Below are 72089 nucleotides of genomic sequence, written 5' to 3'. Positions count from 1 at the left end.
ATAAACTGACAATGTATTTCAGAGCCAGGAACAGTGCTGGCAGCTCTAGATACATAGCCCACTCGATCCTAAAAGATCCCAGGGTATGGCAGAATTCAGAATACCAATGCCCCAGGCTGCTGCTTCTAGAAAACACACCTTCCCTCTTTCAGAGACCCACTCCCCTGCCCCACCACGGAGACCGTGTTGATAGAGTGGGTGTGGCCAGTCACGCCCCCCACTCTGCCAGCCACAGTAGCACTTCGTGAGCTGAGCTCATGGGAACACCTCCCCCTCCTGCCCACCAAGACGAGGCATGTGACCTCAAGTCGGGCTAATGGTAGCCCTTCTCCAGAAGGTTTTCCAACGAGCATTATAGAGGATTCCTTTCCTAGGAAAGAGGTGAGGGGCAAGCTAAGAGGTGAGAGCCAGGTCTCTAATCTCTCGGGGAAAGCTGGTTGAAGAGAATGAAACAAACCCAAGGACACAGGAGTCACACTGAGAAAATAAACTTTGACAGCATCCCTGGAGATGCACAACACAGGGTGCTTCCAAGTGTGGGCTCAGATTCAGACTGCCTGAGTAACCCTGGGAAAGAACGCCTCCAAACCGGAGTTTCACCTCTGTAAAAAGATAACAATAGTACTTAACTTGCAGGGCTGTTGTGAGGGTTGAACAAATTAACACATGTGAAGCATGCTGAACAGTGCCTGGCACGTGGTCATCTCACAATAAATAGTAACTGTTGTAAGTGGCTGCACCCTCGTCCTGCCTTTGGTTTGGTTACCCAAGCAAATGTCTAAGCTAGCACTGGGTCTCTATTATTTACAACCTGAAGAGTCCTGAGGGGTGTAGTCATGATTTTTCTAAATTCCTGGATCCTGTGAGATGCTTAGGAGAAAGAGTTTCCATAGATAAGTTTGAGCAACTCTTGGATACTCCTTGGGTTTTCATCTATATGAAAATGAAACCCTCTTTCATAGTCCCACTATATGTGAATATAGTAAAGGCTCTGAGCGACCCTACAACTACAAAGCCAGTTGAACTTTATTCAACCTAGCCCTTCCCAAACTTAATTTTTAACTCAGCTTCTTTTCTTCTTTCCCGGGATCCTTGTTTTCTATGCTTCAAAATTAGTGTTCCACAAAATACACTTCGGTGGGAGGAGCAGAACATGATGACGGGAAAGCTGAAGGAGACGCTGAGGCACAAGGCAAGCCCGCCTCTATCTGCATGCAGAATATACACCCTTCCCATAGTTCTCAACACATACACACAAACACAACGCAAGTATCACTCACCATCTGGAAGGTGAGTGTTAGACCTACTGGTTTTGAGTCTGCTTTTCTGTTTCAAGTGTTACTCTGCCAGAGAACAACGTTTTGAGCTCTTGTGCTTGCAGATTCATATATACCATGCAAAATGAAGTAGAATTAAATCTTCCTAAGACAATTTTGAATAAAAATGATCTGGGACATGCGACAGCCTCTCCTTTGAAAAATTATAAGAAAGATGGCTTTTCTTTTTGGGTCGCCAGAGCCCATTGTAGAAGAAACATGAGCTTGGACGATGTTTTCCTTCTGATTCACGCTGTCAGATACCTTTGTCTTCATTTGCAGGAGGGCCAAATTATTGCACAAGTTCTCATATGTCCCTCTGGACCAAATTCTAGCTTCTGATTATGCAAAGCTGTGTTATCAAATCTGGGCAATAGATATTATTATTGTTATCATTATTACTGTTGTGGGTTGGTATTGATTGTTGGGCCCTAAGAATTGTCAGAGGGGACTTTTAGGCCAAATGAAAGACCCGGTTCCCTCTGGCAGTCTTACAATCTAAATTAGACTGAGTTGTATAACAGTTTTAGGCATCTGATATGGGACTTGCCAAATTTCATGGCTTCAGGCACACGGAATGCACATCCCTGTTCCAGGGAGGCTAAATATTTTTCCAAATCAGTAGATAAAACAAACTCCCTGACCTCAACTTACTTCCTGGCGCCTGGAGTCCTGAGTAGCTGATGAAGAGTGTCTGTCTGCTATCAAGTGACAGGACACATTCAGACTGGCTCCTACGCTCAAGACCATGTGGTACCTGATCCTGTCTCCATCTTCGGAGCTAAGATTTTGGCCACAACTTAAAGATCTAAGTCCAGAGGGCAATGGGCCAGGGTTAGATACCATTAAATGCCATTGAATCAGCCTTGAAGGGCAACTGTGGCTTCTTAGGGCATGAGGCAATGTGCCGCAGCTGGACGCCGGTGACAGCCTGGGATCACAGACCCCGGGCAAAGCAAGCCTCCAACGTCATCTCTGAAATGGAGAGGTGGCCACACTACTGTCTTAAGTAAATACGATGCACAGATTTTAGACCTCACAGAGCCACCCAAGGAGGGAGTAAATCCACCAAAGGGAACCTGAAGCTTCTGACCTCAGGGCTTGGTTGGGGAGACATCTTCACTATTTGACAGTGACATCTACTGACTGTCTTAGACACTGCCACCTTACAGATCAAATAAGAATAGCCAAGCTTTGAAGACTCAAAGGAAGGCAAAATGAGGAGGGTGGGAATTCCCACGGATGGTCCAGAGAGAGATTAATAGAAAAGGGGGAGCACAGATATTAAAAAGCATTGTAGAGTATTACAGACAACGAAAACTAATTTCATACCATCACTAAGTCCTTGGGGTCCTTTGCAGGAGAGCCGCTGTAAATGTGCCAGGCACTGTTGTAGAGCCTTCCTGTGTCCATCAGCTCATCTCCATGGCATCTACCTGGAGGTTTTCCCTGCAGTCAATTGCATTTGCCTGGTGACCCTTGGGCATCTGCACTGTTGTACCTAGGTATGCTCTTCTCCCCACTTTCTCCTCTCCCCACCCCAGCCTCCTGCGAACAAGCTATATTTGATCAAAAGCCTGGATTCCTATTTCTTCTTTTTACTGAGTCATCGAAATAACTTTTTTTCTGACATCTGCTGAACCCAGGGAGCCATGCAGCCACAGTCTCCCCTCACGTCCTACATTATATATGGAAAGACACATGACCCCACTTCGTTCCAAACTGCTCTAAACTCCCCAGCCACCCTTGTTCCCGCAAAGGCCACCAAGCTGCCTGTGCTACTGACTGAGCTCCTTCAGGGGACCACTCACCCCACTGTAGGTCCCGACTGTACACCCTGGAAAGCAGGGAGAGTGTCCCTTCCCACTTCTGCATCCCTCAGACCTACCCGATGGCCTTTAATAAATGCTTACTGTATGAATGAAAGATTGAAAGGCCTGTTTTAATTCAAGGACATCAATGGATTGAAAAGGTTCTGCTCAGAGCTACCATCATGCCCAAATACTCAAAACTGGAAACATGGAAATTAAACATTTTCAAAGAAAAATTGAGTCTGGCTTCCTGGTCTTTTCTATCATTGTCTATTTTCTTTTAAATTAAAATACATTTTTAAAAAAGGAACTCCTTGGGGCACCTGGGTGGCTCAATCGGTTAAGTATCTGCCTTCAGCTCAGGTCATGATCCCTGAACCTGGGATCGAGCCCCACGTCAGTCTCCCTGCCCAGCGGGGAGTCTGCTTCTCCCTCTCCCTCTGCCGCTCCCCTTCCCGACACTTACGCTGTCTCTCTCTCAAATAAATAAATAAAATCCTTTAAAAAATAAAATAAAAAAGGAACTCCTTTTGATTGCTTGTCTCAACTAAGATCACAACACAGTGCCATGAGTTTCTGTAATTTTCTCTTTAAGGAAGTGGATTTCAGTTCTTCAAGGGAACACTCAAGGAGGAATCCTGTGCACTGAGAGTCAGGAGCTGAATCAGGAATTGGCATCACCTCCCAGATCGTAGACTGGGGGCCTGCTTTGAAGAGTGACAGCAGAAGGCTGAGAATTATAGCTGCAATTGAGTTAAGAAAATAACCTTGGCTTTTACTGCTAAAAAAATTCTCTTTTCCTACATGAAAGCATTTTCCATCAATTTTTATTTGGTAGATAAAATGCATGTATGGGAAACAGTAGTTTTTAAATGTTGTCACAAAGATTAGATGCTCAGAATGTCTAGATGTAAATATGCAGTTTCAGTCCTTTCGTTATGGCAGTGCAACTACTGGGGGAGCCTATAGGGATTTCAGGGTGGGTTTTCATGTTATCTGAGGTTGTTGAGTAATTATGAAAATTAAACTCTGCAAGCAAGATCGGGTAGATCAACGCTTTTCACTTCTTTTGGGGGGCACTGGATGTCTGTGAAGGAAGAAAGATGCAAGAGTGAATGGATGGAATGAAGTAGAGATCATCTAGCACCCCGACAAAAAGATAGCATGTGAACAATTTATTCCACCAAGGGTGCCTGGCACACCTCGGTGCTTAATCTGGAACACTAGGAAGAGAATGATGACTCACCCTTTAGCCACATCCATAGAGACAAAGGGGTGATAACTGCCAGCAAAGGGCTGACCTGTTAGAAAACACTGAGAGGCGCACTGGCATGTCATCGGGCCGGGTTCTGCCTCCACGACTTCTCCTGCAGAGGGAGGACGTCACTGCTGACGTAACCAGCAAGGGGGAAAATAGGAAACAGAAAAAAGTTGCTTAGGCATTCTCTCTTGGGATAGAATTTGGAAGGTTAGGTATCTTTAATACCCCAGAACTAGGAAGCAAGGTGGCTCACTCTAGTGGACCCTAAACAGAGAGGACTTGGCCAAAGGATTACTGTGCTTCCTGTAGCGGTCAGTGATTCTCTGCCTTTTGTCATGTCCTCACTCTCAGGAAAGCCTCTCTTCAGTGACATAACCTTGGCTCAGCTGGACTATAGGCATGTGTGGAAAGGTCATGCTGCCCTGTTTAGGCCAGTTTTGTTAAAAGGGAAATGATACTCGCCACTCTCACCACTCCCCCAGCCAGCGTGGAGTTGGTGGCAGGAATGCCTATAAGAGACGCCCCCACACACACAGGACAGTGGAACTTGGGGGACAAACAACAGGGCTATAGGACCCAGCCGTTCCTCCTCTCCAGGAGATTCTCTGTCCAGGGTTAACCTTGAAGGACCTGGTTGGTTGGTTGGTTTTTATAAAATTAGGGGTGGAGGACAATTACTTTCAGGCAGTACAGTTTCCTAGATGAAATGATTTGATATCTAAAATGAAAGAAGTTGTTATAGACTGAGTTTTGTCCCCCCCAAACTCATATGTTAAAACCCTAACTCCCATTTTGACTGTATTTGGAGAGAGGCTTTTAAAAAGATATTTATAGTCAACTGAGGTCGTAAGAGTGGGGTCCTAATCCTACAGGACTGGTGCCCTTGTAAGAACAGGAAGAGGGGCGCCTGGGTGGCTCAGTCCGTTAAGGTCTGACTCTTGATTTCAGCTCAGGTCATGATCTCAGGGTCCTGAGATCGAGCCCTATGTTGGGCTCCGTTCTCAGCGGGGATTCTGTTTCTATTCTCTCTCGCCCTCTACCCCTCCCCCCATGCTTTCTCTCTCTCTAAAATAAATGAATAAATAAAATCTTAAAAAAAAGAAAAGAAAAGAAAAGAACAAGAAGTAGAGGAAGAAACACCATACATTTCTCTCCGGTGAGCCACAGAGGTGGTGGTCTACAAGCCAGGGAGATAGGACTCGCCAGAAACCAACTCTGACAGCACCTTGACCTTGGACTTCTAGCCTCCAAAACTGTGAAAAAAATGAATTTCTGTTGCTTAAGCCACTCGGTCTGTGGTGTTTCGTCCTGGCAGCCCAAGTGGACTAACACAGGAGGCAAGGCCCCTAGCTCCCAGAATAGTCTTGCCCTTTGCTGAGGTGCCTGTTAAGACATTGTATTCACAGATGCAAGTTCTCTGAGGACTTTTCCTCTGGAGAAAGAGGCATGTCAACAAACTTGCTGATGGTTTGAATAAAGTCAAGTACAAGCTCCAAGGCTCCAAGGGGAAAGGGACTCTGGGATCCAAAGGCAATAACTTCTTTGTGGGTTAACAGCATTTTCTTTTCCAGAAAACATCCACATTCTGAGAGAGAATTTAATTCCTGTATCTGCAAACACCTTGTTGGTATTTTACAACATTATGCAGCAAGTTCTATATTCCTGTTTGTCTCCTGTGGTAACTTTCAAATACTTTAGCATGTTGCCTGGAACACCCAGGCCCTCGGCCATTATTTGTCAACATCCACTGAACTTCAGAAGGAAATATCAAAGCCTGCATTTCTGAGTTTCAAACTTGCTGAGGGCAAGAATGAAAGTGTTGAATTTACCCTTATATCCCAACCCCAGGGCACGTAAGAGAGGGTATACAATCATCACTCAATAAATGTTGCCTCCGGTGAAATCTAACAAAACAAAACCTCAGCCACTGTCAATATCTGGTTGAAAACTGCCAATTCTACTTTCATTTGGATGAAGTTTGCTCATGTTTGCCTCAGTTTGACTCAGGTTTCTCAATCTGGTTTTTGCAACATTCCTGGCATCGTCAGGGAAAGCACTGTAAAGCAGCAGTGTTAATACAATCAGCAGAACGTCTGAGTCATACCTAAGACATAACCCAGGAATTTGAAATGCAAATAAATCACTTCTTGAAGTAGCTGAGCCAAAACACATAGTAAATACAATCTAGTAATTTTGGGGGCACCTGGGTCGCTCAGTCCATGAAATGTCTGACTCTTGATTTTGGCTCAAGTCATGATCTCAGGGTCGTGAGATGGAACCCCACATCAGGCTCCAAGTTCAGTGTGGAGTCAGCTTGAGATTCTCTCCCTCTGCCCCTTCCCCTGCTCATGCATGCTCGCTCTCGCTCTCTTTCTCTGAAATAAATAAATAAATCTTTTTTAAAAAAAGATATAGCAGGATTTTTGCAGTGTTAAATTTGTAAAACAGATCCCTTCTGTATGATGCACTTTACTTTTGATGATTTGAAAGCCATCTGTAACCTTTATATGTCAGAAGAACTGATTGAATTGAATACAAATAACATTCATCACGGAACAGCAGGACAATTATTCACTAAGATAAATGACATGTCTAGAACTAAACTAAATCTCTCCCCCCCACCACCCCCCACCCCGCCATCCATTCCTTTCACTGAAATGTTAGTATTGTTATTTTGAGATGCTTTCCCGTGCTACGGCTTTGGAGCCATACGATGAAGACTTGGGGGCAACTAGACAGCTTGTGCACTGGGGCGAGGACACACTTTTCCCCTCCTTACCTGTGGATGAGCCACAGCACAATTACAAAATGCTGACATGGAGAAAACTGGGATCCCTGGGGAAAATCACTGCCTCTAACGAGAGATTCTTCCTAGCTGGGTGCCAATCCCTAGCCTTCTTCTCCATCAGCCTGTGTATGTATTGGAAGCTTCTCTGACTTTAGACCTTTAACAGAACAAACCAAACAAACGTGTTTTGTTTTTTGGTTCCTTTTTACTCCTATCACAATCTCCTTCATTCAGTCTGCCTGTTTCTAGAAGCTCACACCCAAGTTCTGGCCTCCTACAGCCAACGTTCCCACCACCCTCTCTCCACCTGAGGCTGATTCCACAGAAGCTGTTTCAGGTTCGGTGGTTTGGTCCATCTGCAGAATTTGAAATTGGTGGCTCATGGACTAGGTCAAGGCTCCCATCCGGTTAGGTTTTTGGCTTTTCAGTTTCTGCTGTTTTTAAACTATATGACATTTAATTTTTAGAAATTCATATATCAGTGTCAAAAAACAAAAAAAGAAAGATCTGGGGACCCCCGCCCGGACCTAGATTTCCCGATGGCAACCGTTGGTGAAAGCCAAGTAACAGCTGGTCTTGGGACCCGGCACAGACTCCTGAGTTTGGTCCAGTGCCCACCCTCCCACAGCTCACCCACCCACCACACTCACTCTCTTTACCCGCCTGGCTCCTGAGGGCCTGTCAGTCAAGATCTCTCATCTGTATCAGGACACCGACTAGCAGATCCAGGGAGCACAGTGATGTCCATCCTACACCCACAGCGCAGCTAGTCTGAACCTACGCTTCCAAAACGGTAGCCTCCAGCCACACGTGCCTACTGAGCGACTGAAATGTGGTTACCGTGACCACAAAACAGACTTCTCCATTTTTTTATTTGATTTTTCATAAAATTAAGGTCTACAGGACAGTACTGGTCTAGACCAAGACAGAGTATAAGATGGAAAGATTCTGTCCGCCACAGGTACATGTCAGTCTGTGACTTGCCATGGGGTCAGAGCTGGCATCTTCATTCTGGGGGCTCCTGCCTTAGCACCTCTCCCACAAGGGCTCCCCTCTTCTGAACCGAGAAGCCAAGCAGGCCCAATGACTCTGAGCCTCCAAGCTGTCGTCCTGTCTCTCCCGCTCCACGGAGCAGCACACAGAAAGTCACCAGCATGCCCTTCACGTGCTGAACAGAAAAGCAGACAGAAGTGCCCCATCTTCAGAGCCTTCCTCCTCTACCTGCTGGCCCTCTTGCCTTCCCAACACCCAGTCTAGGGAGGACGTGTGTCGGACAACAAGGAAGGGAGCTGGGAGACGGACGGTGCAGCAGCCCCTCCTCGCTTGCTGAGCTGAACTCTGCTCAGACGCAGGCGCAGACCAGCTTTAAAAAAAAAGTAAACCCTTGAAAGAAAGGAACAAAACACATTTCTATGAGGGGACAAAGGTTGATATCAGAGCTTTTCCTAAGAGAGTCCAGGGCCTAAGTAGGACGCTGTGGAAGACAGGAACCCTCAGGGAGAGGGGACAGCCACTAAGGCAGGATGCTTAGAGAGGAGGACGGACCAAAGCCACGTGAGAAGGCAGCTGTGGTCTCCTAAAGTGGGGGATGCTTGTGCTTCCGACAAAATGCTTAGAACCAGAGTTCTTTTCTACCGCCTCCTTCTGCTCCAAAAGAGGACCCACACTTTCCTCTCAAACCCTTCTGGGTGATTATATAACAAACTCCAACCAACATGAACTAGGAGGACCAGCTCGTGAACCCTGGGAGTAGGGCTGGTTGCATCATGCAATGAGCTAGATTGATGAGCAGTTTGTCTTACTGTCTTCAATTATTATTGAATAACCCCTTATACAGCGTCTACAATACATGCTCATATATGATAAAATATTCACTGCACTCCAATAGCAAACACTATTGCTAATATTATCCCCTTTCACAGATGAGAAAATCGTGGTTCTCCAAAGTTAAGCAACTTGATAAAGGCCCCCCTGCTAACGAGTCTTTCCAGATCTACGACTGAAATCCAAGTCTCCTGACTCCAAATGCTATGTTTATGTCATGGTGAGGACATTATACAGAAGACACTATCCAAGCAAACCAGTTATCCTCTTGTAAAACATGGGGCCATTTCTGAAAGCAAACACCACAGAAGCTACTGGGATGGATTATAAGGTGATCTCCAGCACGCTAGTGTTTTGAAAGGCAGGTCTGGCCCACGTGACTTGAGTTTCAGTTTCAGGGGTGTTCTTCCCGTCCCTTAAAACATTCCAACTTTCAGGCTGAGAATTCACATGTAAGAAGTTCATCAATGCAAAGAAGTGTCCTTTAATTCCTCGTTCCCGTCACAGCCCATGTCCCCATATCCTGAGGACACCTTGCCATAGGCACAGGCTCAGAAGTGTGCCATGGATAAGAACTTCTTTTCTGAGGATTTCCGTGAAATTTCCTGACTCTAAGACTTGTGAGACATTGGAAATTGCCAGAAGAGTCTGTGGAATTTTGTTCGGTGGAAATAGAATTACAGAATCTTAAGGCTAAAGGAAAGCTTCCAAGTCCACACGGGCCAGAGGCTGGGCCAAAGCTCCTCTGACAGATACGCACCTGCGAGCTTGCTGCTCCTTCCCATCCTGTGTCTTTCACGCCCCAAGCGTTTTTCTTTACTCGATTCTCTTCTTCATCTTTTCGTTGTATTATTTATTTTCCTTTCAGAAACGGTAACTATGCCGTAACAGTTTTCCTAAGTAGACTTCACCTTGTCCTTGCCAAATCAAGAAACAAAATAACGACGATGTGACTGAGAATGGGGCAGGGGGGGTGGAGGCTGGCGGGGACTCAGCCCAGCCGCCTCGCTCCCATGCCTCTGGCTCCCATCTCCTCAGAAACTCGATAGCTACAGCCCCTCCAAGCTTAAGGGGGAAACAACGGTCTGGGGCAACAGCAACTCCGTTTGTCTTTGGATCAACTGCCCACGGAGGGGGGGGGGGGGTGCCTCGGCCAGAAGCTGCAAGGAGGGTAGGAGAAAGAGAATTTGAAAGAGAACAGGGTTTGGGATAAAATGTTTGAGCATGCCCTCTCCTTGACCTCCTGGGAGGATCAAACGGGCAGGTAGCTTCCAGAGAGCAAACAAAAGACACTGTTGCAAATCACTGTGTTTAAAAAAAGGTGGGAATGATGGGAGGTAATTGCTCTTGGTCTTGGCTATCTATGAGCAATTAAGGACCAAGGGCGGGAGCATGAAGTGTTGGTACGCACATGGCCCTCCACAGGTTGGGGGACAAGGCCCCCATAAGGCCAAAGAGGTGGTGATGGCTGCAATTCGTAAGGGGGTCTCCGGGAGAAACGCACCAGCCATGGCACAAGCGTCCAAGCGCGGGAGACTCCAGTCTCCTGGGAGAACGTCGAGAGGATTTCACCTAGCGTGCCCATGGGTTTAGCAACATACTAATTTCCTCATGTGAAAAGAAAAGTAGATCTTTCGTTTTGAGCTCCCAAAGTATCAAACAAGGGTGACCTTACAGAGCAACAGACAACAGCTCAATATATGGAGAATCACTTGAGAACTTTCTGAATTCCAAGAGTGGGATTGTTGGTCTCAGGCAGTCACAGTGACCTCCCCCGGCTTCCACATTCAAACACAAAGCAGATCCCACAGGCAGGTGAGAGAAGGGGCTCTTGGATCCGGTGTCTCTTTCACAGGCCAGCCCACCAGGGTTCTTATGAAAGTTAGAGAAACAGAGCAGGGAAAGTGCATTTTAAGTAGTCATCCTTTAAGATAGGTTGTTCTAAAATTTTGGTGCACTTTTTCTTAGCAACTCCACTTCTGTGTTTCTCTTTACCTAGCTCAAAGGCATTTCTCATCCCTACTCTGCTCGCCAAACCCCATGCCGAATCCACCAGCCCTGAAGAAAAACCATAGCAAGGAAAAAGAAAGACAGACCCCCGTGGAGCTGGTCCTTGCATTCATGTCTAGGGTACAGAGGGCGTCGATCATATCTTCAATAGGCACTTACAGCAAAAAGAGACTAGGTTTCATAAAACTTTTTCAAAGTTCATGTCATAGAAGGTTTTAGGTAACAAGCTTAGCCCCTGAAAATCGTAAAGACAAAATTTTCTGTTTCAATCTGTTAAAAACTCGTAATACCCTAGCATGACTATAACCAAAGCAGAGTCCTTATTTGCTTTGGTCACTGTGGTTTCTGTAACATCTAGAACAGTGCCTGGCATATGGTAGACTTAATAAAGAATAAGGAATGAAGGAATGAAGGAAGGAATGAATGAATGAACTGGAGGGTTCATTAGGTAGGCAAGAGTGGGAAAGGAAATGACAGGACGTTGAAATCCTGAACAGGAGAGCAAGAAAGGAGCGAGAAAAGAATCTGTTTAAGTTCTTCTCATTTCATTTCTTTAATTTTCATAAATCAATCATGATCGTCTCAATAAAGAACATTTTAGTTATTAGATCTTAGTTTCTTTCCCCACATTTTCCTGTTGGAGAAAGTGTTGAATAATGTAACTTGATACAAAATCGGGATAACCCTGTGAAAATTTATGGCATGTTGTGAACTTTATTACTTTACCATTTTCATTTCCAATCTCTTAATTAAATAGCAAATACTACTGAGAGGGTAGAAATTTAGTCTGATGAATACCTTGGACTCTTCAAGAATTTTTTCAGAATCATTTAGCTCATCAAACTTAAGAGGTAAGAATTGTCTTTATTTTGTAGATTTTTTTTTCTAATAACAGGATTATAAGGTAAAAATTACATATTCAATAAGCAGGTGCCATTTTTTTTTTGTTTTGTTTTCCTAGTTTGTTTCCATTTTTCGTTTTTATTTGGTTTGGTTTGGTTTTCATTGAGTGTTGAAATTTTTTACCCAAGGTCTGATTGTAACTTTGCTACCACCTTCTGGCAAAATAATGAACACTAGAATGAGTGTCCACGATTTTGTTTAATTCATGTTGTATACTTATTTACCTCACCTGCATCTACTGAGGTTAAAAACCAAAGCAGGAAGTGTTGCCATAGCTCATCCAGAGCAATAGGTTGAGTTAGGGGTCCAAGCTTATGCCCATGGGGGTGGGACACGTCAATGGCTGTGTGAAATGAGCCCTAGACAGAACACTTGCACCGCTTGGAAGAGAATGAAAAACCAGGATCCCAACCAATGGCTGCACTCTGTCCCAAAAGACCTGACCTTGCCCTGCACAAGGAGAACATACTGCTGGTATACAGAAAAAGGAAGAGACAGAATACCCAGCCATTCAACTGTCATTCAAAGGAAGCAAGATAAATAGATCCTAAACAAGATTGGCAAATGTCAGGGGCGCATGGGTGGCTCAGTCAGTTAAGCATCTGCCTTCGGCTCCCGTCATGATCCCAGGGTCCTGGGATCAAGCCCCGCATTGGGTTGCCTACTCAGCAGGGAGTCTTCTCCCTCTGTGCTCTCCCTCTCTTTCTCAAATAAATAAATAAAATCTTAAAAAAAAAAAAAAGACAACATGAAAAGAATTGTTTAAAAAAAAAAAAAAAGATGGGCAAATGTCAAGGGAGATTTACCCAAGCTGTACATATAAGGGGAAATAGGTTTAGACAGAATTGCCCATGTTAAACATCAACAATATGCAGCGATGGCACAGAACACCAACACAATGAGAGTGAGCCATCTATAACCATACATCACAATATGGACGAATCTCATAAGCCAAATGCTGAGGGAACGACGTCTGATGCAAAAGGACACATACTGTATCATGCTATTCACAGGTCATTAAAGCCACACGGGCAAAACCAGACTCTGCTGTGAGAAGTCAGAGCACTGATTACCCTGTAGGGAGCAGGCAAGTCTGTCTCTGGTGAATAGTAACTCCCAGTCCCCAACTCTTGACATTTTCACCCAAGGTTTTGTGCCCTTTTTATTAACATTAAAATAAATATATACATAATCTATATTTATATATACCATATTATACATACATATATTTTATATTTATATTATATATGATATATGACATTATATATAAATTCTTGGTGTATATGTGTATCAATTCTATAACAAAATCTTTACCTTCTGAAAATAGTATAATATGGAATCATATTATTCATCACTCACTATGAAAAAGACCTCATTGTGCAGCACAAACAGTATTGATTCTGCAGAAAGTCATGTGCGGGGACAGCTAGAGTAATTGTATTAGTCAGCTTGGGTGGCTAAAACAAAACACCAGAGACTGGGTGGCTTAACCCACACACATTTATTTCCCGCAGTTCTAGAGGCTGGGAAGTCCAAGATCAAGGTGTTAGGAAGGTAGGTTTCATTCCTAGACCTCTTCTCCTAGCTTGTGTCTCTCTCTCTACGTGCTCACACAAGCTCTTCTCTGTTAAAGAGAGAGATAGAGAGAGAGAGAGAGAGAGAGAGAGCACGCACTTGAGTGCGAGTGAGCTCTGGTGCCCCTTCTTATAAGGACACTAATCCTATTGGATCAGGGCCCCACCCTGATGACCTCATGTAACCTGACTTACTTCCTTAGAAATTCCATCTTCAGGGGCGCCTGGGTAGCGCAGTCGTTAAAAGCGTCTGCCTTCGGCTCAGGGCGTGATCCTGGCGATCGGGGATCGAGTCCCACATCAGGCTCCTCCGCTGGGAGCCTGCTTCTTCCTCTCCCACTCCCCTGCTGTGTTCCCTCTCTCGCTGGCTGTCTCTCTGTCACATAAATAAATAAAATCTTTAAAAAAAAAAAAAAAAGAAAAAAAAGAAATTCCATCTTCAAATACAGCCACACTGGGGGCTAGAGCTTCGACATCTGAATATTGGGGGGACACATTCAACTCATAACAGTAGTGAGGTCACCTCATAGGTGGAGTCTCATGGTCTCCAGTCTGTGAATTTGCGAGATCCCATCTCTCAATTCCCTTTGTGTGTGGCCCCATGAGGAGAAAATCCGTGAAGCAGGACCCACCCGCGGGTGGCCTCCCAACCAGGGAGCATCGCCGCGACTTACCCACTTCCGGAGAGGAGGCGTGCTGCTCAGGCTTCGGAGTGGCGGACCGCAGAGTGTGGCCCGCTCGGTGTCCGTAGAAAGACGTTTGTCTGTGGGTCTGTTTCGCAGAATCACCGAGAGGGCTAGAGAATCACATTTCGGGGTGAGCTTCCATGAGCGGGTGCCAAGCCGCACGGTGCGGGCGAACCCGCGCGGGACCCCCTTCCCTCAAACCCGAAGCTGCTCCTGCCCTTGGCCCCAAGCCGCAGGTCGCTCCCGCCCTGGTGCCGGGCTGACGGCGGGGGCGCGGGCTGCAGACGTCAGCACTGCAGCGACGCAGGCGCAGAGGAGCCGTCGGCTCCCCGTCCTCGGAGACGGTTCTCTTCGAAGTGGAAGAGGTTGACAAACCGCTTGGACGTCTGGTGAAAACTGTCGATTCTGCTTCTCTGTGCCTGAAGTTGGGCCCGAATTCCACACTTCCCATGAGCTCTCAGGTCACGTGGCCATGAGCCTGCACCTCCCCCAGCCCCCAGCCCCACAGGCCTTGCCCCTTGAACCACCACCTGCAGGCCCAGCCCCAGGCCGCCTGTCATCAGGGTCTCTTACTCCCCAGCCTTCCAGAGACCTTCTGGAATCAGCTTCTCAACGCAAATCCAGCTTCTCCTCCAAGCATTCCCTTTCACCGCCCTGTTTGAACAGAAATGAGACACCCCCCCCCCGCCCCCCGCAAGACGCTACCCCGCGGCCTTCTTCACTGATGCTGGGGCTTCCCTCGCTTGCAGGAGAGGCTCGGAGTCCTGAGGCAGGGTTAGAGGCCTCCTCGCTCCTGCCAAAGGGTGCTCCTTCTCTCACCCATATTATTCCTCCTTCCCCTTAGGAAGCAACTCGAGAGCCCTCTAGCAGACACCCCCTTAACCAAACTGTCAAAGTTATCACCAATAATGGGACAAAGAAACATCATGTACCTCCTGATAAGATGTACGAAAAAGGCTGCATCCTTGCCAAAAATGCAGAGCCTGAATTTGATCATCAGCACACACTAGACAGCCCAAATTGAGAGACACCCTAAAGAACTGGCCGGTATGTTTCCCAAATGTCAAGGTCAAGAAGGATTGAGTAAGTGCTTCAAATTAGAGGAAACATGACATGACGAGAAAATGCAGTGTGTGATTCTGAACTGGACCAAAAATAAGGACATTGGTGGGACAATGGTGAAATTCGAGTCATGTCTTGTAAGACTATGTATTATATTGCATTGATGTTAGTTTCCTGATTTTGACAATTATACTGTGGTTCCTGATTTTGACAATCATATTGTGATTTGACAATTACAATATATTAACATTGTAAGAATCTGAGTGAGGTGCTTACATCAATCCTTTGTGCTATTTTTGTAAGTTTTTAAAGTCTGAAATTATTTCAGAGACAAAACTTTTTAGACTACAGATTATTTTGAAGTCTGTTGAGCCCTCACTAAGCCTCTGTGTTAGTGTCAGTCACTTACTGACCTTCTGGTCACCCTTTCTTCATGCATCAAAGACGACTTCATCCATTCAATATCCTCTTCCCTCCTTTCCCCAACCCACTCATCTCAAACAAATTTTCCTCCACCTCTCCTCAGCCACCTCTTCAATTTTGAACTAAAATACCCATACTATAGCTTATTGACCCCAAGTCCCACTCCAAACATTCTATGAGTTCATTGAGACCTCCAATGTACTGACATGATCATTTTTCCAATATCCATCACCCACTCTCACCCCCAGCACCATATACTGTCTGCCTGCTTCACCCACCTTCTATCCCATGCCCAACACTTTAAATGCTCTCTTGCAAACATTCATCTCTCTTGGCCATCTCACCCTGTTCCCCTCACCTGCAAACCTCAATGTCACATAAATTCATGATACCCCCCAAACAGCTCAATGTTGCTAGGGGAAAAAAAATTATACAAACATGTTGACTGGTCCCATTTAAAATCATGAACAGAGGTGGGCACGAATATTCGAGTGGTGACTAACACTGCTAAACAAACCTTCTTCATGTCCCCGGTAAACGTGCAATCCCACTGTTGAAGAAACCAACTTTGGGTTGTGTTTAGATCAGTGCTTTCAGAGAGTCTGCATTGCTGGCATTCCTATAACTGCTGGGAGAAAGTGGAAGTTGAGCACACAATGTCTTTGTGATTCATTTTCTTTTTTATCTGGATAATTGTATGTCATGATGCAAACGGAACAAAAAAAAAAATCACCAGGACTTTGTAAAATGAATTCCAAAAGTTTTAGGTCAACCCTTGTCTTTATTCTCATGCACCAACCAGTCTTCCTTAGCAATCCTAACGTTGCTGTGCTCCGAGATCAAGTCCCAAATTCAGAAAAGACTTGAACAACAACATGATGTCTGTGACATAAGAAATACATATTTGGTGTCTGTCTCATTTCCTGGCACCTGGAATCTCTGAAGTAGTGTCTTTTTGAATGCTCATGGGATGACTAGTGGCTGGGGGCTCCTGGATAGCCTCAGGACAGGGGCTGGCTGCCAGGGGAACCGAGCATGTAATTAGAAGGTTAGAATTTTCTGCCCTGCGTCCTTACCCCCACCCACCTTCTGGGAGGGGAGATGGGAGAAGTTGAGATAATCACTAATGGCCAATGACTTAATCAATCATGCCTACAGTAACGAAGTCTCCATAAAAAACCCTAACTACCCTAACCGAAAGGGTTTGGAGAGCTTCCGGTTCGGTGAATACGTGGAGATGTGGAGAGGGTGGTGTGTCTGGAGAGGGCATGGAGCTCCCAATCCCCACACTTTGCCCTACACAGCTCTTCCATCCGGCTGTTCCTGAGTTGTTATATCCTTGTATAATAAACTGGTAATATACTACGTAAACTGTTTTCCTGGGTTCTGTCAGCCATTCTGGCAAATTACAGAACCTGTCGGAAGCACAGGTGACAACTTGAGCTTGCCAGCATCTGAAATAGGAAGGGCTTGGTCTTGGGGAACCGAGCCATTAACCTGCAGGGTCTGATGCTAACTCCAGTTAGTGTCAGAACTGAACTTCATTGGAGGACACCTAGCTGTTGTCCAGAGAACTGGAGAATCGCCTGGGGGGCTTGGGGGAGAGAAGCCCCACATATTTGGAGACCAGAAATGTGAGTGTTGTGTGTAGAGAAGGAAAACAGAAGAGTTTTCCTTATAGTGTCCCTCACACCAGTGTGTGGCCTACAGTCCATTGGTCCAAAATGAATTAAGTACAGAGACTGAAAGGAGATGCCAGGAACACTGAAAGTAACTTGGCGTGGGTATCACACCCAAGCACCGGGTCTGTGACAAAGGGCTCAGACACTCGGGGGCTGTGCCGCTCTCCGGAGAGCTGTGAACCCGAGCTAAGGAGTCGTGAGCAGCAGGACCGTATTACAGCGTGTACTGCCTGACACTGCTCTGCCAACGGTGAACTAAAGCAGCTGCAGATCTTAGAAAATGTGAGCATTTCTTTTTACAACTTGTAATCTTCACAATAATTTTAATTTTAGTCAAGTTAATTTTCTTTACTCCCAGCTAAATTAGGAAGCAATTTATGTTGTTTATTAATTTGTTTATTTATTTCTACCTTTCTGAAGGATTTTAATAATACTTGCAATCATGAGGTAGACAGAAGATTTTGGCAGTTTGGTTACTTCCCAAATAATCATCTTTTTCCTTTTCTCTCTCTCTTTGTTTAGTTTGAAATAATTTCAACCTTTCAGAAGAGTTGCAAGAGTAGTACAAAGAATTCCCTCATACCCTTTACCCAGATTCATCGATTTTTAACATTTTGTCCATTTGTTTTATAATTTTCTGTGTCTGTGTTGTGCATTTGTATGTATATATATACAGACATATATACAGATATATATCTGTGTATATATATGTGTGTGTGTATATATATGTGTGTGTATATATATGTATATATACGTATATGTTGCTGTTGTTTTTCTCCTAAATCCCTGGAGATCAATCCCCTTTTACCCCTTACCCTCTTGTAGTTCCCCTCGTAAATCAATGCAGTGCGCTGCTCCTTTAATTAAGAAGGTCTTGCTATAGTAAAAAACAAAACCAAAAAACCCCAGATAATCCTCAAGGTATGTTTATTACATAGCAAAATTTGTGAATGACATAAAAGCTAATGCTTTACGTGATAAATACTCTATTATGGGACAATATAGAAGCTGATCATAATTATTATCTCTTGCTGAGATACAGCAGTTAAGAGGGGATTTTACTGACAATGTCTGAACTCAGGAACAAGCTCTTCGTCTAAAAAAAAAGAAGTCAGTTCCTACTTTTAAAGACGTGACTTGAACAGCCTTATTTACTTATTTGCTTAGTAACATCAGTACTTTTAATGATTTTAATAATTTTATGCAACATATTCTCCAGTTGCTAATAAGATCTAAAGGCAAAAACAAAAGTTATAATTTGGAAAGACAAAATTTACACAGACTGGAATAACATTTACCATAATTTAACAATAATTACCAATTCTTTAGCTACTGGATAGAATGTTTTGAATTTTATTTTTCATCAAAATATGGAAATGGATCTTGAATTCATTTCTTTCATCAAAAGATAATTTCATTTTAACTATAGCTATACAGGAAATATTGTTAGAATTGACTACTTGTGAAGGATTGGTGATGACTTTTTTAAATATAGCTTGTTTCACTTGTTTCAATCTGCATAAAAGTGTGAAATTAGCATCTCAAACTAGTCCCTGTGAGCTGGTTTTCCTACTATGTATGTCATTAAAAACAAAGCATAGAAACAGCTTAATATACATTATCCCTAGTAACTAGTAACTAGACTAGATAAATTTTAACAAGTGATCAGATTAATCTAGATTTTTCAATCTAGATTAGACACGTTTGAACAAGTGAAAAAACAAGTTCATTTATCACATTGAAAATGTAATATTTATACATAGCAAATATTGGTACATGTTTATACCAAATATTTGGTACAAAACTAAAATACTGGTACCTATGGCATTTGTTCAAAACTCCATTTAGGCACTGAACACGGGGAGATAGCTATCCCACCCTAACATTTTGTTTAGCTTTGTTTATGCTTGCAGTGAATGACAGGTACTTTTTATTTTCTTTCTCTCTACCTTTTGTTCTGATTATCTTTATTAAAACGTTATTCTTTGTTGAATCTAATAATTAAAAATTGTGACTTGTATTTTTATAGAACTTTTCTAATAATTTTTTGCTGTATTTTACAAAAGTATTGGTCCACAACCAATTGGAGATGACCCGTCTTTCTCCACAGATTGATTTGGGCAGCGCAGCTGTCGCCTTTGGCAGTCCGTAGGTGGCCACTAGGTGGTGTCCAAGGATCTTTCCCCGGACTACTTGCGTGACCTTTGGAATGGCACCTCCGATTGAGAATTCTGCAACAGGTACATTGTATGCTACAAACTTTTCCAGTGCCGTCTGGCAGAACTGTCAAGCCCACAGAGAAGGCAGGCAATTCAGTCTCCCTTGTATGGGACATTTGTAAAGGTGGAGGTGGGTACAAATGAAGATATATATTTTCATATAAATACATTTTGCTAGTTGTTGCTAATAGGCTGCCTGTGTGAATTGAAGCAAATCTGTAAGTTGTTAGAACAACTGCCATCAAGAAGATTCTATCTGAGATTTCTTTGTCTGACAATAACAACAGGAGCCAACTAAAATCCAGGTCAAAGTACAAAGAAAGTCTCTAAAGCCTTTTCAGTGTTCCCAGCTCCCAGAATCAGCAGGGCAGTGGAATAGTGGAAGAGAATTCTGAAAAATGACTGGCTGAAATTAGTCCATAGAACGGACTCAAGAGACCAGATGCCTTGCATGGCGCTCTCTTAAGTATGAGATCCACAGCCAACAAAGACAATCTCCCCACATTAATAGATGGCCCATGACACTTGCAGCTGTTCCCTCAGGAGCCACTCACAACAGAAGATTCCTATATTTAAAGATGTGCCAGATTCTATTAAAAATGAAAGTGAAATATGCAAAGCTTTTCATTCACAAGTATGGGAATCCAACCCTGATGAGCCCAGCCATAACCCGTGACCCTTAGCAAAGCTTACCAAAGCCATCCATTCCTTCAGCCACCCTGGCAGGGTCACAAAAACCTGCTTATCACCAACACTTTCATAAATTGCCAAGTCCTTTAGCTTTCAATACATTCCTTCCCTGTAAGAAGATGTGCACCGGTGGCGCGGTCGGCAAGGAGAATAAAAACCCGTCTATGGCAAAAGCTGATACCTCACACGATGACTTGTCAAGGCTTCCAGGCCTGCCACTTGGGACTACAGGTCTCATGTCCACCTTGTACACCTGCCTTGATCATTTACTCTGGCCACTTTTCCAAGGTAGCCAACATCTCCCGCCACCTTTCAGGTACAGGATTCCCCCGCTAAAGGAGCACTCCTATGAAAACTTTCATAAGCCAAAACGGTGTGAAGCAAAGAAGCAAATTACCATTAATTTGTAATGGAAAAAAGCATTCCCAGACCCAAAAAATAACCTCTTAGGCTTTTCTGACACCTAAGTACCTCTCTTCTAACAGATGCACAACATACACGAAGCTAAAGCCCGCGCGCTCACAGACACAGCTCAGAGCATGGCAGCTGGATGCCGAGATGCTGCGTGGGGCTCCCAGGGAAGGAGCCGGGTGGCGCCCCCTCGCGGCTCCGGGTGCCCACTGCCTCCGTCAGAGCTTGCTGCAAAAGGAACACTGAGCCCTGTTTTTGCTTTTTGTCTTCTTTCATAAAAGTGAAAATCCTCTTTGGATTTCTTTCAGTTAGCAAAAACAGGTCTTTTGTAAAAGCGAAGTGGCGTCATGTGACCTTTCAAAAAGCAGGAGATACATGTACTCAGAGACATCCTCCTCTCCGTCTCTGACCAGGTTTGCCAGGGCCGCAGGCAAACAACTGTGGAAGCTGGACGTGCTGGGAACCTCGTCCCTGTCAAGACAAGTGTGCAGCGCAGCGGCCGGCGACTGATAATCATCTATGCGCAGCAACCGGCATTAGCAACAACCGATCTCATGCTCCTCCTCACAGCCTTGCTTCTCTGCAATCGGGATGGTGAAAACGTGTGGCCTGGGTCCAGAGGAGTTTGCCTAATTAAATTGGTGGACCCAGCTTTGAAGAACGTTTCTTCCTTAGGAAGTTAATGATTTTTAGTTGACGATTTTAGCAGTTGTTTTTGGTCAGTGATAGGACTGTTTTTAGAGGCCACTCATCGCCAGGAGAACACACACAGCAAAAATAACTGAACAAAGTTCTTTGCAAGGCCAAAGGCAAAGGTTTGAAGACACACTCACCTGATCTTCCTTTGACTTTAATCCAGAGGGCAAGCAACAGAGCTTTGATCCCAGTACTAGTTCTCTCTGCTAATCCTATTTGCCTGTTATCAGTCAGGTTCCCAGTTTGAAAAGACCCATGCAAATTAAGCTAATTCAAGGAGTGTGTTTATTAAAACAGACTATTTATAAAGGCGTGGACAAAGGCACAGGAAAACCAGAGCACCATGCTCTAACACTGGGCTAGTAACAATGGAGGGACTATTACCGTCCACAGCCAAAACGTGACGGGAAAGAGCAGTTACTGGAACCCAAAAGAAGAAACTCACATAGAAGTCAGAGGGGCAATGACGAGAAACACAGTCAGCCTGAAGTGACTTCCTTCCACCCCATTCTCCTCTTATGATGGACCAAACCCAACCAGAAACTAGAGAGGATGGATGACCTATCAATGTGATCCATACGTATCAGCCTCCCAGGACATAGAACAAGGTACGATGGATCCGCAGGGAGGAACATATAACACACACACACACACACACACACACACACACACACACACACACTTATCATCCTCTCTGGTCCTTCATCTGGTGGGAAGACTAAGCCCCCACCACAGGGTGGGCAAGAGGTTCTATCAACTACCGTGTCATTGCAAGTTGATACTGATTTTCCTCATACTCCCACCTAAACCTTAAACTTTAGCCAACATTGGTGTTCCATATAACTTATTTCAGAGAAAAGGCCTAAAACTATGTTAACTATGTTAACTAACCGGACTTTAAATAAAAACTTGAAACAAAAAAAAAAGAGAGAGAGAGAAAGAGAGAGAGAAGGGAGACAAGAAACAACTGAGTCACACAGAACACCGTTGCAACACTCCCGACCTCTGTGAGGCCTGTGTTGGGTTCCACTGTCCACTCCATGTGCCCCTTAACCTCTCCCAGCATCTTGGCCGGACCAGGGTTCAAACTCTGCATTGCTACAGTGTCTGAGGCATTGGAAGTATTTTCTTTATGGGTTGTTGCAGTTTTTCATTCACCAGGACAACTGGTCAAGGGGGTACAAAAGGTTACCAATAAATCTCCTGGTTTCCATAGTTCTCCACAGCCCAGTTTCCTCTAGACAATCAAGATCAGTCAACTCGGCCAACACAGAAAGTCCATTGGTTCAGTGACATGATAAATCCAAGATGGCCAAGGGCAGTCTCCACCACCAATTCACTGGAACCATTCCTTCCTCCTACACCAAGTCCCCCAAACTTACATGCTTCTCAAAGAATTAAATTAAAAGGGTGGGGGAAGGTATCTTTAAAACGAAAGATCTGGCAATTACCCTAACTAACTTAGTGATCAGAGGGAAGCAACCTGGCCCGATGAGCTTTGGGGCACACTGCGATATGTACAGAACCCCACCTATATAGTTTTCTTGCCAAAGACATGTCACCTGAATGGAGCCATGAGGAACCCAAATCCAGAATGTGGGACATACTATAAGACACTTGGCTTGTACTGTTTAAAAAATAATGTTATGGAAAACAGAAATACTAGGTAATTATTCTAGATTAAAAGAGACTAATAACCAATTGAAGGGCATGAACCTCGACCAGATACTGACTACATCAGGGGAAGAAACAAAGAACATTTTGGAGAACAACTGGAGAAATTTAAAGATAAACTGAATATTGAATAAAATTAGTGAAATTTCCCAAGTTGTGGTAAAAGATAGTGAAGTTAGGCAGAATATATTTTTATTCTTAGGAGATGCAGATTGAAGTTCAATGGCTGTCTCAAGAAGAAGCATAAACACAACTGTTTAGAGTATGAACCAAAACTGTTGTTTCCTTCCATGGAGCACATTTTTACTTGCAAGAACGACTGCCAAACTATGATTATTCAGACTTGTGAATTTGGCAGACATTTCTCAAATATGAATAAACTGAGCCTCTCACTTCAGGGAAAACAACTGACAGCATGTGTTGCCGATGATGGAATTCAAGCTTTCAAGCGAAAATCACGCAGTGCAACGAACCTTAAGAAACCACCACTTGTCAAGTTTTGTGGTTCTTATCAAACATTATCTACAGTTATCTGAAAAGGCTATTAAAATACTCCTGTCTTGGGGCGCCTGGGTGGCTCAGTTGTTAAGCATCTGCCTTCAGCTCAGGGTGTGATCCCGGGGTCCTGGGATCGAGCCCCACATCAGGCTCCTCTGCTGGGAGCCTGCTTCTTCCTCTCCCACTCCCCCTCCTGTGTTCCCTCTCTTGCTGGCTGTCTCTCTGTCAAATAAATAAATAAAATCTTAAAAAAAAAAAAACCACTCCTGTCTTTTCCAACTACATATTTCTGTGAGGCTGAATTGTCTTCACATACTTCAACTCCAAACAACCTATCACAAAAGATTATCTGCAGAAGCAGGTAAAAAAAAAATCCCACTATCTTCCATTTAAGAGAATGGTAATAGGTAAAATAATGTGACCCTTCTCATTTTTTGTTTTAGAAAATATGGAAATATTTGGGGAAAAAAATTTGGAAAACATTTTTGACCATAAAAATAAATGGTTATTTTTATCATTTTTTAATTAAAATTCAATTAGGCAACACACAGTACATCCTGAGTTTCAGATGCGGTGTTCAGTAATTCACCAGCTGCGTATAACCCCCAGTGCTGTTATTTGTGTTCAGTATGTCTTTATGCCTAAGAAATGCATACTGAGGTACTGAAATAATAGGGTATCTATGATTTGCTTCAAATAGTCCATCCAAAAAGATGTGTACATGATGTTTATATGTTTGTATACGTATGTATTTATATGTTACGTATCTGCACTTTCAAACAGTTCAGGAAAAAAAATGTTGCAGAATAATAGGTGAAGGATATAAGGATGTTTCTTCTACTTTTCCTTCCACTTTTCTGTAGGTCTGAAGATTGCCAAAATAAAAATGTGTTTGTTGGGGGGCTAGGGGAATCAAGTCCAAGGTCACTGGGATGAACGCAAACATTCTTCTAGGGGTTACTGGATGTGGAAGTGAAGGACCACGCCCATCTACAGCCCCTTCGGTCTAACATGCTTAGGAGCTCCTCCCACAGATGCTCCCTGAGCCCCTCCTTCGTCTGTTTATAGGCTCTGTACCCAGAGCAGGCCCTGCAACTCCAACAGGGAAACATTAGGATCTCACTCTGGTTCTGGAGCTGGAGGCCATAGGGGGTGGTGTGGCTGCCTCTGCAAGCAGTGAAGGTGCGGGGAAATTTGGAAGTTCGAAGTCCTCGGCTCAAATGCCATCTCCTTTCCCATCTAGCAGGACTGAGCATGTAAGCGGGGCCGCAGCGGTGCAGCCCGCACAGCCAGTCCCGGGCTCGTCCCAGAAGTGTTCTGCCCCCACAGCTGAAGCCCCTCCAAAGCTGCCGTGGGGCCTCTCTAGCTCTGCAAGTAACTTATGTTCATTGCTTTCACCTTTCTTTCCCTATGTCCCTTCTCAGGGCTGTCAGAAGTAAGGTGTCTGCAAAATCTTCATGGCCCCACTTGCCATAAGGATGCAGTGCCCCTGCCGTTTTGTCTACGGGCGTCTTGCCCCCAGCCGTGCTCTGGCTACCACACTGCGTCACTCGCCGCTCACTGCGCCCACACTCATGTTAGCCCTGTCCTCCCCTGACAGATGCGCCCGCTACACCGTGATGAGGGTGTTTCCTGGGGCCGTTTCTCGTACCTATTCCCGGAGCAGTCAGTGCGACAGGAAGCAGATGGCACACTCAATCACAACCTGAGGAGGGTTTAACAGAGACGATTTACAAATATGAGTCGAGTATAGGAAAACCACAGGGATAGTTAACACATTAGACCCAAAGGGACAAGGTAAGGGGGTGACTACTGGAAATCAGGAGAGAAGTGGGTAAAGGTCCCTTGAGAGGTCACCTTTAGTTGAAGAACACAGCCAGCCCAAAGGGAGCTGGGAGGGAGGGAGGGAGGGAGGAACCCAGAGGAACAGATTCTGACCTCTGTTCCCCCTCTCTCCAATTTCCTAGTGAGGCTCTGCACTGACCAGACCCAGCCAGAAGCTAGAGAGCGGGGGAGCCTGTGGCTGTGTCCATCCAGGCCAGCCTGCAGGGCCAGAGTGTGGAGCGGGTTTAGAGGCGAGGCAGAAGACAGCCCAAAGACAGTGTTGAGAGCCTCCAGGTCCAATTTCATTAGACCCATTAAAAAGTGGGGAGGATGGAAGAGAGAGTAAGTCCAAATCTCATATAATCCTCTTCTTTTCCCCAATATTATCATTACTGGTTAAGTTTTTCCTACACTATCAAAAGGCCCATGGTGCCTGGAAGTTAGTAGTGACCAGGCCAAAAGGAAATCCTAGTCCCTATACACAAGAATAATTCAACCTGGGGCACCTGACTGCCTTTTGGTGGAGCATGGCATTCCTGATCTCCAGCTTCTGAGTTCGAGCCCTATGATGGGTGCAGAGATTCCTTTAGAATAAAATCCTTAAAAAAATAATAATAATAATTCAATCTGCCTGTGTTTACTGGGAGTTCTGGCCAGTGATAAAACCCAACCGGTACAAACCAACACAGACTTTTTGGGAGTTCAGGCTTGACTAAAGGGTTCAGCAAAGTCAACCTAATCCTAGAGCGCAACCATGTGCTGGGGGGGCAAGTGTCAACCATTGCCCTTCCTGTTGCTGCTGGGAATGTGGTTTGAAGAAAATGAGTAAGATTCACTGGGTCAGACACCAAACGAAGCTTATGCCGCCAGTGAAAATCAGGGGGACGGTTACTGCGGTAGGGCCCATTGCAAAATCAATGAACCAAGAGAGAATTCTGCCACTGGCCAAGGCGAATACCATAGGAACACAGTGAGGTAAAGTCTCAGGTTTTGGAGTTAGCCAGATGTGGATTCGAATTCTGTTTCTACCACTTTCGGTGTTGCTTTGACCAAGTCAACTGTTCTCTGGAAACCTCAACTTCCACTTGTAAAGTACGGAATAAGAGTACTTTCTTGTGGAATGATGAATATTAAATGGGAAAATAAATAAAATACCCACCACTGACCACACTTCTCCCCCTGGCACTCAACGAATGGGAGCTGTTACTACTCCACTGGGCCGTTTACAGGGATGGTGTACATGAACTTGGGAATTAAACTTAGTGTTTCTGCCTTTCCTAAGATAAAAAATTTCTAAATAGGAATCTAACCCAAATTCTTTTCAATACTTACAGGCAAGAATTTTAAGTACTCTAGCTTTTCTCCCCCTGGAGATTGCTGGAGTTGAAAAGGTTACAGACCCAGACTTCAATGCATTTTTAAATTTCTTTCCAAGTTCTCACACCCGTTGACCTTCTGGAGGCAGTTTTCTAATGGAAGTGGCGTGTGACAACATTGTTCTGAACATCGCTTTACAACAAGTCAATAGCTTCCTTTCTATTTAAAAATTTAAGACCACTGTTACAGGATTCTAATGCGTTGGAAGTGTACTCAATAGTTTCTGAGAGCTTCCTCTGCCTACCGGTTAATGGCTATACCAAGCAAGAAGCATTTCTCCATATTGGGGGGGGGGAATCCTAGATCAAAAACAGATTTGAGGGCTTGGATGCCAAAAAACCTTTGTTTCCGAATAAAGAATTTGAAGGAAAACCATAAAGCTTCTGAAATTACTTCCCAATTAATATAAAGGGTTGGTCTTCAAACCTGGCCACAAGGAGATACTCTTGACCCTGGATTGAGGCTGAAATCCTCAAATTCCTCAAACTCTTCAGATTTCTACTATATACCTTCTCACCACCCTTTCATCCGTTTGTATCACTCAAGCATGAATACATGAAAACGTTCTTCTCCTCTTTCTCTTCCAAGGCCAAGAGTGAATAGAGGAAACAGACCTCATGGCTCAAAAACAATGAACGAGAGAGGCTCATGACCGACTCACGCCCCGCGCATGCGTGCACCGTGGCCCACACGCACTGCTGGACAAGTGCACTCTCTGAAGTTAAGCAGCTGAGCTGGAGGAGCAAAGTGGGAGCCAAATGGTCAGAGTCACATTAAAATGGAGTACAGTAGGTCTAAATGTTTTCTTTAAAATTACTGAAAGTACTCACAGTTCAGGTGGCACTTAGAAATCACCAGAAAACCAAAGCGGGAGGTGACTGAAACTGTAAATGACACACGAAGGTCAATTTAGCCAAGCACTGAACACAGCCATACACAGATGTGGCACTGTTTCGATACCACACAGCCTTCCCTCATCCCCCATCCTCCCACAGCACCCCTCACTGCTCTTCATCCTTCACAGCCAAGCTGCCGAGTCTCCGCTCCTCGTTCAGCCAACCTCTGCCTTCCCCACCCTTGTCACCACCACCAGCCAGATCTGCAGAAAGGGCAAGGTTGCACAAGTCAAGGACAACCTGAAGCAGCGTGTCAGAACGAAGACTAAAGACACGCAACTCTCAAATGGCCTGGAAGCTTCTGCCATAAAGACATTACTGGAACAATCAGCAGAATCTGAATGGGACCCCTGGGTGAAGAGATAAATAGTCCCATGGACAGAATACATATTCGTAGGTACCATTCTTGCAACAACTACATATTTGGGGGTGGGGGAGTCAGAGTTACCAGCTGTTAGAAGACTCTGCCTTATTGAGAAGAGGGCCAAACTGGAACTTCGCATCGCTTTCCAAGACACATGAGCCACGACATGCACATTTTAGTGACGGTCTGGCGTGGCTGGTGGGAGAAGCACTTTGCACACAGTGCTTGTTACCCTGGGACCTAGGCTCCAACTGCTGAGGTTCCGAACAAGGGTTTTTCCTGGTAGAGTTGGAGTAAGAAAATGCCCTAAAATCATTTCCAAGCTAAAATATGTCACCCAAGAAGAAAGATGAACTATTTAAACTCGCTCAAGAGCACAAGAGTCAAAGGAGAGGAGTATTTCCCTTTCCTCAGAAACACATCATTGTTAATCTAGGACTGAAATGGCTGTAAAAGCAGGTCCAGGATGGTCTAAACTCTGTGAAAGACTTAGGTAAAGTGAGTTGGGGATACAGTCCTGTGTAGCAAGATTTTATACTAAGATGGACTAAATCTTGGATGAACTGTTACACGGTAAATAATTCCATATAATTTTTTAATGTTTAATGCTTTAAAAAAAACATTTTTTAATCCCATAACTCCTTTGAGCCATACTACAAAACTATCAAGTCAGTGACTGTGTAAATTTCAAGTACTATATTCTTCTTCTTGACTCTATTGAGCCAGTATGCTCTACAAACTTACAGTTGACTAGGTGGAGCAAGAAGAGTCACAGGTAGTCTTCCATGGACCTTTCTAATCCTGTATGTTTCCCTGAACAGAAATCTGAACAATGAGATCTCAAAATATAATAACAAAGCAAAAGTTAAGACAAGAAAGACAAAATAGACACTTTCTAAATGAAAAGGTAAGTTTAAAATAGGAGTCCAGCATTCAATACGGTTAAGTTTACCAAGGAATAATCAGACTGCAAACATTAATAGGTTTAAAAAAAAGAGAGAGGGGTGCCTGGGTGGCACAGCGGTTAAGCGTCTGCCTTCGGCTCAGGGCGTGATCCCGGAGTTCTGGGATCGAGCCCCACATCAGGCTCCTCCACTATGAGCCTGCTTCTTCCTCTCCCACTCCCCCTGCTTGTGTTCCCTCTCTCACTGGCTGTCTCTATCTCTGTCAAATAAATAAAGTCTAAAAAATAAAAAATAAAAAATAAATAAAAAAAAGAGAGAGAGAGAAGAGATTCTGTACTTATTATTTGCATTTTTCCATCTGGATCAGGAAGATGGGAAAAACAGGTCCACACCACACCCAAATTGCCTGCCCCACCCTGTCCCATCCAGTCCAGTCCCATCCAGTCCAGTCCCACCTAGTCCAGTCCCGTCTGGTTCTAGAGGTCATCAGAAGATTTAACATGCTAAGGCGAATTCACATTCCAAGAGCATTCACACAGGAAGGCATTCTGTTAACAAAACCCATTGAACAGATAACTAAGCCATTCATTTTTAGGTCTGTGAAACTGGCATGACACATAGGGCACATTTCTTATTTTTATTTCAACATTTAAAATATTCACAGATGGAGTATTATATTCATTGACATCTCCATGGAAGATGTACCAAACAAAGCATACAGGTTATTCCACAATTACAGAATTACATATTTGTGACTATGTGAATGTTTACCCCTAGACTTTATCTGGAAAATATCATTTTAAAAACAAAACAAACTTTTAAGTTTTTCACTGGATTAATTTCCATAACAAATAAATAGCAAAGAATTTCAGGAGACACCTAAATATTAGCCAGCGCTTTTGAAAAATTTCAAACTTTTACAGTGCTCTTTCTGACATCCCTGTCAGGAACACTTAAATAACACTCAATTCTTTCTCTTTTCTCCTCAATAGCCAAGCCAGGATGTACATACTTTTTTTTTCCTAAGTCTTTTTTCCTATATAGAAATAGGTCCATCATCACAGCAACTTGACTAGCTAATGAGGTAGGAGTATTCTTCAAAAGCATTTATAAAGTAAAAGCAAAAGAGAATAATCAAATTATAAAGACGTTGGGGTTTTTTTATTTTTTGTTTTAGTGGTTGCTCTTTAAGTAAAATGCCAAGGGCACTAGAAATTGGTCAAATGTTACCCATACTTGAAAAGACAATGAGGAAAAACCCCACTGGAAAAACCCTGCTACGAGTATACTCAGGGCTGGCATTAATTAAATTCATTCTGGCTTTACCAAGTAAGAAACTGCTGCCTCAAAATGCCAAGCTTTCTTCCTGGAAGAAATCTTACCAAGAAGGTAATTTTAAACAGAAAACCTCAGTCCCCTACCTTCTCTTCTCAGTACAATTAACTGGTCTCTTCTTTTAAACCCAGTTCTCATCACTTCCTTTACCCCCCAAAAAAAGACAAGTAATTTCTGTATATTGTATATCCAATAACAGTTTAAATGAATTCAGCAGTCAACTTATCAAATTCTGCCAGGGAAACACTCCTTATCTGAAGTTGTAATGACAGAATGCTATACAACTAGGAAATGCCTAAGTAATAGATTTCAGCACCATCTCTGTATTAGCAGATTGTTTCAAAATGCACATGCACACTGAATTCATATATACCTAGGAAACTTTCCCATTATTCCCTCTTCAACTACCCTGAAATCAAAGTTCTGTGTTCTAACTACCCTTTCTGCATATACAATGAAGAATACTTTACAAATCCACCCAATTAAGTTAATAGAACACGTATATGTTCCCAAATAAGTGGAAGTTATCAATCAAGTATGAGTTGTCTAAAATACCATTTTGAACACTTTGGGTACCTATAATCTAATGGAGGCTAAAATAGAAGATTTATTTCCCCAATTATGCACCTATTAGGGTTACTGCTAAAAACATTAGAAAAATCATCTAAAAAATGTAAAAACATACTTAAAACAGAATAGCTGCCAGGGGAAAATTTAGTTAACTGCATGTGTCCTGGCAGCTAGTTTTGAAATCAAGTCCTTGACAATTCTACTATAAAATGTTTTCGACGCAGTAATCAAACTTGGTATAATAGTGCAACTCTCCGACATGGCAGTAAACCATTTAAGATTAGCTACCAAAAATAATTTGCTAACAAGATTTTACATGTCTTTAAATCTGTCTTTTTACTATCCCATCTAGAATTGTGTCCTATCGATGTGCTCAAAATATCCTATGTTTCATTTAGTTTGAAGAGAATTTCTTCCTCTTCATTGCCACCTTCTTTCATTTCAGCTATAGTTCACCTAAATTCTCTTCCTAAGGCACACCATGCCCTATTTATTGCTGCAAAGCCCCTGAAATCGTGCCTCAATCTGGGTCTGCTTCATCACTATGCTTTAATGAAAAATCACTTCAGAGTGCCTGCTAAAACTCAGGAACATTAAGTCTAGAATACTATTGTCCAGTAGATTAACTGGAAAAAAAAAAAAAAAAAAAAACCAAGTCTACTAAGAAAAGGCCAAAAAACAGAAACATATGTTCTATATACTCTTTCCTCCAAAAACTAACCACATTACGTACTATGACAGTAAAGCTCAGTGCTATCTCTGGCTACATATAATCCATACTCACTGTTATAAAATAAAATGTTAGGCCAGTAAGCTTTCACAATTTTTATTAAATCCTAATCTAATATAACAGTATCTGATTTTTTATAGACATCATCCCATGGTGAACATATTTAATAAGTGAAAGCAAATCAGACATCAAAGTCATTATTCTCTGCAGACTAAGCAATAAACTACACAGAACACTACAGGTAACGACATACACTTACTTGCTCAGAATTTTCATACAAGCCATGTTTTTTTATCAAACTATATCTCCTAATATTTAATACAGTAGAATTAGTGATTGTAGCTCTCATATAATATTTTAATTACAAGTACCTTATTGAGATAACTAACATTTTGACAGTTTCACTGACTTTCCAAATTAGTATAATATATTCAAGAAAGAGAGCAAAAAGTGAAATGAAAACTGAACATGAAGTTATTAAAGGAAAATGAAGTAAAGATTAAGGGGAAGGTGAAATATCACTGGGGTAGAAAAATCCAACAAGTCTAGACATTTGACTGGAAGAAAACAGATCAACTATGGACTTCACAAGTCAGAGTTTATAAATTCAATGCAATACAAATTCTTTTGAATGTAAAAGCCAAGGTGATACTAACAGGTCTATGAACTGTTACTTTTGGCCTTAAACAGTACCAACTCTTTTGATCAAAAAAGGCCACAACAGTTAAGATTGTATTATTTGATTTTATTTTACACTAGGTGGCGGGCACAAAGCAATCCTCCTTAATAAAGTTGACAATTAGTTTCACTCAGAACACTTTTAATAATGCACATAAAAAAAAAGGTATTCATCTTACAAATTGTACTGCAATCCAAATATACAACAGCTTGGAAAACAACGTTTAGAAAACAAAAGCCAATGTAAAAAGACAGATTAAAACAACTAGAACAGTACAGGTTTCATATGGCTCTGATTTTACAGTTTTCTTACTGCATCATCAATGTCCGAAATCTGTTCCTTCAGCTGGCTCCATTGCTCGGGATTTAAAGAAATACCTAAAACAAAGTTTTAAAAATTAAAAGTTGGAAATCGATGTAAACTTTGACGATTTTCACACTTCCAACTAAATAGCTGTTCTACTGCCACTCTGAATGGCATAATGGTACCATACTGAGAGTCTAATCTCTTCACTTGTTATTACAGATTCATCACAATTACCTGAGCAGACCAGTCTTACACCCAGTTTTACTTCCAACACTGTATGCTGCACAAAACTTATTATAGCCTGTGAGAACAAATGATGATGTGAAGATATGGCTCACAAACCATGCAAACTAGCAGGCTAAGTGGCCAGGTCCAGATTTCATATGTGACACTCCCATTTCTACGTCTAGTTGGTTCCAACATTTGCTCAAAATTTCTATAGGAACTCAAGGTGAACAACTGTGCTGAGTTCTTCCAGAAGGATTCATTTCACTTTGGAAAAATTCCTGGGACACAACCCATACAGGACTTCTCAGAATGTACACAGTGGTTAAAAATGCATTCTGGAGCCCTGCGGTCCGGGTGCAAATCCCAGCCTTCCTATACCACTAACTGTTTGACCTTAAAAAAAAAAATCTCTAAGCCTCAGTCTTCTCACCAGTAAAATGGTATTTACACCTCAAAGTGATGTTGTGAATCAATAAATTAGCTATTCTGATAAAATGCTTAGTGTATCACCTGACACAAAAGTAAACACTTAAAATGTTAGCTAATAACATGTCTTCTATTTAAGAAGTAAAAATGTGAAGAGAAAGTACTTTTGTACTTGGAGCTTCTAATGTTCGAATACTTGACCCATATAAATAGAAAAATAAACTAGAATTGGAAGGATTAGTGTATTTCTCAGAAAACTGCTGGGAGGCCATGAAATTGAGAGAAAGGCAGAAGAATATATTGGGTCAACACCTTGGAAGGGCTTTAAAGCTGATGAAATTGTTTTAATAAACATCTGCAGGAATAAGAGAAGAAATCTGGCATTGGCCACAATGGAACAACTTGAATGAGCAGTCCAGAAGTGGCCTTGAACAAGAAAATGTTAAAGGTACGAAAACAGAGAGGTTAGGTTTGATAAACCTAAGAGCTGCATAAAGCAAACAAGTGGTACCTTCAAGATGACAAACAGGCAGAGTAGAAGATAAAGAGGCATATTTTTATCTATGGATCAACCTAAAAAAGCTAACTACCCAAATACATGAATTTATGTTAGTACATAAATGTTCTTTAGCTATATGATGAATAAATAAAGCATGCTTCTATGATGCTGATGTGTTTGGGACTGGGTGAAGTACAAATGGAAGAAGGACAAAGACCCGCTAAAAGGACACCCCCCCGCCAAAAGGAGACACCATAAACCAGAATTTTTCATTCCTAATTTTACAACTTCCCAGATAGTGCCTGCTCTACTTAAGAATTCACGTCAATTTTATTTTCTAAAGTTACATCCAAGCAAATTAGCAGCCAAATGAAGTGAGATTAGGGGTGTTATTTTTTCTGGGTTTTATTCAAACAGCTATTTAAGAAATGTCATTAAAATAAGTTAAATATTACGTCTAAAAGACTACAGAAAACAAAGAATCAACTGAATGAGGATGTTCCAAATACACTGCCAACATTATTTCAATTTTAAATACGGTAGGTTACTTTTTAGTTTAGTCCTAATTATTAGGACCAAATTCAGGAAATGAAATCTCACCTTTTCTTCCGGGTTTCATTTCACCTTCTGGATCCATCCAATATTCTCTAATATCAATTAGGACTTTCCCTTTAAAGTCCCGAACACTGACGTACCTCATTTTCCCAATCTGCAAAAGAAACAAAAACATAGAAAGGTATTCATTTCAACAGTGGTGTCCATATTTATATTCACAACTTGCTGCATACTCCCTCTAGTTTTAATCATGAAAGTAACTACTATTCTCAACATCAAAACTACAACCAAAGGAAATGTCACTGTTAAGAAGAAATCTTTCTTAAAATGATGGAATTAAAAGAAATTACATCTCATACTTCCAATCATTTTCACATTAAAGGAATCATTAGTAAAACAGAGCAACACTATGAAAAACAGTATGGAGGTTCCTCAAAAAATTAAAAGTAGAATATATGATCCAGCAGCCCCACTTCTGGGTATGAACCTAAAAGAAATGAAGGCAAGGTCTTGAAAAGGTATTTATTTGTACACCCATGTTCACAGCAGCAGAACTCACAACAGCCCAAAGATGGAAACAGCCCCAATGTCCATTGTGAGATGAATGGGTAAACAAAATGTGACATATAAACAGACCATGGAGTATTATTCAGCCTTTAAAAAGGAAATCCCATCACATGCTACAACATGGATGAACCTTACTGAAAATGTGGTAAGTGAAATAAACCACATACAAAAAGATGCATACTGGGGTGCCTGGGTGGCTCAGTCAGTTAAGCATCCAACTCTTGATTTCAGCTCAGGTCATGAGGGTCTGAGATCAAGCCCCACATGGGGCTCTGTGCTAGGTAGGGAGTCTGCTTAAGAGTCTCCCTCTGCTAATGCTAAGTGAAATAAGTCAAGCAGAGAAAGACAATTATCATATGATTTCTCTCATCTATGGAACTTAAGAACTAGGATGATCGGTAGGGGAAGAAAGGGATAAAGAAAGGGGGGGGTAATCAGAAGGGGGAATGAAACATGAGAGACTATGGACTATGAGAAACAAACTGAGGGCCTCAGAGGGGAGGGGGGTGGGGGAATGGGATAGACCGGTGATGGATAGTAAGGAGGGCACGTATTGCATGGTGCACTGGGTGTTATACACAACTAATGAATCATCGGGCCTTACATCGGAAACCGGGGATGTACTGTATGGTGAATAACATAATATAATAAAAAATCATTTAAAAAAAAAAAAAAAAAGAGTCTCCCTCTGCCCCTCCCCCCGCACACTCAAGCTCTCACTCTAAAATAAACAGATCTTAAAAAAAAAAAAAAAGATGCATACTGAATGATTCCAGCATGATTCCACTTATACAAGTGCCTACACTAGTCAGATTCAGAGACACCAAAATTAGAATGGTAGTTATTAGAGGCCCAGGGGAAGAGGGAAAGGGGAGTTTTTTAAGTTTTGCTAAAAGAAAGTTCTGGAGATCTGTTTCACAATAATATAAAAATAGTTAACAGTACTGCATGCTTAAAAATGGTTAAGATGGTAAATTCTATGTTGTTTTTTACCACAAAAATCATAAGAAAGCAAACTTTTGCAGTACAAACTACAACCAGTAGGAATCCACAGACCCCCATTAGCTATATACCATTCTAAAAATCCAGGGATCCGGTCAATAGAACGTGAGAAAGCTTTTTCTTTTAGACATTCATTTCAAACAACATCTTTAACACACTTCACCATAGTCTCAAATTAAGAACCTAAAACTACCCACAGAAAATCGTTTTTCAAAAACTTTATACTGTGCTTAACACTACAAATTCCACGGAGAAGGAAAAGGCTTTACTCAACAAAGCGTCTGTAAGCACTTTCCAGGAAGTCTTACACTGTAAGACACTGTCTATACTGTCTAGCACTTCAACTAAGAGGTCATACTTTCTGATCAAAACTTGTAACGCCTGTACCTATCTCTTACTCATTCTAAAACTACTCATTCTAAAACTACTCTTCAATCCTACTGACTAAAAACTGACCATGATTTTTGTACTTAGAACCTATCAACATGTAAAGATTCTGAGTTTGGCTATGTTCCTTTCCCCTCCGACCTGGGTCCCTTGATTATTAAATAATCCTTTTTATTGGGATACCAAGTATTACCGTAGTAGAATCAGAGCTGTGCTGACCCAGTACATATTAATGGCCTCCATCTTGCGTACATCCTCTTAAACTGCTTTTTCTTGTCTCAGCCAAGTCTGGTTCATTTTCCTTTAGTTTTCTATCCTTAAGTTTCTGGTCCTGCTGGTGTGCCTCTACTTCCAGGGCATACCCCATGCTTTACGGAGAAAATGAAGTCCACTGGGTATGGGTAAGTGCCTTCAAATCTCTCTTCTCTGTACTCACAACAGCATCAACTCTTAACTTTTTACTTTTTCTATCCCATTTCTTACTTATGCATTCTTTCCCTTTCCACTGACTTATCTACCATTTCCTAACATGCTCATTCCCCTCTTTCTATAAAGCATTTTCCCTGATCTGGAGCATTTTATAACTTTTACCACAACATGGTAAAAGTATGACCTTCTTCTTTATATTGCTAAATTTTCAAAGGAGAAAAATACTGTTTCTACTAATTGAATTCCCACCACCTAAAGTCACCAGTGATTTTATGGTCAGTTTTAATGGCTTATTTTTTAATTAGTCTTCTTTGTACCCCCTAAGTGCCTATCATACTAGGTTCCAAGTAAACTGTTTTAATGGATAAATCAAATAAGACCAAAATAATTATTACAGTGAAACCATTAACTGTGATTTATAATACTGATTTAATAACTCTAAGAAATGTATAAGTATCTTAAGCAGCTAACCACAGAACTGAATGTTGTTTCATTTTGGTTTTTACGGTGAACCCACTAGCTAATAAGGCCTCTGCATGAGCTAGCTGAATATGTAATATTAAAATGTGCTGAAAACCTACGAAAATGGTACTGATTAGGTTAAGTCAAGTACAACTTCGGTGTGGGCTTGAGCATGTAGAAGGGACCTTAGGTATTAGGATCTAACCTTGAAAAAGCAAGAGAAAAAAATGACAAGGACATAGAAGGGACTAGGCAGAAAGATACAACACTGCTGAGACTCAAGGACAGGTTGAAATAGATGGAGCTATACTGAAGAGGACTTGAAAAATGAGGAAGAGAATTCTGGAGCCTTTATAGGTTCTTGGACTAAGGACCAAAACAAAACACAGAAGCAGAAAAAATACTACTACTACTCTCTTCTGCAAAGCTTGTATTCCTGAGAATCTAAAATCTGAATACAGGGTTAAAACTTTAAAATCACACTACAGGGGAGCCTGGGTGGCTCAGCCAGTTAAGCGTCTGCCTCCGGCTCGGGGCATGGTCAGCAGGGAGCTTGCTTCTCCCTCTGCCTGCTGCTCCTCCCCCGCTTGTGCTCTCTTGCACTGTCTGACAAATAATAAAATCTTTTTAAAAAATTTAAAAAAATAAAATTGCACTTGCAAAAGAATTAAAAATCAAGACTGAAAGCAAATCTTTTTATTAAAAAGAGAGACAAGCCCATTGTAAGTATATTAATGGCATTTTACCAGTCTTAAATTAGTACTAACAACTATTCAATTATTATAAAGAACATGGAACAACACAATAAACACAAAACAAATGGTTAGCTAGAAAATTTAATTTCTACTCTTGCTCCATAGAAACTTTTCAGACGATCCTTTATCCGTGATTTCAATGAGGCGTGCTATAAATATTTTTGTTTGCTATAGATTAACAGAAAAGGCATTTTCTTCCTCCCAAACGTGGCTTGACCATCCACATATCCAAAACCTTGTCAATTTACAATTTGAAGTCCCTCATCACTTTTCAAATAACTTGTATTTGATATATAGTAAATAAGAAATTATTCAAAGTAAGGAAAAGGTATAGACCGGTAAAATGATACTCTAAAATTTGCTAACGTTTTGGAGAACACCAGCAACAAAGAGCTGTGCGGTTGGAAGGAAGGGAAAATGTGGGAACACCCACTAACACTGTTCTACCAAAATGAGTCTCTTATTATAATCTAAAACTTACTGTGCATTTTGTAGCCAATCCCTAGTATATCCGTGTTCATTTCAACCTAAAAGGTTTTAATGAAAATCTCCAAACAAAGAGATTTGTTTAGAAAAATGCACCATGTTTATCCCTGTAATTTTTCATTCTCTGATACCAAAGCAGCAAAACCATAGCAGGAAGTACATTCACTCCAGAGTTTAAGCAACAGTGGATGACATCAGAAGGAGAAAGTTAGAAGGATGCTTTGCCCTTAAGATCAGGAACAAGGCATGGATGTCTACTCTCATCACTTTTTTTCAATATTATACTGGAAATACTAGCAACAAAGCAAGAAAAAGAATTAAAAGGATGATGTAAAACAGACAAAATCAACACCACACAAAGTTCTAAGTCTCTAAAAAGTACATATGTAACCTATTATAAATAAATATACAATACGCATATATCATGTAATATTATAACATTTTTTCTAGCAATGAACTGGAAAATGAAGTTAAGAGAGAAAAGATTTATGATAGAACCAAACAACATAAAATACCAGGGGTGCCTGGGTGGCTCAGTCGGTTAAGCTTCTGACTCTTGGTTTCAGCTCAGGTCGTGATCTCAGGATCGTGGGATGGAGTCCCTCATGGAGCTCCATGCTCAGCAGGGAGTCTGCTTCTCTCCCTCTGCCCCTCCCCCCCTCTCGCATGCACGTTCTCTCAAATAAATCTTTAAAATATATATATATATATATATATATATATATATATATATATATATATAATACTTAAAAATAAATTTCACAAAAGATGTGCAAGACCTCTACAATGAAATTCACAAGACAAATTCAAGAAGATCTAAATAAATGCAGAGACTCCACCTTCATGAACTGGAAGACTGAGAACTGCCAAGCTGCCTGTTCTCCCCAAACTGATCTTCAGCCTTACCCGATCCCAATCAAAATCCCGGTAGGCTTTTCAGTAAAACTTGACAAGCCTGATTCTATAATGTGTATGGAAATACAAAAACACAGAAGAGCAAAATCATTCTGAAGATGAAGAATAATGTTAAAGGACTTTCACTGATTTCAAGACTCACTATAAAAGTGCAGTAATTGTGACTGTGATACTGAAGTGAAAAGTATTCAATGGAATAAAACAGAGATCAGAAATAGACATGTATTTTATATATCCATGGATTTTTATTATAAAGATCCAACGTGAGTCAATGAAAAAAGTCTTTTCAATAAATGGTACATCACAACTGGTTATCTCTACGAGAGGAGAAATTAGTTCAACTTCTATCTCACACCACACACAGAGAAACTAAACTAATTCTACGTGGATCACACACCTAAACATGAAAGTTAGAACTATAAAAATTCTAGGGAAAAAAACAGTGGCAAAATTTGTGTGGCCTTGGGCTAGACAGAGAAATGTCATTAAAAAGCATTAACCAAAAAAAGAAAAAAATTGATAAAAATGGACTTAATCAAAATTAAAACTTTCTAAAAATGCTTACGAAAATCAAGAGGCTCTTAAGCCTGGGTGTCTCGGTTGGTTGAGCATCTGCCTTCCGCCCAGGTCATGAGCCCGGGGTCCTGGGATTGAGTCCCACATCGGGCTCCTTGCTCAGCGAGGAGCCTGCTTCTCCCTATGCCTGCTGCTCCCCCTGCTTCTGCGCGCACTCGCTCACTCTCTCCCTCTCTCTGACAAATGAGGAAATAAGATTTTCTTAAAAAAAAAAAAAAAAATTAACAGGCAAACCACAGACCTAACAAAAATATCCACTATACTTATAGCTGTCAAAGAGCTTGTACCTAAAATACATAAAGAACTCCTTCAACTCAATAAATCAAATGACCCATTTTTTTAATGGGCAAAAAAGACTTGACCAAAGTGCAAAGTAAACTACAATGAGCTCCTACTACACATCCATTAACTTATGTAAATAGCATTACATACTGACAAATACCCAGTGAGGATATGAAGCTACTGGAATCTCGCACATTGCTGGTGGGTGCGTAAAATGGTACAGCTACTACAGAAAACGGTTTGACAGTTTCTTATAAAGCTAAATATACACTTAGCCTATGACCCAGCAAACGCATCTGATACTGATCCAAAAAGGAAAAAAAAATTCACAAACTTTTACAAGAATGTTCCTGTCAGCTTTATTCCTAGCACCCAAGACTAGATAGAAACAACCCAAATGTCTATCCGAAGTGAATGGGTAAGCAAACTGCTGTATAACCCCCCCACAGTGGAATACCACTCAGCAATAATGAGGAACAAACTATCGATAACAGTAAGAACTGACGCCAAGATGTTACGCTGAGCAAAAGTAGCCAGACACAAAACAATACAAACTATACACTTACATTTATATGAGGTTCTAGAATAGGCGAAATAAATATATAGTGGTAGAAATCAGATCAGTAGTCACCTCAGGCAGGGGGAATAATTGCAAAGGGAGGCCAAGAGGGAACTTTCTGGGGTAATGGAAACGGCCTCACTACAAGAGTATAAACATTTATCAGAGCTGACCAAATTTTATGCTTAATGTGTGCATTTTGTTATATATATAAATTATCTGTCAATAACGTTTATTAAAAAGAAAGGAACTTGCCCAACAGTCATCTCTCCCTCGAGGAAAAATGAATAAAAGCTGATAAGCTCTTACCCACCCACTCCCAAAAAAACAAGAGGAGATAATAATATATGGATAAATGATTAAAGTAGAAAGAATAAAGATCTCTACAATCACGTTATAAGAGGAAATAATAAAATCGGATGACAAAATGCATGTAATTTTACATTCATATAATGTGGAATTAAACAAGGGGGGAAAAACATATGGAATGTTGATCTTAAATTTTTTTGATTCCCCTCTCCTTTGGAGATCTGATGAAGGTTACAATAATTCCTTCATATACCAAAAAAAAATTCAAATAAAAATATAATAATTTCAGCTCCACACCGGATTAAGAATTGTCTCTGTAATGACAGAATTTTAAAGGATCAGATTTTTCCTTAAATCATTAAATCAACTAAGGTAGTACTGATCCTTGCGCCTAACTTTGAAGAAAAATACAGATCGAAGTTCCCTGCCTCAACCATCCTGACCTTTAGGACACAAGTACTAAGAATTTACAAAATAGGTCCCCCGGCTGTCTTTAATATAAGTCCTACCCTCAGCAAGGTTATGTCTCTACCCAACCAAGTTCTTAAACTCAGAGCTGAAGGAACCAGACACAAGGCAAGCATCTAGTGGTATTTCCGCTCTAGCCAGGGTTCTGCCCAAACCATTCTGGAGTTTGAAAAATCAGTTAAGTGACTTTCCCTGGGTACAAAGAGCTGCTTATGTTTATGCACAGTGCTTTACCAGAGTAAGATTATTTCTTCTAATTCTTAAGTGACGGATATGGAAGTTAAAAAAAAAATTTGTCTTAAGGCTACTAATACCCAAACAGTTCTAATTTAGATTTTAGATCTATTTATTTTTGACAAAGTATACCTGATAACTTGGGTCCTGACAGAGCCTAGCAATGTCTTAACAAGTTCCATCTATGAGCTGTCTCCAAGGCACTTTCTTGGTAAATAAAAAATATAGAAAACATACAGCTCTATCAAAAAAAAAAAACAAAAAAAAAAAACAAAAAAAAAAACCACAACCCTTTACAAAACACGAGTCTGATTTCTCCTTCCAAAAATCTCATCCTTCACCCATCTAATAAAATTATCAAATTATTACAAATAAAAATGAAGCCCTCATTGTATATTACACAACCAATGTACTCTAACATGCTCTTAAACCAATTAAAATTCAGTATTACCAAGATATTTTTCTATGGCCAAAATACCATTACAAGGAAAAAGCTACAATGGAAACAAAATGAAAGATTATCTCTTAGAATGCCTATCACTAAGGTCTCTGAAAAATCACTTTGAAAATAAAAATATCTGGTTCCTCCTAGAGGTGCTTTCAAAAGGGTGGAGTCTCATAGCTTGATGAGGCTCAGAAATCTTTCCAAATGAGATTTTAAAAACTGAACCCACTTTTTTTGGTGAAATAACCATCCCCTAAAAATATATCTGGTTTTCCCCAAACTGTTCTAACAGAATAAAATTTCTAAATGTGGGTCCTGGTTTCTTCAATGGACAAGATAAAACCCATTAAAATGACACAGATACTCTTATTCCACAGGCAAAGGTAGGCATATGGTGAACAAGAACTGATCAGAGAAAAGCCCAAGATAGTTACCCAAATGCTTGAAAGTTTTTTTTACCTCTATTGCAAACATTAAGTTAAAATATTCCAATGCGGCACTTCATTCTCTAGAAGGGAAAGTCTTTGAAAAGAAGGGACAGATAGCCTCCTACAGATTTCACATTTCATTCTGACCCTTAAGAGAGCTTCCCACAGCACTTAGAACAAAACTCAAACTCCTAAAAATGGCCTTCCGACAGGAAGACGATGCCAGATCTGGCCCCCAACCTCCTTACCAACTAGATCTCCTATCTACACTCTCAACCAGGCTTCCTAGGCTCCAGCCACAAAATATCTGCACCAATCTCTCTACTCTGAAAAAGATTTCCTCCCCCCTAACACTTCATGTGACTGGCTCCTTCTTTAGGTTTTAAGCTTCAAATGTCACTTCTTTAGAAAGACAGTCCCAGGGGCGCCTGGGTGGCACAGCGGTTAAGCGTCTGCCTTCAGCTCAGGGCGTGATCCCGGCGTGTGGGATCGAGCCCCACATCAGGCTCTTCCACTATGAGCCTGCTTCTTCCTCTCCCACTCCCCCTGCTTGTGTTCCCTCTCTCGCTGGCTGTCTCTATCTCTGTCGAATAAATAAATAAAATCTTTAAAAAAAAAAAAAAAAAAGAAAGACAGTCCCAGAGCACCTCCTCTCTCATAATCTGTCCTTTTACTTTGCAGCCCGTACCATAACTTCAACTGTAAATATGTATGTTTATCAGTATAATATTTATCCCCATAAATTCACGAAACCAGAGACCACATCTACTTGGCTCATCACTGCACACCCAGAATTCAGCAAGACCTGATGAAATACAGTATGCATTCAACTTTATTAACTCAAAGAAATGAGGGCCTTTTCATAATTCTTCCTTATATACAGTGACTTACGTTCTCCATCAAGTTAGTCGGCTCCCCTACCCTACAGCAGAGGACTAAAACCCATAACTAAATAATCCATCTGGTATTGTCTATATGTATTTTTAACATTTTTTAACAAAAAATATATACATTTAAGGTGTACCACTTGACAACTTGATATAGTCATAGCGAGATGATTACTAGTCAAGATAATCAACATATCAGTTCAGTTACCATTTCTCGTGTCATCAGTGTACCTGAAATCTACTCTCTCAGCATATTCTGTGTTTGATACGGTATTAAGTATAGCCACCATGGGTCTATTTTCTTTAACCACACACATATCTAGGCTAAAGTGAGGAAAAATATCCATCTTCTATTTTCTCAATTTTTTTTTTTTTTTTAAGATTTATTTGAGAGAGAGCACATGCGGACGCAAAAGCAGGGGAGTGGAAGAGGGAGAAGCAGACTCCCCCCCTGGAAGCCCAACTGGCTCAATCCTAGGACCCAGGGATCATGACCTGAACTGAAGGCAGATGCTTAACCGAATGAGCCACCCAGGCGCCCCTACTTTCCCATTCTAACCTTAATCCTGGCACTGTCTTTCAAATCCATCAGAAAGTTAAAAATTTGTATCAATTTTATACGTAACTATGCATTTTAGATATACATACATGTGTATACATATATATGCACTAGCCTTTTCCAGTCAAATGTCTGCCGCCTCATTCTAACATTTTGGCTTCAACTAATAATTATGCCCCCTTCTTGAAACACTTCCTTTGCTTTACCTCGACATCCAATCTTATTCCCCACTATACGCAGAGGGCCAATTTCAGTAAATCTACCCACCTCGCCTGCTCTTTTTTAAAGATTTATTTAGAGAGAAAGCAAGCGAGCATGGGGGCAGGGGGTGCAGAGAGAGGGAGGGAGAGAATCTTAAGCAGAAGCCCTGCTGAGGGTGGAGCCCGACACAGGCTCAATCCCAAAACCCTGAGCAGAAATCAAGAGTCCCACACTTAAGCAATGGAGCCACCTAGGCGCCCCTCCCCTCTCCTATTCTTCTCAAGCCCAAATTATGCAGGCCGTATTGCTGCTTCTTCTCCAATAATACCCACCCATATTTACAGCCCAATGCTAGACCTATCTCCTCCAAACTGCTTCCTAAATGTACAGTTCTCAATTTCTTTTGGATATCTGTAACTTTTAAATTGTTTTACACTTAGCCAAACTACAGGTTTCTAGAGTTTAACAATAATCTAGCATCTTATAAATGACTTTCATTTCTACGAACCTGCTCTTATATCTCAATGAATTTCTTTAGTCAATATTATGCAGTATTAGATTAAGGCACTTTTAACATTTGTCAGATCAAGCCAGATACTAATTCCTCTGGATGTAAGGAAATTACCTGGAACATGTTATCATCCCTGCTGCTGCTGCTCTGCTTAGAGGATGACAGGGCTCTTGAAGTTTCACCAGTCTTTTGCTTCTTCACGGGTTTTTCTGGAGTAACTTGCTTTTTCCTCTTTAGCTTGAAAGAGAAGCAAGCATAATGGTTAAAATTTGCACATATAAAACACATCTCAGGTTCAAACACTTTATTATTTTTTAAGACTGAAAGGTTCAAAGGACTACATTCATTAAGAAAAAAATCATATACACACACACACACACACACACACACACATACACACAGGGAAGTTTCACTTGACAAAAGAACTATGGAGCTAACCCAAGATCTAACACAGTGTTTTCAAAATTTGTTCTTAGAAGCCCAAAAAACACTTCAGGCATCATAGAGGTAATAACCAAAAAAACAATTCTTTTCTAGATCAGGATCCCACATACAATTTCTTTGGAAGGGGGGAAAAAAAGAGATGGGGGCCTGCTACTTTAATAAACTTTTGGAAACCCCAAGTCTACTAAAGTTAGTCAGCAACTTATATTTTTACAAAGGATACATATTAATTAGGAAGAATACAACCAACTTATTCCAATCTAGGATATGTTATTTATGCCCTGCCTATTCCAAAAGGGACTTAAATTAACTTTGGAAATTTTTGAGTATACAAAGCTAAGAAAGCTACTTTGTACTGGGCATTAGAAGTCAACAACTCAAGAACTTCGTCACAAAAATCACTGAAGGTGGACAGCAACGTGTTAGATTAGCATCCAAAATCAAGACAATGTTTTAAAGAAACATTACTGTAAAAACTTTTTATATAGCCTCATTCTTAAAATGACCTAACAGCCTATGAAAACCAGTAGAGTTCCCAACCTAAACAGCAGAGGGCAGTCATGTTCCTTAGTGGAAAGTATAAACTAATATGTTAATGTCTTACTAAATTAGATGAAGTTAGGTAAAATAGAATGTACACATGTATATAAACTGAAAAAATGAACGTATTACTGTGTTTACAGGATTAATAGTACTATTAATAGCAAACAGCAAAAAGCAAAAATCAACTCAGCTCAACAAAGCACAAAGTACATTATTCTTTATACAGGGGACTAGATACTCTCTATGGACTGGCATATAATAGTTCGGTAAAAATTTGTTAAATGAATACTCAAATGCCATACTGGGTGTGAATAAAAAAATTAAAGAGGGATTTCCTTCTGGAGTATAGCTATGTATGCTCTCTGAGGCCTTATTTCAACCTTTAGGTTATATGTTCTGTATTTCCTTATAAAGGTCCATCTTCTCTAAGATTCTCCCATAAGGTCCTTTAATACTGCCAACTACACTCAGAGACATAATTATGTACGCTCCTAGGAAATAAAAAAACAGTTCTGCATAGAAGGAAGCTCTGACTACAGTGTGAGCTGCTCAGTTAAGCGGAATACACCACTCCCAGCACAGCTGTCATCTAATGTAGAAAAAGCCTGTTGTCAAAATGGGTAATTTCGTGTTAGCTTTGCTGGGTGTTGATTTAACTAAAAGGAGGGGACCAGAGTAAATAACATCCTAACTTAAAATGTACTGGTCTATGTTTTAAGTAATCCTAGTGGGCTGGATAAACATCAACGGCTGACAGGGCGGTCAAAACTGACAACTGCATTCAAAGAGTTCAGGTAATTTAGCTCAACTGCAACACACAGTACCTAGAGATTACACATATTTCTAAATAACGGCAAACAGCGGCTTTGGCCTCATTCTAATGCTATTCCCCCTTCTGCAGCTTTAGGTTTCCTGGAAGTCCTCAACAGGAGACTTGTTAAAGTCTGAAGACTTGCTCAAGTTTGATTTAGGGGCTGGGAGTGTGTATGTACAACAAGTACCCTAGGCACTTCGGTCAAGGGGTCCAGGAGCCAGCTGCACTTTCAGAAACATCCACCCAGGCTCTCATTTTACTGTTCTCTGATGTGCCTTGCTGTCCTTCAGAACTGGATGTGGGTGATACTGCTGAATTAAGTATCACAGAAATGACTTGCATTAATAGTCACCTTTTTGTCAACCTCACTGTCAGAATCGCTGCCAGAAGAGCTTGAAGAAACAAGTTCCTTTGATTTAGGCATTCTGAAAGAAAAATACATTATACACAATAATTTACAAATTGTTCTATTACCTTCGACTTCTCGTTTCCAAGCAAAAATTCAGGAAGTTCCAGGGTTCCACCATTTTGTGGTACTGGAGTTGTTACGCTGAGCACAACGCTCTAAGTTATACTCTTACCTTATACTCTTCCAAGTTGAAAATAACACCCAGAACCCAGCAAGGAGAATCCAGCAAGAAGAACTAATGTCACACACATCTCACACTCCTACACCTCTTTCTCAAAGCCATTAGGTCTTTTTATACTTCATTTTAGAGAAGTTAGATGTTTATGGATAGAATAAATTGTAAGAAGACAACAATCTCTGTTAAAACCAGGAATAGGAATATTCTCAGTACTGCTTTGTATTTCTCACTGATGAGACCTAACAGAATTATTCATTGCAGGAACTGACCCCAACATTCACAAAACTTGGGGAACAGCTGCACTATACCAATGTAATCCATTTGCCGGTATAAATCCTGTTTTTTCATATTTTGTATATGTTCTTAATTTTCTTTGGCTTTTGATCATGCCATCAAAATGGCAAGCACTAATTCAGAGTTCACACAGTTAAACATTTTTTACAGTTCACTACATTTTACACTGATTTTCTACTCTGAAATATAACTAAATTTTGAAGAATTTGCTTATGGGAGGGGCAAAACCTTTTCTCAGATTCCACTATCACCCTAGCTCCCCCCAAACAGAGGTACATAACCCAATATCTTGCTTTCAGGTGGATCTTTCCTGAGTGCCTGAGCACAGAAAGAGAGAGCCTTGTGCATCTACTTTTGCAGAGATATTTAAAGAAAAAAAAAAAGGCTAAACCCCAAATTTCAGGGAATTCCAAGGCACTCTTTTCAAGACACTTATAATACCAGGTGGTAAACCACTTATTATTAAATTATCTTTAGCCCTCCCCATCTCCAAAAAGACTGAGTCCTATAAATTTTTGTATGCCCTAAAGGGCCCAATATATACAACACACAGTCTGTAAATGTTGAATAAAAGAAAAAAGACTTCATTTCCTCCTCAAAAATTCCTAAGTAATCTAGCTCTCTAGACTAAACTTGCCTGGGCACTACCACTAAATGTGTTCCACAATAGGAGGTCAAGGTAAAAGAAGTGGGCCATCCATCCCAATTCCAGCCACTAATTTCAAAAAAGCTCAAACATACGCAATATGACATGTTGACTTTAACCGGTAATTTCTTGATGAGAGGGGGAGCAAATTCAGAGGGGACCAGCAACGTTCAGAACCACATTTTATGTACCATTCCTGTTACTGCTCCATTTTACAACCTAAACTCCAAAAGCAATTTAGGTTTTTTTAATGCTAGCAGCTAATAATGCCAAGGAACATTTTTTAAGAGGTAATTAAATTGGACATAACCTATTTTTTCACTTTGAAACAGTCAAGCATAACTATACGGTCTATTAATAAAAGCTGCGGGGGGGGGGGGTGCTGCCTAAGATCATTTCAAAGAACGACCTCGTAATTAACCCAAATTAGAAGACCATTCAACAACAACAACAAAAAAGGTACTCATAACTAAGGTCACTTTACTTTTGACAAGATAGATTTTTACTTTTACTTAATGAATCTTTACTGTTCGAAGAAAGGAAGCAGGCCAGTAATTCAGGAAGGTGATACTAAAACGCTAGTGTAGAATATATACAAAACGCAACTGAAAAAATGAATTTCGGTCTTTGATGATGGCGTGGAGGGAGAATTAGAAAAGACGAGGTGAAAATAAACCGGGACTAAAGGGCACAGGAATTCGGTACAACCCGAGGGTGATGAGCACCAAGACGCGGAAAAGGGTCGCGCGGTGCCAAGAAGCTGCTGGAACCCCGGGGCTGGCAACGGCTGAAGGGGGAGGGGGGGGGGGAGAGACAGGTTGGTCGGAGGGGGCGTGGGAGGCGGCGAAGAGCGGAGGAGACCGTATGGGAAGAGGAGGGACTTGCACCAAGCGCCATTTTCTTCTCTCGAAGCGTTAGCTACCCCCAGCACACCAGCCGTCCTTCCCCCACCCCCCAGCTCTCCTCCGACGGGGTCCGCTCTCCCCCTCCCCCAGGGAGCCCTCCCCAACCCTGGATGCCGGGGTGAGAGCCCCAGCCAGGCCTTGGGGAGAAGCAGGCTCCGCACGCCTCCCCGCCGTAGCCCGGGCCGCCGCTGCATTGTCCCGGGGGCGCCCGGGCCCCCTCCCCGCGGCTCCTCGCCCCCGCCCGGCCGCGCCCCGCCGCCCGGGGTCGCCGCACTCGCCGCGCCGGGGCCATTCCCGGGAGCCAGCTTCCGGCGCGGAGAGGCCTGCAGCGCATGGGGCGCGGGTCGGCGACGGAGAAGGAGGTCCAGGGAGGCCGAGGCGGGGAGGTCTGGCAACGCCGCCATTTCCCCCAGCCGTCGCATGCGAGCCGGGTAGAAGCCGCCGGCGGCTCGCGGCCCGGCTGGGAGGGTGGGGGTCGCCCAGGCAGGGATTCGAGGGGTGGGGGCGGGGTCCCCAACACTCACGCTCCACTCTCGCAGCCGAACTCCCTTCTGCTCGCTCGCTTGCAACTGACAGAGAACCGGAAGTGACGGAAACCCAGAGACGCCGGCCCCGCCCCTCTGGGACTGCGCACACGTGATGGGGCGTGGCCTCCCCGCCGAAACCAACACCGAGACCCTTTCCAGGGCCTTAAAGGGACCGGCCCTCATCCTCAGCCGGTTCTCCGAAAGTGAAACGCAGCAGTTTGAGTATGATTTCTGAGTGAATGAGGGCACGAATAAAACATGAATGAGAAACATCGAGCTTTGCACTTGTTCCATAAATATTTCTTGTACTAAAGTGAAGTGTTCATACTGAAAAAGCCCATTTTCCCAGAAATGGTCCTTAACCCCCATTCCCAATATTTGACTCTGGCTGGTAAAATCCAAAGGATTTTTAAAATCCACATGTTTAATTGCAGAAAGTGCAAGAGATCTTTACAGAAGTCCTTGGCCACACACACCCTTATCCTTAAACTGAAGTCCTGGGGGTAGTTCACAGAAAAATCTAGAGTACAAGCAAGAACATGCTCAATAGATTATTTGAGTGTATATTTAATGAACGCCTACTATAGCCAAGAATAAAGTTTTATTTGTCCAACACACATTTATCAAGCACCCACTATGTGCCAGGCACTGCATGAGGAACTTTGCATATATTGCTCATCCTAACAAGCACTTTCCAAAGTAGGAATAATTATTCTATTTTATAATGAAGAAACCAAGGGTCAACGAGTTTGAATAAACTGCTGGAGATTATGGGAGTGAGTCATGATTCAAACACCCTGCACTGCCTGACTCACACTACTGCAGACTGAGGGCGAATGCAAAAGTTCTTACCCCTCTCCTGTTCATGCAGTGTCAGGCTAGATGACCACTTTTCAAAAATGAAACAGTTAATGCATAATTCCTTTTATATGATGCTCCAAAACAGGCAAAAAAAAAAAATCTATGGGGATCTAGGTCAGGTTACCCTTGGGGTATATCACTTGGGAGCAAGTATGAAGGAATCCGCTAGGAAGCTGAATATGTTTTGGTCTGGTAGTGGTTACACAGGTGTACACAAATGTAAGATTTCACTTAGTATTTGTGCATTTCATAGTACATAAGATACACTTCAATGGGAAAGTTGAAAAAGTAAAAAAATATTTAAATTAATTTGTAAAAAAAGTGGAACATACTTAATAACCACTGTTCCAGCACGGTTGCTTGCCAGCCTAGGGCTTGCACCCCCAAAGGAAGTTTGGGGAGCCTCCCCACCAACACTGGTCAGTTGACCAAAGTTCCCTTGAGGCCAGAGGTGCCTTAGGGCATGGGGGGGGGTACCTGGTTGTACTGAACTCATATACTGGGGTAACGGGAAGAATCACTGGGCTGCCCTGGCCCTGAGAGCCATGAATGTGGCTCTCCCTGGAAATCTGGTGCTGGCTGAGAAGGAACAGGGTTCAGAGCACTGGTTGTAGCCATCTGACTCCCAACCTCTGTCCTTCTTCTCCATAACAGAAAGAGTTACAACTCTCTTTACTCAAATGCAAGAAACTGCCCAAAGGTCCTTTCCTGGTTTATTAACTCATTCAATAAGCATGTGTTCAGCACCTACTATATGCTGGCACCACTCTAAGCACTGGGAATTCAGGAATAAATAAGACTGATAGGGTGGCTGTAAACACATGAAACAGACCATAAGTAAGCAAAGAGTTAGATAGAGATGATAATTTCAGATAAGAAAAACAAGATGATGTTATACAGAGTGTTGGGTGAGGTTAATTTAGATATGAATTAAGATGAAATGGAACTATTTAGACAGGGACCTGAATGAAAAGAGACAGCCAGGCTAAAAATTTTGGTGCTGGAGTTTTCTTTTCTTTCTTTTTCCTTTTTTTATTTCTTTTTAAGATTTGTTTATTTATTTATTTGAGAGAGAGAGAGAGCATAAGCACAAGCCCAGGAGCCAGAGGGGCAGAGAGAGAGGGAGAGAGAATCTCAAGCCATCTCCATGTTGAGCACAGCGCCAGATGCAGGGCTCAATCTCATGACCTTGAGATCATGACCTGAGCCAAAACCAGGAGTTGGGCTGCTTAACCGACTGAGCCACCCAGGTGCCCCAGTGCTAGGGGTTTCAAGCAGACCAAAGGCCCTAAGGTCCAGATGAGTCTGAAGATCAAAAAGTTCTCTTGATGTAGAAGCCATCAGACACAAGGGCCTACAACAGGTGTGGCACAGCAGCTCCCCAGGGTCAGTGCCAGGGCTTCCCAAGTCCTAGAACATGCTAGCTTTGCAGAGTTGCAGGGGCCCAGTTCTAGCCTTTCTCCAAAATCCAAAACAGCACCTCTTTTTTTGTTATTATGTTATGTTAGTCACTATACAGTACATCATTAGTTTTTGATGTAGTGTTCCATGACTCATAGTTTGCGTCAAACACCCAGTGCTCCATGCAATACGTGCCCTCCTTAATACCCACCACCGGCCTAGCCCGTCCCTCCACCCCCTCCCCTCCAAAGCCCTCAGTTTGTTTCCCGGAGTCCACAGTCTCTCATGGTTCACCAAGACAACACCTCTGCCTTTTCCTCCTGCCTCATCACTGCTTGTCAACACCAAGGAATCCCACAGCTTCCCTCCAGTGGTGTCTGTGCCTAGAGAAATGGATCTGTGTTAGCCAGGGGTTTGTGTTTTGAGTTATCAATGTACATGAAATAGCACAAGGCTCTGTACAGTCGTCAAATGACAGCTATGACCACAAATACTATAAAATTCCGCAGATAGTTGGGCCTCCGGATTGGAATAAACTGGGAACACTTTGAAGAGAAAGACAGCCTTGGGGGGGATGAGATAGAACATGTGGACTGGGAAAAGAGAAACACTCTGCAAGGTGTGACCACAAAATGGGTAATGCACATTGAGAAGCTGCAAATGTCAATCCTATTGGAGTAGAGTTAGCACAGAGGAAGAGTAAGCAATTCCTTGGGAAAGCAGCATGAAGCCAGATGGTAAAGGGCCCTAAATGAAGTCCAAGGAGTTCGGATTATCCCCTATGAAAAAGAAGACGGTGAAGTACAGAACATTTTTGAGCCAGGGCAGTTAAAATGGGAATGTCTGCGGTGATGTGAACATAGGGCTGAAGAAAGAAAGAAGAGCTAGAGTCTGGAAGCATAGAGGAGGTTTCTCTCATTGCTAAAATAAGAAGTGATACATTTCTAGAAGAGCAAAGTGACAGTCGTATGGACCCGGCCCCAGCTGAGCTCTCTGTGCACCTGTCTGCATCCAACAGAGAGACTACTAGGAGTAATAAGGAGAAGAAAGATCTGTTCTGAACTTAAACCCACTGGGTCCAAGCAACTCTGCTGTAAAACCCGTTTGCCTACATTACATGCAGAGGAAGCATGGTCCACCTTCCTTCTTTGCCACTGATTAAGGCACCACTATGGAATGGTGTGGGCGCAAGGTGAACGCTGGAAATAAACTCCTAGGCCTCAGTGTACAACAAGAGAGGACGCAGTACCCAGGAGATGGAGGAGGCCACGACCCCAGCAGAGCAACACTTGGTAAAAAACAGTACGCAGCAGAGACCACCAGGCCCTAGGTCGATCTCACTCCCTGTAAATAGGAGAACAGAGACATGCATTCTCATAGCCGCCACAGCAGAGAACATAGATGGTGCGAAATCCCTAAACATAAAGAACAGCAGATAGAAGAATGGCAAGGGAGTTGGCAAAGTAGATGTGGAATCCTCTAGAAGCTCAGAATTGCAGGCCTGAGATGGCATGGAGGGGTAGAGGGTGCAGGGGATGGGAATGAGAAAAGTGGGGAAAGATGGGGACTACATAGGGAGCAATGAGATCAGTGGTTCCTGCAGCCCCCCCGCCGCCCGCCCCATCTCCCAGAAGGGAATGATATCTTTTCTGGAGAAACTGGAGGGAGTACGGCATGTGTGCAGGGCCTGAGGAACAAGCTGAATTTAGAAGCTGCATCTAAGTCTGAACACTCAGGCAAAACATCCCTCCCCAGACTCTTCCCCTTCTAGGATTATTTAACTTTCAAAAGATTAAATGCAGACAAAAACACAAGTTAATTCCTTAAAAATATATATTTTGTGGAGCGCCTGGGTGGCTCAGTGGGTTAAGTGTCTGACTCTTGATTTCGGCTCAGGTCATGATCTCAGGGTTGTGAGATCAAGCCCGGAGTAGGACTCCATGCTTGGCAAAGAGCCTGCTTAAGATTCTCTCTCTCTCGCCCTCTGCCCTTCCCCCGCCACTCATAAGTGCCTGTGTGTGCACTTTCTTAAAATAAAATAAAATAAAATAAAAATAAATAAGTATATAAACCTATAGTGTGTGTGTGTGTGTGTGCGTGTGTGTATGAAACTCTAAATCATAATGAAATAAAAATAGCCATGTAAATAAACACTGACACAGCCTGATTTGGGGGGGTGCTCTCTGTTCTCCTCTCTCTCGCATGCACCTACCTAACAAAATTGTAAGAGAGGCAAGAGTTCACCTCCACCCTCTCAGGGTCTTCACTGACTCTGAGATTTAAATTGACATAAGACAGATAAAGAGGAGAAAAGCATACAAAGGTATTTAATGTAAGTTTTGCGTGGCACTGCAGCTCTCGGAAGGAAATGACGACTCCAAGTAGTTGTAAAACCTACAAGTCTTTCTATTAGGTTGAAGGAAAGGTAACTGTGGAGAAGTAACTCACTTATGTGGGGAGGCTGAAGAAAGATAAGAATTTTTTGAACAAGGCCTATTTGTACAGAATTCTCTCAGTCTCAATTTCCTGTCTTGGTGATAAGATACTTTCCTTCTGGTTTGGGAAAGACATCTTCCACATGGGGGTTTGATCTTCTGCATTTAAGAAGAAAAGGGGGATAGCCAGAGGGTCCTCTTGTACCTGCTGGGGCTTTTTTAAGTGCTTTTAGCTCAAAATAATTTTGATGTCAATTTCAAGGCATATTTTAGGATGGCATAGTTTGGTCTCCTTCAAAATCTGGCTTAATATTCTAGGTAAACCAGGCACCAGTAAATAAATACAGCGTCCTCTGCCTCTCTGTCCCCTCCCCCTGTAACAAAAGTTTTCATTCAGTTTCTGTGTCACTGAGGGAACTGGGCGATATGCCTGCAACAGGTTTGGGTTTCGATTCTCTGAGCTCTGGGAGGAGGAGAACTGTTAAGGAAGTATGAATTTTTAGAAGCAGGGAAATGTGAGGCTTTGCATGCAAATGCAGTTGGCTGTTTTCTTGGGTTTTGATACTTGGGGAAACTGTTAGCAAATCCTCGAAAATAAGTGATTTCCACCATTTAAATATATATATATATAAATTCAAAAAGTTAACAAAAATTAAAGTTTACATTTAAGTGAAAGAGGAAGGAATTTGTGTTTTTTTGTTTTGTTTTGTTTTGTTTACAGCAAAATAAGACTGCAGTTGCTTTCAAATAATAGGAGGGAGGCAAATTCATGTACCTTTATACAGGATAAAGTGGGGAATTGTTCCTTTTTTAAAAAAAATTATTTATTTATTTTAAGTAATCTCTATATTCAACATGGGGCTCAAATTCACAACCCCGAGACCAAGAGTTACCAGCTCCTCAGACTGAGACAGCCAGGCACCTGGGCATTGCTCCTTTGTAGGAAAAATCCTAGAGGGGATCTTTGGATGTGAATGGACCCCATCCCCTATGCCAGGTCTTGCTCTGGAAGAAGTGGATGATACAAAATGAGCTAAATTTGGAGTGTCTGTAAGTAGACCAGAAAGGGACATAGTCTGGGGAGCAGAGATGAGAAGAGAAGAGAAAGAGGGAGGGAAACAGTTCAGTTGCCCTGGAAGACCAGAGCTTGAGAAAGAGACAGGTAGGGAGAAATCCCTAGAGCCCTGGAGGGCTGGGGAGGACTTTTCGGTGGTTCCCTGCCATGCGCTGCACTGCGAACACCTCCAGTACTCAGTTCTTCCAAAACTTCAGAAAAAGATTTGTTCAGGCAGCAGAATATTATTTTGAAATGTTACCCAGTATAGTTCCCATTCCCAGCACTTCCCACTTTCTGACCCTTATCCTTCCCCCGACTTCCCACTTTCCCAGCTACAGCATTCTACCAGGAGAAGGATGTTAGAGCGAGCACAGGGCTCGGATTCTTGGCTTTTGACTTTTAAAATCTTAGGAATCCAGGTAAAAATTATAGATTTAAAACAATATGTCATGAGTCAAATCTTGTTCTTTCTGTCCCTACCCCAACCCCCTGGAGATGTTCTCCAGACTAGGGAAAGGGAGAGTAAGAGAGGAATGAAATAAAAGTTCTCATCAGTGTCTTTGAGAAGTACCCTTGTGCCCTGTCCCCAGACCCACCCTGGGGGACGATCCCCAGAGAGTTTGAGGATCTGAGAGCAAAGCAAATCAGTGACTTGCTAGCCAGGTGGGCAAGCTCCCAGAAGTCCTCTGTACCCCACAGGGTGTACATAGAGATGTCTGTGTGCCACGGATAGCAGGCCTAAGGCAGCTTCCTCACTCATTTCCAGGACCCACCAAGGTGCTGCAGAACTCCGCAGAATGTCTTCCTCATTTGCCAAGAGTAACCCAGATGTGGTGCTGGCAACCAGCAGACCGGAAGACACCTTGCAGTCAGGGCAAGGAGATCTCACCAGCCATGATCTGGATAGACTGGACAGAACAAAGGACATCTCAACAAATACCAGTGTGAAGAAGCAAGAAAGACAAGAACCAGACATGACCAACTCTTAACTGAAGACCTGCTTGGGATGGGGGGGTGGGAAATAGGCTAGACCCCACCACCACCCTTGATGCTCTGATAGCATAGAAGCCCACCCCACCCCTGCCCAGAATTTAGAAAGGGAGAAAGAAGGAAAGGGTGAAATCATGAGTTTAACCTGAAATGGGCTGAAATGAAGTTTCTGCCACTACATGGAATGAACGGTGATTGTTAAATGCAATCATAGAAAAATCAAGAAAGTCACATTTCTCCCGAGCCTGAGTTTGTAGTACAAGAGCTACACCTGTAACATACAAAGAAGAGGGGACAAGAAATAAAGAAAGAGGAGCAGAGCCGTGTGCCAGGGATGGGGTGGGCACCAAGGGAGGTCAGGAGCCCCTGGTCAAGAGCATCTAGACTAAAACAGGGAAGCAGACCACAGCACGGAATGATTAGACCATAATTCCCTCCAGAAGGTTTTTGGACAACTCAGCAAGACTACTGGAGATCCTGCAGCAAATGAAGTGATAGGAACAACCATCCATTTGAATAGTGAAGTGTTGGTGGCTTTGGACATCTAGAGGTCTTGAGAACCCCTAGGAGGGGGCATTGGAACATACACCAGATAAGGAAAGAAGTGCAAGGGAGCCCGGGGCGCCCTTCGGTGCAGCGATGCTGGAGAGGTGGGAAGGGAGAGGGTGCAACATAACAGGGCGGTGCACCCTCTCCCTAAGAGGAGACACTGGAACCATCTCTCTTCTCAGGATATGAGCGACATCTATATCCTCAGATGTAGAGAAGTGAGAAAAAGCTAAGGAAAGAAGTCATGTTTTACAGGCTCTGAGGAAGATGGAGAAAGTAGTTTCCTTTCTCCCTTTCCTACCCTGCTAAGAGTCTGGAAAGTTAGGTCTAGAGACAGAGAGGGAAAGAATCAGTAAGAATATTCACTCGGTGTTACGTGGGCCTGGCTTTAGTGAGAAATAACTCTAAATCAAAACGCCAACAGCAATCAAAAGCAAAGAGCAAAATTCCTCTGTGGACAGCTGGAGAGCAAAGTGGACAAACCGATAGGAATGTGGGGGGAGAGGGAGGGTTGTGTTTGCTCCTGAATGTGCAGGGCTGTGCCCTACTCACCAGAATTTTCTTCTACCAAACAAGCTGCTACAGGCTTTTTCTCTTTTTTTCTATTTATCTGCTGAAATTAACTTTCAAAGTAGAACATTAAAAAGTTAATAATTTATAGTTCCCAAAGTTTACTACTTCTTCTCACTCAAGTAATTATAAATAAATATGAATTATATGTAAGGTCATACGCAATGAGTAACAAGAATGTATTTAAGGAGGCTATTTAAATACAAACTGCTAAGCATTTTTCCCCTAGGGTGACTTTTCTGAACTTGGTAGTGGAGCTATTCTTAGATCAAACTTTCATTAGAAATGCTATGTCACCTTTTATAGAAGAATGCATTTTATAATAGCTAAAATATATGTACCATTTTTACTAGGTGATAGCATAACTCCTCTTATGATCTATACCTGACTTATTGAATGCTCTATAAAATAGTGTGATTAGTTTCCAGTAAATATGCCGTAACTTACATCCAAATGAATGTCTTCCCCTTCAGACGTCTTCTTCTTAGAAGCTGTGATGATCGCAATGACTCTGACATTGGTCAGAGTTAACTTTCAGAACTCTGTTTTGAGAATAGCTGTCCGAGCTTAAAGCACGGTCTTTTATCTGTCCCTGGTAATGGGAAATATTTAGCTTTTGAGGTCAATTTCTATTTGTAAAGAGCAAAAGAAGTCTCAGATCCATGGCTATGAGTCATTAAAACATTCATAAAATGATATCCTTATATGGATCACTAACTAGCCCTGGTGGCAACTTGGGGGGGGGGAGAAGAATTCGAGCATAAATGTGGTATTGCTGTTTGAACAAGTACGTAACCTCCCAAGGAGACTACCGTGGAGGACAGTCCATTCAGGTTGTATTGCTTCGTCAAACTTTAGGAGTACTCCATACTTAACACGCATCCTATGTTGCTAGGCCTGTGATAATGAAACCAATATGAAAATCCAATCCAAGCATTCTCCTCTTCAGCTGGGGCCCAACGCTAGGGTTTACGTAGCTGGATGGCCATCACACCCCTAGGGAGACTGTCCGCGAGCACAGCATAAGCTCTATCAGCTAACGGGGTAGGCATAGTGATTGAACAGACAATCGAATACTGTCACGGTCTCTGCTGAAGCAAGAACTCCATCCGCCCGCGGCCCTACGAAGCCACTTAACAAGACGCCGCAGGGCTGAGTGATGCCTGCATTGAGAAACCCAAAAAATCCAATGCAGTAAGACCTCAGAACACTGGAGATCAGGAGAGCTATGTAGGATATAGACTCTGGGCCATCACAGAAACCTGCAGACCAGGGTCAACATGACAATGCCACTTTATCTCATTCGGAACTATGGTCTTTTCACATCACTCTATCTTTAGTAAATACATGTTGTTCAAAAGCAAACAGCTTCTTACTTTCGGTTTCAAACATTTAACTATGATTGAGGAACCAACACAGGTATACGGTTTTTGGTATCTCTCTTTGTTGTTAAAAGAGTTACTTTTTGGTAACGCCCTATGTGGACATCCTTGTCCCTCAGTGGCTTCTGCTAGGTTGTTAGGCCTAGATTGCAAGCAGTAAGTAGTTCTGTTCTTTCATGGTGGTGCCTAGGATATCGTCGACTTTATATTCCTTAATATGACAATGCTGAATTTGGAAAGTCATTTAGAAGTATATCTAACTATGTCAGACTGGGACACAGAACCAAATCAGGAGGGGCTCCTGGCTGGCTCAGTCGGTAGGGCATGCAACTCTTACTCTCGAGGTTGTGGGTTCAAGCCCCACATTGAGTGTAGAGATTACTTAAAAATAAAATTCTTATAGAAAAGAATGAAATAAGGAAAACAGGGACCTAAACACAGAGGGACATAGAAGGTGAAGAAATCAGCGCCATCATCTTTAATTATTTTTAATGAAAAACACGAATGAATAGTTTTAAACTATTTAAAATTTAAATGATTTAAAAGTCATTGGCAAATGATTTGTTCCCAAACATTTGTTTTCAATTTATTCTCTAAGAGAACTTCAACTGTTATAACCGTTAAACAAATTAAACAACTCTGCTGTTTTACTTCTCTGCTTTTTCTTGGTTTTAGCTGTTGCTCAAAATTCACCTTTAAAGAAACATCTGGAGACCCCCTTACCGTATTAGATTCTGCCAAAGTACATTCTCAGATTAATGTCTCTGCTCTGAAGATCTAGAGTTTTTCTATTTTTTATTTTTTTTAAAGATTTTATTTATTTATTTGACAGAGATAGAGACAGCCAGCGAGAGAGGGAACACAAGCAGGAGGAGTGGGAGAGGAAGAAGCAGGCTCGTAGCGGAGGAGCCTGATGTGGGGCTCGATCCCATAACGCCGGGATCACGCCCTGAGCCAGAGGCAGACACTTAACCACTGTGCCACCCAGGCGCCCCTAGAGCTTTTTTTAAAAAGAGATATGTGTTCTATGAAATTGAACGGTTCTTCTCCAGTACAGTTTTGTAATAAAACTTGCCTGTCTTCAACACTCTATACAAATTTACATTTGTTTAGGTCATTTATGCAATTTTTATTTATCCTTTAGTATTCTGACCCAAGGCTGGTTTACTGGTTTATTCCTCGTACCTGTGAATGTGCCCTCATTTGGAAATAGGATCTTTGCACAAATCATCAAGTGAAGATGAGATCATACTATGGTGGGCTGTCAGCCCGACAACTGGTGCCTTTATAAGAGAAAAGAGGAGATTTGGCTACAGAGACATGGAGGAGAGCCATGTGATGACCTAGGAAGAGACTGGAAGGAAGTGTCTACAAGCCAAGGCCACCAGATTGCTGGAAGGCACAGAAGCTAGGAGAAGGCAAGGAGGTATTCTTCTCTGAAGCCATCAGAGGTAGCACGATGCCGCTGACACCTTGAGTTTGGACTTCCAGCTCCAGAACTGTGAGAGAAGAAATGTCTGTTGCTTCAAGCCAGCCGGTTGTTGTTATTTGTTAAGACAACCTGGGGACACCGGCATCACACAGCTGGAGAGTAGAGGTGCTAGTGTCTGATCGCAGTTGCCTGCATTCCAAATATCAAGCATAACCATAGTCCATGCCTTCAAGGCCGGTGTTGGTTGCCACCTGACTCCCAAACCTACTCAGGGCTGCTCCAGACTTCATAGCTAAGTGTTAAGCCAGCTGAATTGACGGTAAGAGCTACAGGTGTCCAAACCCCATGTTGCCGTCACTCAGAATTACTACACGGGGAGCTGTTTAGAGTGACAGAGAGAATGCTAAAGAGCCAAGTCCAGAGACCAGTAGTGATATTGACCAGAATAGGGCTACGGCAAGTCCTTCTGCCTCTCAGGTCTCAGTTTCCTGCTCTGTCAGCAGTCAAACTAAATATTCCATGGGATTCCAGACAACTGCGTAACCAGTTGGCAGGACACACCACGGGCTGTTTTTATTTTCACTTTTGTTGCTTTGTTTGGTCTGCAAGTTTTATTTTGATTATTCATTTTCTCAAATGTTTTGCCACTGGACCGGTCACATTCACAATTAAAGGTTTCTTTCTCATATCTGTCTGTTCATTCCTAGCATCAAAGATCAAAATCACGGCACTACTGTGATTTCAGTGCAGTGGCGCAACATTTCTTGCTCCTTCTGAGGTGACAGCAGCTCACACTTTTAAGGAAGGACCCAAGCCGGAACAATGCGCTGGTAGCCACAGCAGGTGCAACAGCGGGGCTGTTTCGAAATCAGAGCAATGAACCGTCTCCGGAATAAATATAGTACAGTGATCAGCTATTGAAACCATCCACCATGCAGACGAATGTAAATACTGAAGTGGGTTGTTTTCCAGGACGACCTTTCTTTAAGAATGTAAAGCAGGCAAAAATGCATCTGCTTCTATAGCTGTAACTGCACAAAATCAGGCAAACTCCCCCGGAGACACCTCCTATCCAGTCTGACAGGTGTGCAAAGTAGACATTCTTAGCTACGAAGGAGGACTATTTTTACTTTGACTTGCCCTTCTTTGTGTGTGCCCAAAAGAGTGCTATTTATAAAATGCTCTGAAATAAAAGATTAAATACAATTGAGGAGCTTTCGAGCCACCCTCCTAAACACTGGCTCTGTTTCTTCTCTTGAGGCTCCAGGAGCTGCAGGGCTGCCACCAGGAAGAGGAAGAAGAAGGTCACTGCACGGGAGAGGAATGCAGCAACCGGAACTCTTCCTACCAGTCTCCCCCGTGATTCTCTCCCAGACCTGGAGGTGGAGATCCCCACAGCCTCACAGCTTCACAAAGCCTTCTGTCTTCCTAAATACACAGCCAGGACTGTTACTGACATTATGATTGCTGTTCTTATTTTTGTCTTTTTTATTATTCTGGTGTGGGAGAATCTGATTTCCGAGCTTCAATATGAGATGTCCGTGATTATATTATACACAACACACACGTGCGCATGCACATTAAAGTGATCGACTGCCGGTGAATACACAAGGATTGTTTCTTTACCTCTATAAGACATGCCAATAAAATTAATAAACATCGAATGAGTCCTATAAGCAAGTACTCTCAGCAAGGTAGTCTTAACAAAGTTTATTCTTTCAAAAGATAATTGATTCCAATTATGAAATGAATAAAAGTCACAGGGATAAAAGGCACAGCATAGGGAACATAGCCAGCAGTATTGTAAAAGCGTTGTATGGTGACAGATGGTAGTTACACTTGTGTCAAGTACAGCATAACATCTAGAGTTATCGAATCACTATGTTGTACACCTGAAACTAACGTGACATTGCGTGTCCACTACACTTCAATTAAAAGTAAGTAAATAAATAATAATATTAAAGAAAAAAGACGATTGATTCCAGGGCTCGCAGTTAAAAGATAATTAAAGTGACTGCTAATTGGATATGAGGTTTCTTTTCGGGGTAGTGAAAATGTTCTGGAATTGGTGGTGATTGTTGTACAACTTTGTGAATACACTAAAACCCACTGAATTGTACACTTTAAAAGGGTGATTTTTTTTTTTTATTTAGGGGTGCCTGGGTGGCTCAGTCAGTTAAGCATCTGCCTTCAGCTCAGGTCACGATCTCAGGGTCCTGGGATCAAGCCCCGCATCGGGCTCTCTGCTCAGCGGGGAGTCTGCTTCTCCCTCTCCCTCTGTGCTTGTTCTCTTCTTCAAATAAATAAATAAAATCTTTAAAAAATAAATAAATAAAAATAAAATAAAATTTTTTATTTAAATTCAATTAGCCAATATATAATACATCATTAGTTTCAGATGTAGTGTTCAATAATTTATCAGTTGCATATAACACCCAGGACTCATAACATCACATGCCCTCCTTAATGCCCATCACCCAGTTCCCCCAACCCCCCGCCGCCTCCGCTCCTCAATTTGTTTCCTCTAGTTAAGAGTCTCTCGTGGTTTTTCCCCCCTCTCTGATTTCTTCCCATTCATTATTCCCTCCCTTCCCCTATGAGCCTCTCTGGTGCTTCCACATATGTGTGAAATCATAGGATAATTGTCTTTCTCTGTTTGACAGCATAATACCCTCCAGCTCCATCCACCTCAATGTAAATGTAAGTATTCATTAAAGGGGTGAATTTTATGGTATGTGAACTGTATCTCAATTTCTTTAAAGATAGTTAAAGTGTAGCTAGTATGTGCCAGAGATCATGTGCTTGCCACTAGCCCTTTGAGCCACCTACTATGTGTCAGACCCTATCCTAAGTCCTTTGCATTCATCCTCTTATTTAATCTGTATAACCTCCCTAGAGGGAGGGAGTACTGGCACCCCATTTTACAGCTGAGGAAATGGATTTAGAGTCTCTTGCTTAAAATCACACATGTAGGGGCACCTGGGTGGCGCAGTCGTTAAGCGTCTGCCTTCAGCTCAGGGCGTGATCCCAGCATTCTGGGATCGAGCCCCACATCAGGCTCCTCCACTAGAAGCCTGCTTCTTCCTCTCCCACTCCCCCTGCTTGTGTTCCCTCTCTCGCTGGCTGTCTCTCTGTCAAATAAATAAATAAAATCTTTAAAAAATCACACATGTAAAACTGAGGGGTGCTGGAGGGGAGAGAGGTAGAGGGATGGGGTAACTGGGTGATGGACATCAAGAAGGGCATGTGATGTCATGAGCACCAGGTGTTATATAAGATGAGGAATCACAGACCTTTAACTCTGAAACCAATAATACATTATATGTTCATTGAAGTTAAATAAAAATTTTTAAAAATAAAATAAAACCACACGTGTAAAATTAGGCAGAATCATGTGAAAATGCCATTTTGTAAGCAATTTTTGTGTTGAAACGTCGTCAGTTTCTTACAACTCAATCTAATGAGTGGCTATATCTGTCCAAGTTCTTAACTGTGCACACGGGAAAACCACTCTGGGGAGACTGAGCAGTAAAGAACTATATGATGTAAGAGCCCATTGAATGACAATGCATACCAGAACGGGCTTCATGTGAACAACGGATCAGCTTCTACAGCACGGAACCACAGAGTTTTGTCTGCTATAACACACTGGAACTACTCATCCTAACAAATATCCCAGGGCTATGCAACGCCAGAGACTGTGCTCCTACCCGCTGGTAATTTGCCTCCTTCAAGAAGTTTGGAGCCTCGTTATAGATACATGTACAATGGACTAGAATATACTAGAATCAAAGATAGAAATGGCTAAGTTCCACAGAGTGGAACAAATGATAAATCATAGGGTTAATGTAACAGAGGACACAAAAAACCAGCGGCTTAGCCTTTCAGCCAGAGCCGCCATCTTCCAGGAACGCACCAAGATGACCAACAAGAAGAAAAGAGGAAGGGCTCTGGCTATCTGTTCTCTAGGCCTTTCAGAAAACATAGAGTTGTTCCTTTAGCCACATACATGCAAATTTACAGGAAAGTTGATATTGTGGACATTAAGGGAATGAGAGCTGTTCAAAAGGGAATGCCCCACAAACGTTACCATGGCAAAACTGGAAGAGTCTACCATGGTTCCTAGCGTGCCGTTGGCATTGCTGTAAACAAAGTGAAGGGCAGGGCCCTGCCAAGAGAACTGTTGTACGTAATGAGCATATTAAGCACTCTAAGAGGAGAGGTAGCTTGCTGTAGCGTCTGAAGGAAAATGAGCAAAAAAAGAAGGAAGCCAAAGAGAAGGTACTTGGGTTCAGATGAAGGGCCAGGCTGCTTCACCCAAGAAGCACATTCTGTGAGAAGCAACAGAAAGGAGCCTGAGCTGCTGGAATTCACTCCCTAGGAATTCATGGCATGATGAGCGTAGAAAAAATAAAAGACCTCTAGACTGTAAAATGTTTCTGTTAATTGAGAAGTGTGGTATCCACTCTCCCAAAGAAATATTTAAAGCAAAGACAAAAAACAGTGGTTTCCCCAAATAAAAGGCTTATTCTTCCCAGAAGCCTGGAAGTGTGCAGACCAGAGTGGGACCCCTGTCCCCATGATTCCATTAGGGACCCCAGATAGGTCTACCTTTCCACTCCACCATGCTTAGCATGTGGGCTTCTGAGAAAAAAGGGGAAGTCAAAGGACAAAGGTGCATGCCTGTCAGAATCGATCCCCTTTTAAAGACCTTCCTCGACAGCCCCGTCCCAGAAATGGCCACATGGCAAGGACTGTCAGTGGCTACGGAGCTACAGAGAGAGCATGAAATGTGATTGTTTTTAAGATGGTCACATTCACCCCCCTGTACAAAATCGGAGTTCTGTTGATAACAGAAAGTGGAAAATGAACATTAGGTCACACAGTCTGCCTCTCATAGGAAGAAAGTTCAAAAGCCTGAGCAGACAAAACATTGGCAAATGTCCACTACAAGGGGCAGCCAGAATTTGGACCCGGGTTTGATTGCCCCAGAGCCATGACTTTTAATCCCAGACCACACTGACTCCTTCGTGCATATGTAGTCGAGAAAAACTTGTGTACCATTTACAAATACAAAGATCGAGTACTAGTTCCCTGTTGCTGCTATAACAAGTAACCACCAACTAGGTGACGCAGAGACACAGATTTATTCTCTTACGGTGTTCTGGAGGTCACGAGTCTGAAATCATTCCCACCGAGCTTCAGTGCGAGGTGTTGGCAGGGCTCTTTCCTTTTGAGGTTCGGAAAACCGAGTATGTTTCCTGTTGTGCTAGCCTCCAGCTTTGGAAGGCTGCCCACGGTCCTAGGCCCCTGGCCCCCTCCTCGAGTCCCTGCAACATCACATCTCCTGCTGTCATCCATTCTCCCTCTGCCTCTGTCTTGTAAGGACCCTTGTGATCCCACTTGCCCATGTGGCTAATCCAGGAAAACCTCCTCATCTCAAGATCCCTAGCTGAATCACAGCAGCAAAGTCCTTCTTGCCAGGTGAGGTGCATTCACAGGTTCCAGGGATTGGGATGTGGATATCCTTAGCGGCCATGACTCAGCCTGCCATGAATGGTAAATTATAGATAAATAAGTGCAAGGAAAAGGATGACAGCACTAGCAGGTGCCTTGAATAAAGAGCAGAATTAATATGTGGAATCTAAAAAAAAAAAAAAAAAAAAACAAAATAAACGAACAAACAAAAAAACCAAACTCTTAAATATGGAGAACATGCTAATCTCATGGTGGGAAGGGCGGGTAGGTAAAATAGATGAAGGGGATTAAGAGGTTCAAGCTTCTGGTTGAAAACAACTAAGTCATGGAGATGAAAAGTACAGCACAGAGAATATAGTTAATAATATCGTCATGACGTCGCATGGTGACAGATGGAGATGGCACGTACCGTGGTGAGCACTGTGTACGGAACTGGTGAATCAGTATGTTGTACACCCAAAACTCATATAACATTGTATGTCAAGTATACTTCAACGACAATTTGTTTTTCATTAAAAAAATTTTTTTTAAGAGAGCACACAGAGAACCATAGGGATTCAGAAGGTCAAAGGAGAGATACCGCTTGGATAGTCAGAAGGAGGAGGAGAGGGGCGGCGCCTGGGTGGCTCAATCGGTTGGGTGTCTGCCTTAGGCTCACATCCCGGAACCGGGTCGCTCGGCAAAGAAATCTGGACCAAGAATAGGCTGGGTCAGAACTGGAAGGAAGAATCTGAGACCAAGAGACTTTGTTAGGGTTTCTCTCCAAAGCTGGACAAAAGGAGATTCAAGATCACCCAGGGCCCCCACCCGGGGCGGGGGGGGGGGGGGGGGGGGTGCGGAATGCCTGCTTACAAGCATTTTGCATCCAACTACACCCTTTCCAACAGCAGAGGCAGCTGGCGGGACAGAAGTAGGGGGAGGCAGGAGAGGGAGCTGGAGCATTCTCAAGTTGGTGCTGCCCTGCCCCTGAACTCCCAGGACCCAAGAGGGAGGGCCTCTGTGGATTTTGTGCCCTAGGCCCCTGGCCTTCTCCTCCCCTAAACCCAGGCCTGGGGAGCTTCTAGAAGAGCAAGGCTTGCTTAGGCCTTGACGGGTACACCTGAACAAGGTCAAGTAGGACGTTTTAAGCTGTATACTTTTTCAACCTTCCTCCCATCGTGGCCCCTTGCAGACACTTGAATTTCTGAGTCTAGACAATCCTGCTGAAGCAAGGCATTCCTTCCCGCAGGGGAGCCTCAAACAAAGGCTGAATGGCTCCCACCATTTGTTTTAGGTTAATTTCCTTCAAAGTTCAAGTCCCTTAAAAATGCAAAAAGAGGCCCCAGCCTTCTGGATCCCTTCCTGCTCTGGGGCCTGCCTGGCCTCAAGCAGGTCTCTTTGGGGACCAAGGGAGGTATGTGGGAGGCCGGGCCCTCACACCTCTGTGTGACATTCATCCTGTGGACTGCCCCCTGCACGCCTCACCTGTCAACGTGCTGGCACAACGAAGCAAGTGGAAGAAGAACTAAGGGCGCAGGTTATCCGAGTCTGAACTGGACTGCGTGTTTTCCATACTTTTAAGAACACATAGCTTGTCCTGAGGAGGCTATCCCAGAGAAAGGACAAGGGGGTCCAAAAATGCAGGAGAAAGACGGAAGCCAGAGATGTTCCTGTTGCCCACAAAGATTGCAAAGAAGGGGGCGCCTGGGTGGCTCAGTCATTAAGCGGCTGCCTTCGGCTCAGGGCGTGATCCCAGCGCTCTGGGATCGAGCCCCACATCGGGCTCTTCCGCTGGGAGCCTGCTTCTTCCTCTCCCACTCCCCGTGCCTGTGTTCCCTCTCTCGCTGGCTGTCTCTCTCTCTCTGTCAAATAAATAAATAAAATCTTAAAAAAAAAAAAAGAAAGAAAGAAAGATTGCGAAGAGGGCCAGTCTGAAGGATTGCTGACTGGCCCTCGGGCAGAGTTTCTCAACCCCGATACTCCTGCCCCGGGGGTGGAGCGACTCTCCGTGGTGGGGCTCTTCCGTGCACTGTAACATGCTTAGCAGCATCCCTGGCCTCTACTGGAAGCCAAGGACACCCCTCCCCCAGTCATGACAACCGAAAAACAGCTCCAAACATTGCCCAATATCCTCCAGGAGTCAAAATAGTCCCCATTTGAGAACTGCAGCTTTTGGGAGCTGTCAGTGCCTCCGCTGACTTTATCAAAGCGACTTTCCCATCGTAGGACATTCATTCCTGTGAATTCTGAATAAGAAGATGACAAATCACAGTAACTCAGTATTCTAGCCATCCTAAAATTATATCCAACAGTGTATTACAATGAGATATTGCACATGGTATCTGGGAGCCCTGACTTAGTGTAGGAGGGGGAAGCTAGGGGCCCTGCTACACCCTTCAGAGAGACTTCCAAACACCACACAGGTCTCTGTCCACAGAAACTCACCTGCAAATGTTCCCACCTCCTTCCTGTCTCATCTGAAAATGATGCCAATGGCTACAACTAACAACCCCTTTTTCCTAAAGATTTTATTAATTTATTTGAGAGAGACAAAGAATGGGGGGCAGGGGACAGAGGGAGAGGGAGAAGCAGACTGCCCACTGAGCAGGGAGTCCAGTGCCGGCTCCATCCCAGGACCCTGGGATCATGACCTGAGTCAAAGGCAGACGCTTAACCAACTGAGGCACCCAGGTGTCCCAAATAATAACCTTTTAAATTTATAATGCAGGGAATTTATATATAGAATTATAAATATTTATCTATCTATAAGGAAGCAAATAGGTGGATAATAGACATCTTGTTCGTTTGGCATAGCAATCTGGCTATCGAAGTTCGTTTTCTCTGGGTACCAAAGGTCACAGTAAAATGGGTGTTGCTGGTACAGGGTCGGGTGCTTCCGCACACAGCATCTCTCAGGATGCCCACAAGGCAGGAAAGTGATTAGTGTCGTTTCCTGTGCATCTGGCGTCCATGATGGTCCCAGGGATAAGCCCGAACTACCTCTGTCACCAGAGGGGATGTGCAGGACGCCTGGAGAGAACCCGCCAGTCAGGATGGTCCCCTCTGCGCTCCTGCACTCTGTGTCCTGGCTTTCAAGGGAAGGGTGCTGCTGAGAGGAGCCAGGCTTTCCAGGCCCGTCCTCTCTCCTGCTTCCAGCCCATGCCCTGCCCTACTGCTTTGCCTGCAGCTGCCGATGCAGCTCGCTCCTCCCAGAACTTCAATTTCCACCGCTTCAAGCCAGCCTCTGCGCATCTGGAGAGTGCCTCCCCTGCTGTCTCCAGTACAGCTGGTGGGGTGATGAGCTCTGCTAGAGAACGGAGATGGACCATTACTGCCTGGACTGTTTCCCCCATGAGTAAGCCTGGGGATGGGGGCTGCTATCTTGCAGACTCCTCACCAGACTGGGAAAAACAAACAGCATCAGAAATGTAAATAGACAAAAAGCTATAATCAAGAAAAAGACCATGATTTTTAAAAAAGGTTCTTTCAAAACAAGCTGCTGTAAGGATTCTGGGTACTGTTTAAACTGGGCCGTCCATGAGCACTGTATTTCCTTCAGTGCCTCCTGTTGGTTTTTCCTACAGCCTTGTCCCCAGTGAGATGGGGCCTGAGAGCTAAGCTACCCCACCAGCTGTAAATTCCACCCTAACACCAAATCATAGGAGCACAGAGGCCATGTATCTCTGGACATTGGGGTAGTTGTATTAGTCAGGGTTTTCCAAAAGAAACACAACCAATAGGATGTGTGTGTGTGCCCACACGTGTGCAACGCATGCACACACACACATAGCAAGAGAGAGAGAGAGAGAGATTTTAAGGAATCAGCTCACATGATTGTGGAGGCTAGAAAGTCTGAAATCTGCAAGGCAGGCTGGAGACCCAGGGAAGAGCTCATGTTGTAGTCTTGAGTGCAAAGGCAGTTGACAGGCAGAATTTCCTCTTCCTTGGGGAACCTCAGTTTTTCGCTCTTTAGGCTTTCAACTGATTGGATGAGGCCCACCCATATCATCGAGGGTAATCTGCTTTACTCAAAGTCTACTTATTTAAATGTTAATCACCTCTGAAAATGCCTTCCCAGCAACATCTAGACTGGTGTTTGACATAGCCCTGCCTAGCCAAGGCAGTACATAAAATTGACCATCACTGTAGTCCTAAATTCCTACCTAGCAGAATAGAACTGGATTCAGCAGGGTTCAAATCAGAGCTGAGGTATAGGTATCTGCCTCTAGGAAGCCCCTCCGCAATGGTCTAGACTTGGAGAACCCAACTGGATAAGTGGTCGGTTCTGCCTGCCACATGCCTTCCCCACTCTTGTCTTGTTCATGCTTGTTCTAAAACTGTAACTCCCAGGGCGCCTGGGTGGCTCAATAGGTTAAGTGTCTGCCTTCAGCTCAGATCATAATCCCAGGACCCTGAGATCAAGCCCCACATCAGGTTCCCTGCTCAGCGAGGAGTTCACTTGTCCCTCTCCCTCTGATCCTCCTCCCCATTTGTGCTCTCTATCTCAAATAAATAAGTAAAATCTTTAAAAATAAATAAAAATAAAAAAATAAAACTATAACTCCTGCTGGAGTCCCCAGTTTCCTTCCCCTTTATGAGGGTTTGCTGGTTTTTGTCACTAGTTCAAAGTTAGGAGGGTTGGCTAGACCCTTCAAATGGCTCTAGGCCAAAAATTATTTCAGTGGCAATGTGGGGAACCTGGAAACAGACAGATAGATAGATATTCAATGTAGGCACTAAACAACAATACAATCCTAGAATAAACAAGAATCTGACTTGTCAATAGGCCAGCATTCAGGTCCTAGTATCCCACCTCCCCTGTCGTAACCATCTCTAAGACATCAGTTAAGTTAGAGGCCTTGGGGGCCATTTTCCTTCCTCTGTAAAAATACCAATGGAGAGGACAGAGGTCATCCGTAGGTGGATTCTCTATCCCTTTCACTTGCAAACAAATTCTGTTCTAGTTCTAGGCAGTGGGTAGAAGTATATTACAACTACAACAGGTGACTAATATTTCCAATGTAACCTAGCACCACCTATCCTTACCTCTGCAGGCCACACCAGTTTCTCCAGCCCTGCAAGACTGGGCTAACATGATCAAGCTAACCTCATCCTCTGATTTAGAGAGAGAGAGCACAGCCTTCAGAGTGAGAGGTGGCTCATCTAGGCTTTCAACTCTGACCTGGAGACAGCTGGCAAAGCACTAGCATGTCCCAGTTCCTGTCCTCCAAGATGGTGGCAATCCTACCTACCGCACAGGCTGCCGAAAATGTTCAATTTTAGGGACGCATTTAGCACAGTGTCTAGAACATAGTAATGGCTTTAAAAATATTAAAATTAAGGGGGGCCAGGGCTCAGCTGGTTGAGTGTCTGCCTTTGGCTCAAGTCATGGTCCTGGGGTCCAGGTATCTAGTCCCACATCGGGCTCCTTGCTCAGTGGGGAGCCTGCTTCTCCCTCTGCCTGCCGCTCCCCTGTTTGTGCACACTGTCTCTCTCTCAATCTCTGGCAAAGAAATAAATAAAATCTTTTTTTAAAAATGTTAAAGTTAAAATTATGATCTTACTTCCCTAATTGAATTTTAAGATTGAAGCAAGGATTATGTCTACTATCTTGTTTATATTTTTCCCTTACTGACAGCCCTTCTTCCCACCCATCTAGCATTGAGAATGAATAAACGTCACCCCACACCCCCCAAGGATAGCTACTGTCAAAAAAATGGTAACAGAAAATATCAAATGTTGGAGACATATAGGAGAAATTGAAACCCTTTTGTGCACTGCTGGCAGGAATGCGGAATGGTGCCACCACCATGGAAAACAGTATGGGAGTTCCTCAATGCTAAAAACAGAACTACCCTATGATCCAGCAATTCCATTTCTGAGTATTTACCCCAAAGAATTGAAAGCAGCGACCCATGTTCAGAACAGCATTATCCAAATAGCCAAAAGATGGAAGCAACTCAAGTGTCCATCGACACAGAAGAACGTATAAACAAAACATGATTGGCATATTACACACACACACACACACACACACACACACACAGGAATATTATTCAGACCTGAAAAGGAAGGAAATTCTCACACACCACAACATGGATGACCCTTGAGGACATTACTCTAAGTTAGCCAATCACAAAAAGACAGACACTGTATGGGCCACCCGGAATCAGCAGATTCACAGAGACAGAAAGGAGAATGGGGGTCGCCAGGAGCTAGGAGGACCAGGGAACGAGGAGTTGTTTAACGGGCATAGATTTTCGGTTTTGCAAGTTGGAAAGAGTTTCGGAGATGGATTACACAACAACGTGAGCGTACTTAACACTACTGTTCTATAGAACTAAAAACGGCTAAGATGAGAAATTTTATGTTACGCGGGCTTTATCACAATTTAAAATGTTTAAGTAAATGAATGTACTGATACATGTTTCAACATGAATGAACCTTGTAAACATTAGTTTAAGTGAAAGAAGCCAATAACAACAGACCACATACTTTATGATTCTGTTTA

The 72089-nt window shown here is 42.7% G+C and overlaps 1 protein-coding gene across 2 annotated transcripts; it reads right to left on the bottom strand.

Annotated features, from left to right (window-relative positions):
* Positions 1-29517: 29517 nt before the first annotated feature.
* Positions 29518-57860, bottom strand: SUB1 (SUB1 regulator of transcription). Of its 2 annotated transcripts, none has more exons than XM_057312184.1 (5): positions 57755-57860; positions 46838-46910; positions 44799-44921; positions 34268-34376; positions 29518-32585 (listed from the first exon to the last, which is right to left on the bottom strand). In XM_057312184.1, exons 1-5 carry the CDS (start codon positions 57823-57825, stop codon positions 32506-32508), a joined length of 456 nt encoding a protein of 151 aa, XP_057168167.1. In that variant the 5' UTR covers positions 57826-57860; the 3' UTR covers positions 29518-32505. The 2 variants fall into 2 exon arrangements, with proteins under 2 accessions (XP_057168167.1, XP_026362548.1); XM_026506763.4 differs by lacking the exon at positions 57755-57860 and adding an exon at positions 49442-49539.
* Positions 57861-72089: the final 14229 nt, after the last annotated feature.

This window comes from Ursus arctos, unplaced genomic scaffold, assembly GCF_023065955.2.
Source record: "Ursus arctos isolate Adak ecotype North America unplaced genomic scaffold, UrsArc2.0 scaffold_15, whole genome shotgun sequence".
Lineage (NCBI taxonomy): Eukaryota > Metazoa > Chordata > Mammalia > Carnivora > Ursidae > Ursus > Ursus arctos.
The sequence above is the reverse complement of the archived record's forward strand: the minus strand, read 5'-3'. Positions and strand labels throughout refer to the sequence as shown.

Bases quoted from the DNA above. Each gene is read 5' to 3' on its own strand.
- SUB1 (XM_057312184.1), bottom strand. From the start codon at position 57,825: ATGTCAGAGTCATTGCGATCATCACAGCTTCTAAGAAGAAGACGTCTG. The intron at 34,377-44,798 runs GTAATTTCCTTA...TTTCTTTTGCAG, and splicing joins GGGATGATAACATGTTCCAG to ATTGGGAAAATGAGGTACGT. The intron at 32,586-34,267 runs GTGAGATTTCAT...ACTTTGTTTTAG, and splicing joins AATGAAACCCGGAAGAAAAG to GTATTTCTTTAAATCCCGAG.